This window comes from Benincasa hispida, chromosome 9 (genome assembly GCF_009727055.1).
Source record: "Benincasa hispida cultivar B227 chromosome 9, ASM972705v1, whole genome shotgun sequence".
NCBI classification, from domain to species: domain Eukaryota; kingdom Viridiplantae; phylum Streptophyta; class Magnoliopsida; order Cucurbitales; family Cucurbitaceae; genus Benincasa; species Benincasa hispida.
This window is the reverse complement of record NC_052357.1, coordinates 87915676-87987764: the sequence shown is the minus strand read 5'-3', so window position 1 is coordinate 87987764 and position 72089 is coordinate 87915676. Positions and strand designations below refer to the sequence as shown.

At 31.3% G+C, this 72089-nt stretch overlaps 4 protein-coding genes across 6 annotated transcripts; 3 read left to right on the top strand and 1 right to left on the bottom strand.

The window, feature by feature from the left end:
- Positions 1-24508: 24508 nt before the first annotated feature.
- Positions 24509-28299, top strand: LOC120085367 (glutamate receptor 2.8-like). Its single transcript, XM_039041314.1, has 5 exons — positions 24509-25019; positions 25183-26429; positions 26686-26998; positions 27099-27496; positions 27625-28299. Exons 1-5 carry the CDS (start codon positions 24689-24691, stop codon positions 28018-28020), a joined length of 2685 nt encoding a protein of 894 aa, XP_038897242.1. The 5' UTR covers positions 24509-24688; the 3' UTR covers positions 28021-28299.
- Positions 28300-31934: 3635 nt separating this feature from the next.
- Positions 31935-36980, top strand: LOC120086153 (glutamate receptor 2.8-like). The gene is made up of 5 exons (XM_039042629.1): positions 31935-33148; positions 33334-34571; positions 35525-35837; positions 35950-36347; positions 36459-36980. Exons 1-5 carry the CDS (start codon positions 32881-32883, stop codon positions 36864-36866), a joined length of 2625 nt encoding a protein of 874 aa, XP_038898557.1. The 5' UTR covers positions 31935-32880; the 3' UTR covers positions 36867-36980.
- An 8085-nt stretch (positions 36981-45065) lies between these two features.
- LOC120085163 (glutamate receptor 2.8-like) lies at positions 45066-50034 on the top strand. Of its 3 annotated transcripts, none has more exons than XM_039041047.1 (6): positions 45066-45228; positions 46008-46477; positions 46670-47913; positions 48186-48498; positions 48589-48986; positions 49107-50034. In XM_039041047.1, exons 2-6 carry the CDS (start codon positions 46210-46212, stop codon positions 49500-49502), a joined length of 2619 nt encoding a protein of 872 aa, XP_038896975.1. In that variant the 5' UTR covers positions 45066-45228; positions 46008-46209; the 3' UTR covers positions 49503-50034. The 3 variants fall into 3 exon arrangements, with proteins under 3 accessions (XP_038896975.1, XP_038896974.1, XP_038896972.1); XM_039041046.1 differs by having other exon boundaries at positions 45066-45343; XM_039041044.1 differs by having other exon boundaries at positions 45066-46477.
- A 600-nt stretch (positions 50035-50634) lies between these two features.
- On the bottom strand, positions 50635-53458 carry LOC120085302 (basic leucine zipper 34-like). The gene is made up of 4 exons (XM_039041218.1): positions 52686-53458; positions 52348-52438; positions 52082-52208; positions 50635-51234 (listed from the first exon to the last, which is right to left on the bottom strand). Exons 1-4 carry the CDS (start codon positions 53264-53266, stop codon positions 51059-51061), a joined length of 975 nt encoding a protein of 324 aa, XP_038897146.1. The 5' UTR covers positions 53267-53458; the 3' UTR covers positions 50635-51058.
- Between the last annotated feature and the right edge of the window lie 18631 nt (positions 53459-72089).

The window sequence follows — 72089 nt, the reverse complement described above, 5'->3', positions numbered from 1 at the left end:
TCCATATCGCAAACCATACATTCCATAAAACATTACATTTGAAATATCACATAATACACCCACCAAAATTTTGCAATTAAATTCTGGAATCTAAAAAAATGGGATTGAAACCTCCGCTCTAATACCAATTGAAGAATAACCAGTGACAGTTTTGCAGCGAAAACGAAGATCGATCCCATTTTTAGTTTTCACAGGATTTTAGAAATTACTGAATTAACAGAGAAGAGGAGATTATGCATTAAAACTCTAAATTCTACAACATTCTTTTTATGGGAAATTGGGAAAGAAATATACATACCCTTGAAGTCAATTTCTTCACGTATTACCTCGAACGAATCTCGAACCTCTTCGATATCCAAATGGTAGACACCACATCAAAATGGAACCTTCTCTATGCTCTAGAGTTAAGAATTGCCAGGAGATCTAGGCTTTGTTGGAGTTTTGGAAGGGGGAAGAAGAGGAAGTTCTTCTCTTTGATTTTCTTCAGAGAAAACTAGAGAGAGTTTTTTCCTGTTCCACCCCACACAATGCACGTCTCTTGAGAGAAATTTGGGGGGGGGGGGGGGCGGAGTTGTAACTCCTTCCCTTAAATTAAATTAAATTAAAATATAATTTAATTGAAATAATATATATACACACTATATGTTATATCAAATATAATATCTAACCTATAGTTTTATTATCGCCGACCCAATATGCCTACCATTTTAGGGACAAGATTGAGTGGAGCTGGGAACATAATAATACAAGATGAAATTCACTCCTTCCCACCTTAAGGGTAAGTAGATGAGTGTTCCCCTAAGTAGTGTCTCTAGAACTTGAACAAATGATCCTACCCTCTCATTGGCCTGAAAGGACTTTCTGTTTATTAGTTAGACCATAAACAGATTGTTCATTAAAGAAGCACTGGTACTTAAGGAGTCAAAGGTAACATAAGGATAAAATGGTAATTTAACCCAGTTGGATTTATGAACACTCGTGAAGGACTAACTTGCTAGTATTGGTTTATATCTATAGATACATAAATATATCTATAGTAAGAAGAGTGCAGTTGTGGGTCGTTAGTGGAGTGTACTCACAGTTAACGAATATTGATTAATTTGGTTAATGAGTTTAGTCAATTAATCTCATATCGTTGGAGTTTCTGTTCTACAGGTCCACTAGGTCCCCTTGTGACCTCACTGGAAGATACTTAAGAGGGATAATTTGAATTGTTCAAATTAATTTGAGAAAACTATATATTAATATGATTAATATTTAATTAATTATGGATATGATCTATAATGAAATTGGAAAGTAATATTTGAATAAGATTCAAATTAACTAATTCAAGTGACTTAGATTTACAAAGAATTGATTAATAGATAGGTTTTGAACATATACATGAGATGTATATTATAATTAAATATGTACACTAAATTGGGTTTAATGTATAAATAATTATTTAATTATAGAAACGGAAAATATTAAAAAAAAGACTTGACCTTTCTCTATATAAAGGCTTCCTTATGGCCCTTGGGGAATACACTAAAACACAAAAAATAATACACAACACCATAGTGTTATTGTGCATAATTTTCTCTAAGCCATAAAGAAAATCCTCTCTACTCTCCAAAATAATTTTCTTTTCTCCCTCTCCCAATAATTAGATACCACATATCTCTCAATTGGAATCCTAGAAAATAACGAGGTCACTCTTGTGGTAGTGTTCGAGATTGTTCAAGAAATTGTTCGTGATCAAGATATCATTGGAGATCTGTTCGTTGGAACTAGGAGAGGATTGTTTGTGATACTTGAAAATCTACAAAGATAAGAATCGTTCTAATATTTTCCCTAATGCTTGCTAATTTACATGTTGATTTTCTATTTTAATCTAATGATTATGTTTATGTAAGAATTTGATTGTAGGATGCAAGATGTTCTAACAAAACGCTTCCCCTGCGGGATTCGATTCTCTTTCAAGAGCATTATGTATGGCTTGTGAGGAAGGTTTTCGAAACATGTCATGCAATAAGTCCATGATCTGGCGTGCAGTGATCATGGTCTCATATTTTTTAGTTAGAACTTCAGATAAGCCTACCAAATTATAGACATTTTCCTTGTCACTGGCCTTAGTCCATCTCTCATAAATATCATGAACACTTCATGATGCGTTGGGCCCAAGGGCCGAAGGACATTCCTCCATGAGAACGAATTTGAGGTCATCCACTAACAAAACTATATTCATCGTATTTTTCCATGTTGTATAATTTTCTCCAGTTAATTTTTTGGTGCCAAGAAAATTAACGATTAAATTAGACATGAGATACAACATAAATTATTTATATCAGACACTTGTGCGAAAAATTCATTTTTCATTTTAATCCAATCAGTTTAGCAAAAATAACTAATAATGAACCCAACATTATTTATTTGCAATGATACATTCATTGATTTGGAATAAATGTCACCTCAACATTGGAATAAATGCCACATTCAGTAAGCAGCATTGCAACGCTACCCTGCACACTAGTATTCTGTCTTCAAGCGTCAAGCGAGCGTTAAACCTAGGCAAAGGATGAGCGTTGCGACGCTGAAGCAAAGGCATTTGGGTCATTTTTGCTCCTTTGAAGCCCAGATGCTCAAATCGACTCCAATTTGCTTCAAATTAACCCCGTTTAGCTCTAAATGCTTCTTTCTACCTCTTGATTGCTCGGTACCTACAAACTATGACAATAAACACATAAAATCCATCAATTAAACTAGAAATAATAGCTCTTTTTTAGAGCTATCAAATACCCCAAACTTAATTCTTGCTTGTCCTGAGCAGGGTAGAGGTACACAATCAAACATATATAAAAAAAATCAAAGATATGCTAGCTTTAGTTGCAAAGTTGTTACTCTAGTCTCAACAACCAATTAGAATAAAGTTTGTAATAAAGAATGAAATTCAATTACAATCAATCAATGAAACACAATTTTAAGAATGATTCTTAATCTATTCATGCATGAGTGAGCCTAGAGTCTTATTAGTTAAGCTTGTACAACCCGAAAAAATTTTATAAGGTCATCAATCCATTTTTCCCCTAATCTGGCTTGATTATTGATCTTGGACATACCTAACTTGCGAAGAGGCAACAATGAGAAAGGGGTGCCTAAACACATGTACACAAAACATAAAAGACATTTCTTTTACCTAGAGGGCTAGCTTTGACACTCAACCGCCGGGAACCTATTCACTCTATCCATACACTCACACCATTATTTATTTATTTTATTTTATTTTTTTTGCAGGCACGACGACTTATGCCTATTTTTTTATATATTTCTTTTTAGAAAGACAACTAATTTGCTGTTCTTTCTTTTTCTTATCTCTTTTTATTTTATTCACATATTAGATCCTATTTTATCCACTCTGTCTAGCTTTTCTTTAAAACAAATAAGGTTATGAAGGAGAAATAAAACATGCAACGGAAGATTTCAGAATCAATAAGCACTTAAACTATATTTAATTTGAGTTTTAAGCATGCTATTTATATGATATTCATTAGAGAGTTTGAAATACATATTACCTTTGAAGATTTCCTCCACAAATTCAGCTAAAATCCACCAAGATAGAACTTGAATCTTCAAGAGGACTACCACCGAGATCTTCTCCACTATGCTCAAGCTGGAACATGTGGTGGAAACACTTAAATCAAGTTGAATTGATGAAGAACAAGTGAGGGATGTGTAGGCTTTTCAGGTTTTCACTTCAGCAAGTAAAACTCAGAATCCTTAATGATCTTCATGCATGGAGCTTCTATATATAGGTAGAATTAATGCAAATATACAGGGTTGCATGAAAGGGAGCTCCTTCTAGGAGATTATCACAAAATCAAATTGGAATTTGGTGATAATCCATCAACATATAGTTAGTGGATTTTTCCCAATAAATCAACAAATCATTTTACTTAACTATTTAAATTAGTTTTATAAAATTAATTAAAAAATAATTAATTTAAATCAAACTAATTTTAATTAATTTTAATCAAACTTTTTGATTAAAATAATATTAATTTACTATCTAAATATTAAATTAAAAAAATGTCAATTTCACCAATAAATCAATTTTATATTTAAATCATAATTTAAATAATTGATTTTCCAATTTCATTTAATTTCGATTAAATGTTTTTAATTGTATCATATACAATCAATCGGAAACCCTAAAATTGAATTTGAACATTTCAAATTCATGACCCTAATTTCATACATCAATACTCAACTTGTTATTCCAATTTAAGAGTTAGTAGAGGGACCTAATGAGTCTACAGATCATGAGCTCCAACGACCTGTAATTAATTCATTAAAACTCTTTAATCGAATTAATTACTATTCGTTAACTATCAAGAAACACCACTATAGCTCGTAGTTGCACTCTCCTCACTGTATATATATTTCTGTCCATATAAACCATAATCAGTAAGTCGATCCTTCACAGGTCGTTCGTTCCAACTAGTTGGATCAAAATTACCGTTTTACCCCTATAAATACATCTTGTTCCTTAATTTCCCGCTAACCCTCTAATGAACAATTTGATTTAGAATACTACTTATGAATCATGTCCTTCTCAATCATAAGAAGGCGGGGCCCCGATTGTTCAAGACCTGGAATCAACACTTAAGAACAACCTATTTACTAACCCTAAAATAGGTAGGAGTGAATTCCATCTTGCAGGGCTATGTCCCCAGCTATCCATCCGGTCTTTATTGGGATTGGTGTCCTAATTCTCCCGGAGTCTCGTTGTTTTGTAAAGATACACATTGTTCAATGAATAAAATAAGTGTTATTTAATTTTGGCATTTACTCATATCCAATAAACAAAGCTCCTTGGTTATCTTATGTAAACTTAAGCATGTATATGTGATATATAAGTGGATTATGCCTTAAGTGATAACCTAAATTGGTCTGTAGTATAAGGATTAAGGTGGGATACCTGATCCGGGTGACACTACGGATACGACCTGCTTTGTAGAAGTTTGCAAGTATTGTAAACTACTACAGATGGTAGATCCTGACCATTCATGTGGAGACGTGGAGCGGGGATGTCCTATACAAAGAGTTTGTATAAGACCTGGACCACGAGATGACTAGGCTCTGTATATAAAACCGTTGATACTAGAGATTTACATCTCACCTAAAATACCATAGGTGACACGACCTCAATCCTGAGTATTTTGGGAACTTCTGACTTTGAGGGCAGTCCTTTGATTAGTATGGGTGAGAGTGGCCAGATTGCTAACTCAACATGTCTACCTTTTTGGAGACTTGTTTGATCTGGGAGCTGGAAACTTAATCCACAAGATGGAGTTCACTTCTTTCCCAAAGCAGGGATAAGTAGAGAGATTGCTCCCTTAAGAGCTGATTTTGGGGCTTGAACATAGTGGCCATAACTTATCTTTGGAAGAGAAGACTCAGTCATAGTAGGACTATAACTTATGTTCATTAGAGGGATCAGTGGTACTTAAGGAGACAGATGTAAGTATAGGGCATAACGGTTACTGGCCCAGTTGTACTTACGAGTGATCTGTGAAGGGTTGTCGCACTGCTGATTGGTTAAAATGGACATATAATATATCTATGGTAAGAAGAGTTCAGTTGTCGGTCTTTAGTGGAGTGCCTGACAGTTAACGTATGGTAGATCTCGTGACTAAAGAGTTTAGTCAGTTATATACGTACCGTTGAAGCTTCGAGCTACAGGTCTATGAGGTCCCCTTGGTAGCTCAATGGATTCAGTTGAGGATCAGTTCTTGGTGTTGATTTGAAATGTTGAAATTGACAAGAGGTATTTTGATTATATATGATATAATCGGTATGATGTAGGAGATACATCTAGTGGAGATTGATGTAAATGAGATTTACATTAAGTACCATGGAATAGAAAAAGAACTATGGTTTATATGTTTCATGAGATGAAATATTAAAACTATAGGTTATAAATATAGTATGATAAATTGGTTATCATTTATGTTTATAATAATATTAATTATTAGATAATTAATTCTTTTCTTTTAATAACTATAGTAATGGGTGGTTATTGAATCATGGTAACTGTGAGTTTAAAAGTAAAATGGTTTTCCTATTTGAAAAAGAAGTTTTATAAACGATTGAAAAGGTTTTTGAGTTTTCTCTCTCCACAAAGAAACTCACGAAGTCGTCAAGTAAATTCGGATTTACTAAATGACAATTGGGCGAGCTAAACGATCGTACATGTGTGAGCTAAACGATCGTGCAGTATTTACTAAACGATCACATAGTTTTGCTAGACGATCACTGGCCCAAAGTAAACAATCGTGTAGTGTCTGTAGGCGACAAATCGAGCTAAACGATGAGCTAAACGATCGCATAGCTTTTGCTAGACGATCACTTAGCTTTATCTAAACGATTGGGCATCGACCTACGATAGGTCTCCGCCATCTCCCACTGCCTAGTCGTGTGTGCGATCGGTGTTTCCTCTGTTCGTCTGCCTCAATCCAAGTTCGAACAAAGCCCACCCTTTGGATTCTCACACCGAGAATACCAAGTCACTTTATTGGTGGTTTAGACTCAACTCGACACCGTCGATGTTTACTGGAGGCCGTTTGTGGTGCTGTGGAAGAGTTTATTCGTGTTGTGGAGGAGTTCATGATCGAGGAGATCATTGAGGATGAGCGCAAAGTGTTTGTGTTATGTTCGTGCGGTGTTGTGGTCGTGTAGATCGGGTGTTTGAGTTTGCTGTTGTTCGAGCAATCGTGTGCATCGAAGCGTGGAGACACTTCTGTTATTGTGCGTAGAGTTTGATCTCTTTATGCATTTCTATTGTTCATGTTGTAATTTCTGCATTTGAATTGTATAACCGCTTGTTTGAAGTCGACTGTAAATATATGTTAATTCATGATTGTAATTTGGAATAGTCTTATTCCGCTGCTCATAGAAATCTCATATCCGATTTTCTTCAGTCTAATCCCCAAAATGGAAGGCTTATTGAGCAGTGCTGTTGGACTACTCTCACCCATGCAAATCAAAGGATAATCCTGAATAAACATGAGTTCATAGCTAGCTCAGGAGTAAGATCGAGTTATCCTTGGTTACTTAAGTAAGAAATAGTCAGTTTTAACAGTAAACGACCGTTATAAAAAAAAAAAGTGACAATTTCGTGGTCCAGTCTTTATGCAAACTCATTGCATAAGATGCCTCCACTCACATGCCTCTACTGAATGATCTATGGATCACATCATTTGTATTACCTATATAAAATGGGCCGCATCCAATAGTGTTATCAGGATGAGATACCCAATTTCATCTATATACTTATAGACCATTTAGTCTATATACTATTAACTTGATCATGTTTGTGTCATTCCATAAAGTTAAAGTATTCATACTATAGCCATGGATATGTTTATTGGATTTTCATAATAAAATGCAAAATCAACAACTTTATTGAATAAAATACTCAATAATATTTTATTTATAAATAGAATGTTTAACACAAAATTTATGAACTGCGAGTTCTAGGACATTCCCAGTAGGTTACTCCTAAGTCAAAGGTGGACCTTTCGTGGTGACAATATAAATACATACCAGATAACCTAATTTTAAGCATACAAGACTTTAATTTCACAAAACAATGACTTAAAGATGCATGAGAGACAAGAAAAATGTTTAAAAATGGGCTAAAAATCATGATCATGCTTTTCTAACGTCCTTCCATGCAAATTCTATCACAAAAAGAGTGCGTCATAAATCATCATAGTAACAACAGAGGAACAGAGCGAACAAGGCAATCAAAGCACACAACATAGTCCGAGCACATTGCTTAAGGACCCCAAGTTAAAATCAAAGCTACCTAACAGATACCCCAACCCCAACTTAAAATCATACATCCCAAGTAAAGCTTAAAAATAAAAAGGGTAACAAAGGACAGAAAATCACCCTTGAAAAACATTACCGTGCATAGGATGATTGAGATATCGCTCTCTTCACTTTGGTTTTCTTTTCTTTTTGTGTTTTGGGGAGGCCTACCAAAAAGAAGAAAAGCAAAAGAAAACTAAGAAAAAGGAAGAAAAGAAAGCAAATAAAATTAATCACCTGGCCGCCTCCAGGAAGTGCAAATTTTTAACATCAGTTGCTCGATGCGACATGTCCCCTATAAAGGCACAAAGAAATTCTTGTATTTCTCTTGTCCTTTCTTGGGTGAGTCAATATATCCCAATAAGGCATAAGGGTTCCCATCTTTTGAAAAGAACAAGATAGGTCGAATTTGGGATTTTTAATTTTTTTTTCAAAAAAAGGAAAAATAAAGAATCAAAATACTCAAAAGACTCAAGCGAGCCTAAAGAGTCAAAGTAAAGAAAATACTCGACTGACTCAACTGACTCATAAGGAAAAGATGAGCAATATTCAAATATATGTGAGATACTAGAGGGAAAAGAAGAACGAGGCTTGGTAGCCTCTAACTCTTTTACATGAGACTCCTCAAAATGAAGCTTAGACTCATACTTAACCTCTCTTACTTGTTCTAAACATGGCGGAGGATCAATAGCTTCATCATCACGGTCCAGGGAAATTTCTCAATAAGATCGACCTTGGTGTCACAAAGGATGAGGAGCTCTAAATGATTCTCCAATGTCAGCACGAAATGTGCAAGATGAGGAATACGATGGACCTCAACTAGCACGGGGGCTTGAGTCTCATGGTGAGACTCAATAGGCTCCTGCTCACACTGAAAAAAACCATTAGCAAGTTCATATATTACAGAATCCAACATCTTATCTTGAGCAAGAACTCAAGGAATAAGTTGCTCAACAGGATTATCGAGCGAGTCAATCCACTGCTCAGTTCGGTGCTCTCAGAAGATTGTTCCGCCCTAGACTCTTCAAGTCTCCCAACTGATTCAGTAATCTGAGCAACGAGGTCACACAAATTCTGAAACTCAGTTCTAGTTTTGTGTCCGGAATAAAAGCTATCCTCCTGGAAAATCGAAAGTTTTTGACAACTGTAGGGACATTCCTGCATAAACTCACCAAAGCCATTAGAAAATTTCCTAACCAAATCTTCCAAAGAAATACCTAAATTGGTAGAAAGAGATTGAATCGATAATGAAATTTGGCTATGTATCTCCCAAGGAGGATAATATTCGCGCTTAGGACTACACGAAACCTGAATCTGTTCAGTAGCCAAAACTTGAACAATAGAGGTTAGTTCATATATTTGATTTCTAGGCTCATTAAATTCGTTTACCTCTCGTTCTCTATGTTGGGCTGTATACTACGCACAAATTGTGTAATAGATATTCATATCGTTTGCCATAAGAAAACAAGTAGACACAAAAAAAGAAAAATGTTTTTGGGTTTTTAAAGTTAACTATCAATTTCAACGAAAGAGATTAATTGGCTTGCCATCCCTAACAGTGGCGCCATTTTATTCAAGCTCTTTTTGGTGTTGGGTTGGACCTAGGCAAGAGATGAGCGTTGCAACGCTGAAGTAGGGCCATTTTGGTCATTTTTGCTCCTTTGAAGGTCGGATGCTCAAATCGACTCCAATTTGCTTCAAATTAACCTCGTTCAGCTCCAAATGCCCTCTTGATTGCTCGATACCTACAAAATAGGATAATAAACACATAAAATCCAACAACGAGCCTAAATTAAGCTAGAAACAATAGCTCTTTTTTAGAGTTATCATGTGCCTAGGGTACCACGAGGCCAAGCATGAATCTCACCCTATGAATTTTAGGGAGAAAGTGTTGGGAATGTCTTAAAACTCGTAGTTCGTGTTAAACATTCTATTTTATCAATAATAATGACTTGTTAATTTTGTATCTTATTATGAAAATCCAATAAACGCATCCTTGGCTATAGTCTGAATGTTGTAACTTTATGTAATGACATAAATAGGATCAAGTTGACAGTATATAGCCTAAATGGTCTAATAAGTATATGAATCAAATTGGGTATCTCATCCTGGTAACACTATTGAATGTGGCTCACTTTGTAGTTGTTACAAGAAGTTGTAAGGTGCTACAAACGATATGATCCACAAATCGTTCATGTTGAGAAATGAGAGTGGGGGCATCGTATTCAATGAGTTTGCATATAGTGGACCACGAAAATAGTCACTTTTCTTTATAACGGCCGTTTACTGTTAAAACTGACTATTTCATTTATATGTAACCTAGGTTAACTCGATCTTAATCCTAAGCTAGCTATGAACTCCTCTTTGTTCAGGATTATCCTTTGATATGCAAATGGTGAGAGTAGTCCAACAGCACTGCTCAATAAGCTTACCATTTTAGGGATAAGACCGAATGAATAGCTGGGGACATAGTCTTGCAAGATGGAATTCACTCCTACCTTATTTAGGGTTAGCAAATAGGTTGTTCTCTTAAGTACTGACTCTAGATCTTGAACAATCGGGGCCCTGCCTTTTCATGATAGAGAAAGGATATGATTCATAAAGATTATGAATCAGAATTGTTCATTAGAGGATCAGTAGAAACTTAAGGAACAAGATGTATTCACAAGGGTAAAACGGTATTTTTGACCTAGCTGTGATTACGAACAACCTGTGAAAGATCGACTTACTGATTATGGTTATTAAGTGGATATAATATACCTACAGTGAGGGGAGTTCAACTATAGACTATAGTGGAGTGTCCCACTAGTTAACGAATAGGGGTTAGATCGGACTAATGAGTTTAGCCGATTAATCTCGAATCGTTGGAGCCCATGATCTGTAGGTCCGCGAGGTCCCCCTACTAGCTCATAAATGGATAAGCTTTAGGATAACTTGAGAAATTAATTGAAACATTCAAATTAAACGGAACAAGAGAATATATATTTAAATATGATTTAAATATATGAAGATGATTATTGTGCAAAAATTAATTTAATATTTGATGTTAAATTAATTTAAGAAAATTAATTTTCAATTAAAATGGTTTTAAAAATCATTTTATGTTTTAAAAGAAAAGTGAAAAATGTTTTGCATGGTGCACAAAATGGAGATTGAATTTTTTCCATTACCTTCATCTTCATGCTCACACAAAGGCCATTATCTTCTCTTCATTAATTCTCCAAGCATGAGTTGCAAGCCATGCACTTTACTTCTTTGCATGTTCATCTACAATATATATAGAAGATTGGAGTAATTTGAGAAGAATGAATGCAGAATTTTTTAGAGAAAAATGACTGTGAGAAGAAACTGTTCTTCCTGTCGACTGCTGTGAGTTCTTCATTGTTCTTCACCTTTTCAAGCTATTCTTGAGTCCCACAACTCTGCCTAAAACTCCAAGAGGATAGTAGAGAAGGCTTTGAGGTAGTTCACGGTGATATCAAGTGAAGATTGCTATTGTACACTCGGTTTCTTGGAAAGTTCATCAAAGGTATGATCTTGAAACTCTATTTTTAGAAAAGCATGCTTTAGTTTCTGCCAAAATTAGTGAATTTGAATGCTTATGGATCCTTGATACTTTCGCTGCATGTTGTTTAACTCTTTCAATTGGTATCAGAGCATCTTTTAAGTATTCAATTCGGTCTAATTTTGGTGTGGTGGGTGTTTTTCATGAGATATATAAAACTGATACACTGTTATGATTTTATGAGTTTTGGCATCTTAATTCTCTTTAATCTCTCAATTAAATTTGTAATTGGCTCTTGTTTAATGAGATTTTGTGTGTTAGCAAGAGCCTGTAATTTATTTGGATTCATTAGAGTTGAAATTAAGATATAATTAAAGAAACAAGCGAAGGAGGCCGAGCTACTGTTCCATATTTTCAGCTTCTGCTCAAATTTGTTGATGATGTCCACTTGCTAAGCGATCGTTTAGCTCCAGACGTTACACGATGAGAAGAAAAGCTAGACGATCGTTTAGCAATATACGCTGGTCATTGTGATGTTGAACGCTAAACGATCATGTATCTGTGTGAGCTAAGCTATGCGTTTATTTGCTATACGATAACATTACACAATCGTTTAGCTTTGTTGTGGGAATTAAACGATACGTTGAATTTGCTACACGATCAGCCTTAGCAGCACTTTGAGGTTGGACTGAGAGCAGCCGGTTCGACCAGTTTTCTCAAGGTTCAATCCGGTTCCTGTCTCTTATACACATCTAGATGTGTATAAGAGACAGGTCCGGTTCAGCCTCAAATGGTTTTAATTGGTCCGGTTCAGACTCATCCAGCTCGGTTCAAGTTTTTTTGGGTTTGGTTTGGAGCGGTTCAAGCAATTCAAAGACGGTTATGAAGTTGTTTGTAATAGTTAGCCAATTGTTTGCTTGTTTATGCCAAAACGAAAACTAACACAGTTAGTGTTTAATTGTTTATGCATGAGATGTATGTGATAATTAAATAATTCATATATAAGCATACAATATGCCATGTAGATTTAAAACCCCACCATAGGAAGCTTGTTACATGCATTGAAAGTATGTTTAATTGTTATAATATATAGTATGCATGTTAGGGTTGTGTTTAATATAATAGTTATATTAGATACCTTTGTTGAATGTTGTGAATGTTAAGCATGTCTAAATTTTGTAAGTTGTTATAAAATTGGTTAGATTTTTAAAATCCATAACAAAGAACAGTTGCATACTCACTTAGGTTAACAACTAATTTTAAACGTTAAAATAGATTGTTACCTTATAAAATACGGTTACAAACTCATATCGGTTCATCATCTATCTAAGGCTAGGGGTACTTAAATTGACAGTTTACGAAACACCTCCTACTTGGGGATTATGACCGAACTATTGAGAATTGTTAACTGCTTTTATGAGCTTGCGTGAGCGATGTGAGGTAATAAAATGGTTTATCACCTAGACATTGTAGGTTAAATCCAATTATAAGAGTTATATTTGGATGAATCACTTAAACTTAGGTTGTATGAAATTAACCGTCATGCCTAAATAAATTACCCAAACATTTAGAACACTTTAGTGGGAGATCAACAATATATTTGATATATAATTATTAGCTCTCACGTCCTCAAGAGTTCACACCATGAGATCCATGCTTGGCTTCTTGTCAATTTTACCTCGACTTCTCCATACGGAAAGTGTTTGCATGGGTCAATAACAAGGTGAATGGGGGAAGTGGTTCATAGTAAGTGGGTGAAGGAAATGTGTCAACATTATCCTACGGTCTCCTCCATTAGTTTGAACCGTGAGATTCCTATGTTGCATTTGTTGTCATTTTTATGCGGCACTAGCTAGTCATTAACCACGATGATCCCTACGAAGGGTTGTAACATAGGATTCAGAACAATCTAAGCTTCAGTAAAATGAATAGGGTCTTATAGTTCTTTCTTGGATATTGTCTTCTATCTCGGAGGCATATTCATACCGTCCTATAAGATCTGAAAATGGCAAGTCATACTTATAAGAATTACTAAGTGTTAGTAAAGATTTTGACCAAAAACGATAACCAAAAGAACTATTGGAATATGATTTATTCTAGATAATAGTATTTGATCAAGACCTGTCTTGCTTCTGTGAAGGAATTCTTGACTGCCCCACAGTAGCATTTGTTCTAAATCACTTAAGTATCATTGCAAATAAATAAAGATTTATTAGGTACTTTTTTAGTTTTGCTAAAATTGATTTAGATGCATATTTAATAGAGTTTGTTTAAAATGTTTCAACAATGTCGAACTCGATCATACAATTGCTTGCTTCTAACAAATTTAACAAAGAGGGTTACTTAAATTGGAAATCGAGGTTTATGTTAACGGAGGAGCGTCCTTCAGTTCCCAATTCAACGACTACCTGAAATGTTCGGGATGTTTATGATAGGTGGGTGAGGGCGAACGAAAAAGCCCTGGCCTATATCTGTCTCTTATACACATCTAGATGTGTATAAGAGACAGGTTTATGATAGGTGGGTGAGGGCGAACGAAAAAGCCCGGGCCTATATCTTGGCGAGTATATCTGATATACTCAACAAGAAACATGAGGTCATGCCCACAGCTCGTGAGATCATGACATCATTACAGGAGATGTTTGGGTAACCGTCATTGTCTGTTAGACATGAAGCCATAAAATATGTGTATGTGACACGTATGAAAGATGGGGCCAACGTAAGAGAACACGTTCTCGACATGATGGTCCATTTTAACATCGTGGAGGCTCACGAGGCTATGATGGACGAAACAAGTCAAGTGAGCATGATACTGGAATCACTTCCTGAGAGCTATCTGCCGTTCAGGACAAATGTTGTCATGAATAAAATCACTTATAACTTAACTACATTGTTGAATGAATTGCAAACTTATCAATCGATGATGAAACTCAAGGAAAAAGAAATAAATGTTATTTCCAAACCGAAAAAGTTTTACAAAGGGTCCACGTCTGGTATGAAACCCGTTGATGATAAGAAAGTCGGTCCTTCTTCTTCTAAGGATAAAACCGTTCAAATGAAGAAAAAAAGAAAAGGGAAAAAGAAAATCGCTGCGAATAAAAACAAAAACAAAACTCCCAAGGGAAAATGTTTCCATTGTGGAGAGGTTGGGCATTAGAAGCGTAATTGCCCAAAATATCTGGCTGAAATGAAAACAGAAAAGACTAGACAAGGTAAATATGATTTACTAATTTTTGAAACATATATAGTGGAAAATTCTCACCTTACCTGGATATTAGATTCAGGCGGCGCTAATCATGTTTGTACTTTTCTACAGGAAACTAGTTCTTGGAGAAGACTTTCTGAATATGAGATGACTTTTAAGGTGGGCACAGGTGAAGTCATTTCAGCTGAAGTAGTGGGAGATGTGAAGTTGTTTTTTGGAGATTATTTTATCTTGCTTAAGAATGTGTTCTTTGTACCTAAGATGAAAAGAAATCTGATCTCCATTTCTTGTCTTTTAGAGAATGTGTACAGTGTATCTTTTGAATATAATGAAGTGTTTGTTTATTCAAGAGGTGTTCATATTTGTTCTACTAGACTTGCAAATAACTTATACATATTACAACCAACTGAAGCAAAAGCTATTTTAAATATAGAGATATTTAAAACGGCTGAAACTCATAATAAAAAGCGAAAAATTTCTCCTAATGCCTATCTTTGGCACCTCCATCAATCTCGTAAGAATTGATTAATATAGAGATATTTAAGGCTTGGTCACATTAATCTCGTGAGAGATTGGTAAAAAACGGTCATCTAAATCAGTTAGAAGACAACTCCCCACCTCCATGTGAATCATGCCTTGAGGGAAAAATGACGAAAAGATCTTTTTCTAACAAAGGTTTTCGTGCCAAAGAACCTCTTGAACTTATACATTCATTGTGGTCCGATGAATGTTAAAGCTCAAGGAGGATATCAGTACTTCGTCAGTTTTATTGACGATTACTCTCGATATGGCTATATTTACTTAATCAGTCACAAGTCTGAAACTCTTGAAAAGTTTAAAGAATTTAAGGCTGAGACTGAAAATCAATTAAGTAAAAGAATTAAAACATTTCAATCTGATCGAGGTGGTGAATATATAGATTTGCAATTCCAAAACTATCTAGTAGATCATGGAATTCAATCCCAACTCACAGCACTTGGAACACCATAACAAAACGGTGTTGCAGAAAAGAGAAATCGAACCTTGTTAGACATGGTTCGGTCTATGATGAGTTATGCTCAATTACCTCAAACCTTTTTGGGATATGCAGTACAAACTACAGTTTATATTCTGAACGTTGTTCCATCCAAAAGTGTTTCAGAAACACCATATGAATTGTGGAAAGGACGAAAAGCGAGTTTACGTCATTTCCGCATTTGGGGTTGTCCAGCACACGTGTTGGTACAACATCCTAAAAAATTGGAAACACGTTCGAAATTATGTCTATTTGTAGGATATCCCATGGAAACAAAAGGAGGATACTTTTATGATCCCCAAGAAGATAGAGTGTTTATATCGACGAATGCAACATTCTTGGAAGAGAATCATATTAAAAATCATCTACCTCACAGTAAACTAATATTGCAAGAACTATCTAAAGATACTACAGAAAGATCAACAAGAGTTGTTGATCAATTTGAACTCGATTTGGTTTTGGGTTCTATGTTTTGTGTGTGGTTTCTTGTTCCAGGTTCCACATTGGAAATTCCACAGTTTTCTGATTTAGAACTGCTTTTATTTTCAAATTTTTGTAAATTTCGTATATTTTAAAAATGATATTAGGCTAAAAGTTATTCTTTGATGAATTCTATTAACATATCTCATTTTTGTAGATGCTTATGGAAGGTGGTTCATTTTTTTGCTGGAGGCCTTGTAAAGGTATGTACTCGAGGTTATGTAAGTATTACATAGGTTATCTGCTTAAGAGATTATTTGATCAACCTTTTCTCACTCTTTTTTATCTATGACTTGTTCTTTATCACATGTACTGATTGGCTTGCATACATGTTCTTCAGTTTATATTTGTTCAAATCGCTTCTTTAATTTGTACAATGATAATGTCTGCCAAGTTCGAAATAGCAGAAACCATCTAAGAGTACATTTTGCTGAAGATTAGTGCATTAGACTGAAATACGATATTGAATCAAAGGCTTTCTTCCTTTTCTTATCCTACGTATATATCTCTGAACGAAAGTCTATTCGTTCATTCGTCATTATCATAATATTGCCAGTTATATTAATTTGTCATTGAGGTCCTCGTGAAACTGAATTTTTTGTTCTTTCAAGAGCTTTGATTATGTTGCATCTGCATATACGGTTATTGCTTTATGCTTTATTATAGCTATTGGGCCATGGTCTTTTAAAGACATAAAAATACTCCCTTTCATGGTTTTTTTAAGCTTATTATAATTTCTTAAACTTCTTTTTTCTTTTCCATAGGGGAGTGAAGTCCCACGAACAGAAGTATTGGTTATTGGTGGAAAGGGAAACAAGTACTTCTGTCATGCCAACTGACATCTTATATTCAAATTCAAGAGAGGTTTGGCGAAGTATACACTAAATAGTTAGTAATTTTATATCCTCACAACTAGTCGCTTCACAAATATTTCTCTGTCTTTTGTAACTATTCTCATGTGTATTAAATTATATTGCAGCAAAGGCTTTGGAACTATTTTTACAAGATTTTATGACAAGACATGTGAGATTACTCTAAAAAGGAAGGCTGAGACACCGTGAACTTTGCACATGCAAGCAAACTGTCTAGTATACTTTACACATTTCGAGATTTTATCATCAAGATGTTCTTAATTATATGATTACTAGACTATCACGACTTCTTGATTAAGTATCATCTCTTTGTTTATGTAATATGCATGCGTTTGATAGAAAGTCATTTACGATTTTGCAATCCTTAATCTCTTGGAGGTTCTGTTTTACATAAATGGGATGGACGTGATTTTTATCCTATTGTTGTATTATGTACTGCTGTTTTAAAAAATTTCTTAAGATTTGTCTCCTCGTACTGCTATTACGTTCTACTATGCAATTTTTGATGGAGGGCTTTGTTTATTATACTGCCATTTTTGCCAATTTTTATAGCTTCAGAGTGAATTTTTTAAATTATGAAAAGGGACCCAGGTCCATAATTACATTAGTTTTTGTTACGTCTAAGAGCAAAAAATTAAGATGTACTAAACAATGGAGTTTCCACTGTCGTTGGATGATAGTTTTGATAGAAGTTTTGAAAATATAATTTTTGAAATTGTTCATATGAGGTTGACTGATGGAATTATGTTTCTTATATTCTTTTTGGAAATGTTCATATGAGGCTGTCCATATTTTTCTAACATAGAAAGTCCATGGAGTTGTAAGTTTTATATTGACAATGTTGAAGAAGGTGATCTTTTGTCAAAGGTATTGGAGGAAATTTTGGTTTATAAGATCGAAAATGTGTTTGGTTGTTTATTTGGTTTGATGGATATTTTTCATTTATTATATAATATATAACATGTTATTGTTGGATCAAAATATAGGAATAATTTATAGGTAAACATCCATATTAAAAAAATTTAAAAAAATCACAAATATAATTGACAAGTGGAAATTGTCAAGAAATTATGCACTTGACACTTTATTCTTGTCAAGAACACTTATATTCTTGACATTTTTTAAGGACCAAGTAAAGTATATTTTGACATTCTTCACATATCAAGTGAAACTTTTCTTAATGTTTTTTCTATTTTTCAAGAACGTCAATATTCTTGACATTTCAAAGATGTCAAGTGTACATTTTTTCCTAGTCGAGAACATCCACATTCTTGACATTGGATTCTTTGATGTTTTTTAAAACGTCAAGAAAGTGACACTTGACATTTAAAAAATGTCAAGAAACACTGTTTTTGTAGTAGTTGTGCTATAAAAAGAGACTAATTATTTCACGGTTCAGTTTATGTTAAACTCCTTTATACAAGATACTCTCACTCACACGTCTCTATATGAAAAATATGGTTCATATCGTTTGTAACACTTACATCTCATGTAAAATTATAAAGTGGGTCGTATCTGTAGTGTTACTAAGATAAGACACTCAACTTTCATGATGTGAATTCAACCATTGAACCATTGCATGTACCTAAAGAACCAATTACAAGAAACAAGGCAAAGAAGATTCAAGAGGCATTCACACTACATCTTCAAAAACTAGCAAATTCACAAGAACCGACAAATAATTTTGAGACCAAAGTTTTATATAATGTTAGTTCAATGAGTCAAGAAGAGAATGATATGAAGATGGTACAGGAAAATCCTATAGTTTGGAAGATGACACGGTGATACAAAAAAATGTGCAGATTTTTGTGAAGAAAATGTTGTCAAGTGTGCACTGCATGAGGAAATGTGATGTCAAACCTTGTCAAACACGCACATCTACTTTGCCGCCTTCTAGAGAAGATATTTAAGGCAATTTGAAGATTTTCTACCTTTCTAGTTTTGCATTTTGACTTATAATTTAGTATGCAATTAAGTTTCAAGTTTCTAGGTGTTATTTTCTACAATTTGCAATTAATTGTATTTGAATGACTTTTGACTTTCTTGGTCTATCCACAACTATTTGGCCTATAAAATGGTTTGTAATGCTCTTCAAAAGTTGTTTATCCAACCCTTTGGTGTTGTCTTTTTCTTTCAAATCTTGTTTTAGATTTGATGTTTAAATCAATTCATTGGATTAGTCTTGATCAAACTAAGTCTGGAGTGAGTTGTCTTAGGATCTAAGAGTGACCATCATAGATTCTAAGTTCGATCTAAGTTAGCTTTCTTTATGAGTGTTTGCAAAGATCCTAAAAGGATCTCTAGCTTTGCATCCAATAAGCATTGCGGGTGCTTATCACTTCATCCATTTACTGCATACCTTTTAGGTTATTACTTGAACATGACTCACCTGTATAGCAACTACATACTATTCAAGTAACATCATATAACCTTGGATCTTAGTTTATTGGATTGAATTAATGTTATCTAAATATCAAATAAAATACCTCCGATTTTATTAGATACATAATTGTGTTAACAAAGCTACAAACCACGAGATACATTAGATTTAGGACATCAATCCCAACAAGGCCATCGTTTGACATTAGAAGGCGCCACTTCTCCCAACCCCAAAAACCAAATTTCTGGCATCGGGAGAAGATATTTCTCCTCACGCCACCATATGAGTGTCAGGAGAAGTCACTTTTTCCTATGTTAGAAATTTGGTTTTTGGGGTCGGGAAAAGTGGTCTAGGCGTCAGGAGAAAGCCTCTCTAATTTTTTGTCACAAAATTTTCTATTCTCGACAAAGTAACTTTTTTTTGTCAGGATAAGGTTTTCCTGATGAGGCTATCCCGACGACCTTGTTGACGGTGAAAAAGGCATCAGAAAAACTTTTTCCGACGTTTTTTGACTTTTTCCAACGATTTTTGTTATTGAGAAAGGGCAGAATTTTAAAAGTTATAACAATTTCAGGTAGAGCCTTAGTCCAAAGTAAGAAACAAATCATCACAATAAATATTAAAGAAAAGAACATCCTTCTAATAGAGTTGACCTTTCATACCTAATTTGTCCCAAAACTCAACGTTTTAAAAACTCATCTCCAAAGTCTTTATCCCGTAGAAGATGTCATATTTTTGACATTTCTCCATTGAAGTGACACATATGTGGAAGACCAAACAAAGTTTAAGTCTTTATACTTTCATCTTTTATATACATACATATATATATATAATATCTTAACGAAAAGCTTTGATTTGGTTCCAAGAAGTACAAGGAAATTGCATACCAATTACCTAGAGTGTAATATATATATATATACATATATGTTAATAATAAACTCACGTAGATTTACCACATTTTTCTATTGCAAAATTCATGTTTGTCTATAAGAATATTATTATTATAACAATATGTTAAAGTTGGTAGTTACCTAACTTAATAGATAAAAAATTAATTACCATTTCAAAAATCAATGACCCAAGTCTTTACTGTGCAAATGTAAAAAAGGCTACATAAAGAAATTTTGGAAGGGTTAAATGTGATTTTACAAAAATCTTAATCGGCTTTTTTTTTTTTTTTTTTTTATGTGATTGGTATAACAGATCGTTTGTAAATTTATTATAACCATTTTTAAAATACACATTCATTTTACAAAATTTTTAAAATTAGGTTCTCCAAGCTTTTTTATTATGATAGTAACAGATGCCACTTTTTTGGTAACTTTTCCAATTTTAAGTTTTCAGTTTTGCCTGTTGATGCCAAATTTTAGAGAGGAAAACACACCTGACCTTCAAGTGACACATAAAAAATTTGTAATTTGAGAAAAAAAGGACCAACAAAAATAAAGAAAAATGACTTCAATTCCAAAGTCAGAGATCAAAATTGTAGAATAGAGAAGAGTTTAGTAAGTTTTAGTTATAAATCTCATATTAATTTCTAGTTTTAGTTAACTTAACCTTTTAAATAAATTAACTTGCTTATTATTTTTATTATATTTAACGTTATTAGTGACATTTGTTGCTTATTTTATGTCATTTATGGATTTTTTTACAATATAATGAAAATATTGATTTACTATTTACTTTGATGTCAAACTCATAAAAATATTGAAATATTGATGCAAATGTTGCCACATGGACGAAAAATAAATTCTATGAGTACACTAATAGTTAAGATTTGAATCTTTGATCTAAAAAAAGAAATAGTAGCAACCTCACCCTATACTATCATTAAGCATTATAGGTATTTTCACTCCATATTTGAATTATGATTTAAAAAAGAGCTATTTTCAAATAGAGAAAAATGAACCAACTTATTTACAAATATAACAAAATGTTATTGTCTATTGAAACAGTGATAAATATCTATCAATATCTATTTTACTATATTTGAAAATATTTCCAATAGTTTTATCATTTATAACAATTACTCTTAAAAAGATTTTGGTTATATCTTCATGAAAGCAACAATTTGATCCACAAGTTTTATTTGAAAAGACTTTGCATTTTCAATTTTGTATCAATTTAACCTTTAAATTTTAATAATTAATAATTTAGTTCTTATATTCGAACTTTATAACAATTTAATCCTTATCATGAAACATCTCATCAAAATTAAGTGTAAAGTTTTGTTACATAACGACTTAGTCATTATAACTTATAAATAAATTTGATTTTGGATCAATTTATTAATCTACATGTGCAAGAAATTACATTAAATTCTAATAATTTTTTACCATAGGACTAAATCCTTATAAATTATAAAGTAGCAAAATTAAATTATTATAAAATTTAAAATACATGAACTAAATCATTACCAATAAAAATTCATGGATTAAATTATTATTTCTATGAAGTTTTAAAAACATCTTTTAGCCTTGGATTAGGTTGTTATACTTTTTTTTATTTTCAGAGATGCCACTTAATCATAGTCAATTTTCTTTTTAAATTTAAAATTTGTGGAGGTAGAGATTCAAGGTTATTATAGTTTTTTCTTTTGACATGCCTCCTAGTCATGGTCAATTTTCTTTTTAAATTAAAATTTTGTGGAAGTAGATATTCAGATGACAAGTATATAATACTTAACTAGTTTAAATCTACTTAAATTGAAAAGTTATCTAGTATGTTAACTTTGACCCAAAGTAATAATGGCTTTGAATTAGCTTAAGGGTTTAAATGTCAATGTGAAGAGAAATATTTTCAATTTTATTGAAATGTCAATAAAGAGATCGATATTTAAAATAAATTAAAGTTCAAATATGTAATATTTTGTGGATATGTTACATTATATTTGTAAGTTTTTGTATGATACAATGTAAATGTTGCGTCAACAAGAGCACATCATAAATGATATAAAACTTGTATTATCAACTTTGAGATTAGAGATTTGATATTCCTATTTAATATTTGGTAAAAAAAAAATGTAAATATTGATAGAAATTTGGTAAAGAAGGTCTAAACAAAAAAGGACCAACTTTTTAGAAAACTAAGGGTATGTTGGGGCCTCACAATCACTAGCCAATATGCTTTTCAAATTATATCCGGTCTTGTTTCCACTTTTCCAGTCCATTTCTACGTGAACCGATTCTTGGTATGGGTTTTGCCTTCTCTTTTTTTTTTTTTGACAAATAGGGAAGTTCTGTCTATAATTCCATTGAATTCGGAATATGGTAAAGTGGCTCCTGCAAATATTGGAAAAACTACAACTATTGTTAACCAAGGAAAATAAGCCTCTCGGAATTTGATTGATTTATTTATTCCTTTTTTACGTCAGAGAAAAAAGAACGAATGGATCTTGTAGGATTCCCAAGAAATTCTTCGATTTCTTCCGGAGTTTGGCGCAAAGGAATATTTTAAGATTATAATAACCACTTTTTACTACGGTAAGTACTATTTTGTATTCTCCAATTAGCTACAATCAATACTATTTCAAAACCTCTGTTTGCTATAGTATTTACTATTTGCTACAATTTTTATTTTTACGATTTTACATTCATCATTTTTTTATGTTTTGCTATAGTGTTTACTATTTCCTTTTCAAACTAAAATAGTTTACACTTCAAACACATACTATTGTAACCCAAACTAAAATAATCTATATCCAAACATAAACTATTATACTCGAACTATAATAACCAACTCTTTGTCCCGAACATTCCCTAAATTTTTTGACCTTCTACTTGAGTCATCACATGATGAAATTACCGGAACAATCCTTAGAAGTAAGTGTGGTGGCTCTCATCGTTGGATTCTCGCTATACACTCTTGCTCATCTCAACCCATTCTTGCTATTGCTCTCGATTACTTATACTTTTTCTCACTCTCGCTCTCATTATTTGTTTTTTTTTTATTTTAGCTCCATTATAGAGAGAGTTAAAGATGAAAAAAAAAAAAGAAAAAAGAAATGAAATGTTATATGTTGTCCAAATTAAATGTATAGAGAATTAGAATTGAAAACAATTAACGAGAGTGAAAGCAGAAGCAAATGCAAATGTGAAGTTAGTGGGAATGAGTATCGAGATGAACGAAAGTGAGGAGCGAAAAGAAACATCAAAGGGTACCACAAGTGCTTTCTAGGGTTGTTACGTTCTTGTGATAATATGAGTAGAAGCTTAAAAAAAATAATTAAAAAAATATTTAAAAAATAAAAACTTATTTTTCTAAAATTGTCTTGTTTAAACTCGGATCCTCATCCGTATAAAGTCCAGTATTTATTGATTCATGTCAAAGTTTAAAGGGACGGAAATGTCAATGGAAATTTAATACCTTGACAATCAAGGAAGGAACTATTCAACTGGAGGGAAATTCCCTAGAGGTTTTACTCCCAACTTTCCGGGAATCCAAACAAGAATCTTGGAAAATTCCTAAGCATTTTCAAGAAATTTTGAAGACGGCCGGCTTCAGAGCTTTCACTACAGCCGTAAGTCATTTCTGGCCGTTTGTGCAGGTTTGAATAGTGACAATATTCAAAAACATCCCTCTCACTTTGCCCTAAATACTCCTCTTCTAATTAATTATTTAACTTTTTTTAAAAAAAATTTCTTTTACCTAATTTCAACTTTGAATGTTTTATTTTATTTAAATTCCTGTTCAAAACATTAATGACAAAGAACAAAATGGAAATGTTTAGAGATGAGAGGTTTTGAACCTATCTTCTTCCATATTGTTCTAATTTGTTCATTGGGTTGTTTAAGCATATTGGAATGGACATGGGTTGTTCAAATAGGAAATGGGTGTCTCTGATATATGTTTGTTTTTGTAAAGAATTTGGTAATTTCTCTTTATTAATTACAACAGAATGAGATGATCAATGTCTGTCCATGGTGGTTGGAATTTAGAGTTAGTGGTCAAGTTTTAACTCCATTAATTTAGGTTGAGTCAATACTCTAAGAAGCAAGTGGTTCATGTCAATTGTCACACAAGTGAAATTTCATTTGATAATCATTAGGCTTTTAAAATTAAGCCTATTTTCTTTCAATTTTGTACAATTATTTGCATCTTTCTTAAGTAAAAAAGTGTTGACTTCTTAGCCAAATTTTAAAAACAAAAATAAATTTTTAAAAATTTCTTCTTTTTTTTTCAAAACTTGGCTTTATTTTTTAAAATATTGGTAAAAAGTAGATAACGAAACAAGTAATTTAGACGTGGAAGAGGTATTTATATGCTTAATTTTCAAAAACTAAAATGGTTATCAAACAGGACCTTGGTGATTTGAATACAAAAGAAGAGGGAGAAAAGAAATGTCATATCTTAGTCAACAAGAAAAATATAAAGAAAAATGGTTTCTTGTGCAAATATAATCGGGAAAGCAAACCCCTTGGTTTTGCCTCTTTCTGAAAAAATGGGAAAGTCTCCCTTTCTGTTTTCTTTCTTTTTGTTTGCTCTGATAGTTTCTGGGAAGCATGAAACTAAAAGAACTATGAGCTCAAGAATGGTTAATGGTGGAAGAGGTAAAATAGGGGCCATTGTAGACAAAAGTTCTAGGATTGGCAAGGAAGAGAGTTTAGCTATGCTGATGGCTATAGAGGATTTTAACAAAATCAATGATCAAAATTTCAGTTTTGTGATCAGAGACTTCAAGAGTGATCCTAATCAGGCAGCTCTTGCAGGTAAGAGTATCTGTTTCTTTTAATTGTATTGAATGCATTCCTATTTATATCAGATGAAGAGTTTTGAAGTAGAATGCTAGTTTTAAAGTAAACCAGTTTCTTTTTATGCATTCAACATAGTATATGTTTTAAACACAACATAAGTAAACCATTGACTTTGCAGCTGAAGATCTGATCAGTATGCAACAAGTTCAGGTTCTTATAGGGCCACAAACCTGGGAAGCAGTTTCTGTAGTTGCCAAGGTCGGAAGTGAGTATCAGATTCCGGTTTTATCGTTGGCTAATGACATGCCAAAATGGGCAACTGAGAGATTGGATTTTTTGGTCCAAGCTTCTTCCTCCCAGTTTAATCAAATGAGGGCCATAGCTGCTATTATTGGTTCATGGGATTGGCGACTGGTTAATGTTATATATGAAGATGGAGATTTCTCGACAACCAACATATTTCCTTACCTTGAGCATGCTCTTAAAGATGTAGGAGCTGAAATAAGTGAATTTGTGAGTCTCCCTCACTTTGATTCTAATTTATTTTCCAATGAACTAAAGAGGCTAAGAAGAGGGCCAAGTAGAGTTTTTGTAGTTCATATGTCTTTCAAGTTTGGATTGCATCTATTTCAAACTGCAAAAGAGATGGGAATGATGGAAAAAGACTATGTTTGGATCACTACTGGTTCTTTCACAAGCCTTGCACATTCTTTCGATGTTTCTGTTCACTCTTTACTTCAAGGAGTTATTGGAGTTAAGAGTTACTTCCCGGAAAGCGATCCTCTGTTTCATAATTTTTATCATCGGTTCCGTAGCAGGTTTAGATTAGAGCATTCTGATGAGTACAACCACGAGCCTAGTATTTTCGCGGTACAGGCTTATGATGCTGTGAAAACAGCAGCTATGGCAATGAGTAGAACCCAAGGAAAAGGTCATGATCGCTTGTTGGAATTCATCAAGCTCGCTGATTTTCAAGGACTGGGTGGAAAGATTCAGTTTAAAGAAAGAAAATTACCCCCAGCCAGTACTTTTCAAATCATCAATGTGATGGGGAGGAGTTATAGGGACCTAGGCTTCTGGTCTGATGAATTAGGCTTCGCACGGGAGTTAGGAGAAAATGCGTCTACTAGCTTGTCAATGAAGGATCTTGGCCAAGTGTTTTGGCCAGGTGGATATAGGGAAACTCCAAGGGGATGGGCTATACCAACCGATGCGAGGCCGTTGAGAATTGGTGTGCCAACTAGTCCCATGTTCAAGCAGTATGTAAATGTGGAAGGAAATCAGATAGGAAACAATTTATCCTTCAATGGACTTGCAATTGATCTGTTTGAAGCAACCTTAAACAATTTGTGCATTCCTCTGCCGCACGAGTTCTATGCGTACAATGGAACGTATGATGATTTAGTGAAGCAAATCTATTTGAAGGTAAGGAAAAAATTTTCTCATATTATTCATAATATGACTATGACTACAGAAACACCCTTCCTTTTTATGCTTACATTTAAGAGCTTCCTTTCAAATCATTCATAACTTAATAGAATGTACTGTAATCTCATCTAATCAAAACTTTGTCTGAAGATACTTCTGTTTCAGTTGAGTAATCAAAGCTAACACTGAAATCTCATGGAAGGATGCTTCTCCTTCTAACTATCTTTTCATGTTCTGCCTGTTGTTGATGAAGGAATTTGATGCAGCAGTAGGTGACATAGCAATAGTATCAACGCGTTACGAACATGCCGAATTTACACATCCTTATTCTGAAGCAGGACTTGTGATGATTGTTCCTACCATAAATAATAGAAGTAATAGAGCATTGTTGTTCACAAAGCCCTTTACTTTGACCATGTGGATTGTAATTTCTGTGGTAAACATCTACAATGGATTTGTTGTTTGGTTTATAGAACGAAATCACAGTCCTGAACCTGAAGGTTCGATGTTTAGTCAAGCTGGAACCTTGGTTTGTTCATCCTTCACCACTCTCTTCTCCTTGAATGGTAACCAAAACTGTTGGTGAATTATTGTTTTGCTATTTTTCCATTTGAAAGAACACAACAGATAATTTAACGTCATATTGATTGATTTGCTTGGTTAAAGGTAATAGGCTGCACAGTAACTTGTCACGGATGACCATGGTGGCTTGGTTATTTGTGGCACTTGTGATAACTCAGACATACACAGCCAATCTTACCAGCATGCTCACTATTCAAAAGCTTGAACCGACTATATTGAACATCGAGACTCTCCGAAGAATGAATGCATTTGTGGGATGTGGCAAAGGATCCTTTGTCAAAGGATATTTGGAGACAGTTTTACACTTCCCTACAGAAACCATAAAATACTACTCCACACCTGATGGTTTAGCTGATGCTCTCAGAAACCAAGAGATATCAGCTACATTTCTTGAAGTTCCTTTTGCAAAATTGTTCCTTGCAAGATTTTGCAAAGAGTTCATGATTTCTGGGCCAACCTACAAAGTTGGAGGATTTGGATTTGTAAGATCTTCTTCTCGATACGTTTGCTTTGCATCACATTTAACTTTCTGCATTCTACGACCTTCCAATTGTCCTTGAGTTCTAACTTCTTGCATTCTAAAGATCTATTTGGAAAAATGTTTTTGCAGGCATTTCCAAGAGGCTCTCTGTTGTTACCACATGTGAACCAAGCATTGCTCAAAGTATCTGAAACAGGAAAGTACAGAGAGTTGGAGGACAGCATGATTGCTAGTGAGAAATGTGAGGACGGGGAAGGAAAAGATGGAAGTTCAAGCCTCAGCCCCAACAGCTTCTTTTTACTATTTGTATTGAGTGCAGGAGTATCAACAATAGCACTCACATTATATGTCTGTAATGCTACTCATAACTCTAATCTTCAACAAAACACTATTTGGAGATTAATGATAGCTGTAATGAGAAACTGGGGGAATCATAGAAGACGGTTATCTCCACGCGTAAGTGAAGAGCCTCATACCATCCCAAATAACTTCCCATATGCCTCAAACATGCGAAGTCTAGCTTAGAAAACTGTAGATAGGATCAGGTTGGAGTGACTTTTCAAGTGCATAAGAACACTTTTTTAACATTTGAAAAACTGTTTTCCAGCACTAGACAAGTCATTCCAAATAAATCTTAATTTTTCATGTCATTGGCATTTGAGAACGAAAAAGAAAGTGCTTTATAGTAATTCTATGTATTCATAGTTTTAGAGTAACTAGATCGAAAATTAGGAGAAAGATTGAATAACGAGGAAGCTCTAGTGGGAAGCGTATACAATAACATGGTTTTTTCAAAGGTGTTATAAACAAGTAGAAAATTAACTGTTTGATTCATGAAATGCACCTTTTAGATTCAAATGCTCACTCTTTATGCTTTACCCAAAGTTAATTAAGGTATAAAGTTGAAATAAATGTTACAAAATGGGTTAAAAAGTATTTGACTAGAAGAAGGAAGGGTTAGTCTGAGCATAATGAGCTTTGTTTTACCACATAAGGGCCCAAGTGGATGGTTGTTTGGGACAACCCCAACACATTATACATGGGGCTATGGGCCAACCACCCGTGAATGCCTTTGATTATTGCGAGGGAAAATCGTATTTTAAATTTTTTTAAAAAAAAAGTTTTATTCGGCTAGTTTGATAATATTCCTGTTTCTATTTCCATTTCTTTTTATTTTGTTGTTTTTTTATTTATTAAATTTATATTTATATATTATTTTAACTTTTAACTTTTAAATTTTTTTAGTACACTTTATAACATGTTAGAATTTTTCAATATATAAAGTTTATTTCTTGTAAATTAATTTAATTTCATTTTAATATTTTTACAACCATGACATTCTCAATGTCATAGCAATGTAATTAAGTTAGAATTTCAGTCGACATCACTTAAGGCAAATAAATCGATTGACAAATGACATTGTGAATCAAATTTGGACAACATTTGAAAGATAGAAACAACTTTTATTATTGTTGTTAATTTCTTATTGAAACTTATTTGTATTAGATAATGTAAACTCTTAATAATTGTATTTTATATATTTTAAAGCATATTATATATTTTTTTATACTAAATTATATTTAAACTATAAATTAAGGGAAAAAGTAAGCAAGAAAGAAAAAAAATCATACCAGAAATGAAAAACAATAAATAGTTATCAAACAAGTTTTTATTTATTTATTTATTTTTCAAGAAACAAGAAGAGTTATTATTAAAAACATTCTTGTTTTTAGTTATTAAAAAATTGGAAACAAAAAATTCAAAAACGAAAATATTATCGAACGAGATCTTATAAACTAAAATAATTTTATTTATTGGAGAAGGCACAACGAACTTGTCACCCAAAGACTGACTCAAGTTCGGTTTAGGTTTGATCCAAATTCGGTCTATTGTCTAAGTTTGACTAATCCAATCCATTCATTTATTAGATTGGATATTAATATCTTTTTGTAAAGAGAACTAGCCTATAGCTGGTTTGTTAGGAGTAACTTTTCGATTGGTTACTGGTTAGTTATATATATATATATATGTATATATAATTATTTATACATGTATAAATTTAGTGGTTGAATTAGTTGAATTTGAATATTGGATAAAAATTGCAACACTATCTATCTAAGTTTATGATCTAAGTTGATGAAATTGAAAGTTGAAAGCCTTGAGTTTATTTTCCAAAAAATTAAAATGATTTTAACTTAAAAAATTAAATAGTTTAGGTCCCGTTTGGTAATCATTTTGTTTTGTAAAATTAAACTTATAAACACTACTTTCACCTCTAAATTTCTTCCTTTGTTATCTACTTTTTACCAATGGTATAAAAAATCTAGCCAAATTTTGATAACTAAAAATGTAGCTTTCAAAAAGTTGTTTTTTTGTTTTTGGAATTTGGCTAAGAATTCAACTATTGTACATAATAAAGATGTAAGAAATATGGATGATATATGCTTAATTTTCAAAAACAAAAACCTAAAACTAAATGGTTAGCAAACATGACCTTAGTTTTTTATTTTTTATTTTTGATTAAAAACTTAATTCTCTTACTTAAGAAAGATGAACACCACGACAAGAAATTGAGAGAAAAAATTGAGAGAAAATATGCTTAATTTTCAAAAACTAAAAACAAAAAATCAAGCCTCATTTGGTAGCAATTTTGTTTTTTTTTGTTAGGTTTTTTAAAATTAAGTATAAAAAATACCTTCACCTCTAAATTTCTATATTGCGTAGTCTACTTTCTATCAATATTTATAAAACCAAATCAAGTTTCGAATACTAAACAAAAAGTAATGTTGAAAACTTATTTTTGGTTTTAGATTTTGACTAAGAATTTAAATGTTTTATTATTATTATTATTATTATTATTATTATTATTGTTGAGAAAGTAAAAATTATGGAAAAGAATTCGAGATAAAACAAGCCTATTTCAAAAACAAATTATTAAAAACAATGAATGTTTTTAAATATAGAAAAATAAACTAAAATATTTATAAAATATGACAAAATTTTAAAACTATCAAAATGGATAGACTTCAATCAATGTCTAACAGTAATATTGACAGACACGAACAGAATACAACCAAAACAAATATGCCAAATGATTACCATTTTCAAATGTATTTATTGTATGTTAGAAATGGTGTTGTCGTTGTGAATTTGCACCAATACGCCAACATGTGGAATTTCCCCCTTTACTATTCAAGTTTATTTATTTTTTTCTTATTTTTTTGTATTTGTCAAGATTATTTCTAGTCAACTAGAGTTTGTATGATTATTATACCATAAACTGTGTCACATGTCAAGTTTGTATATACTTTGGACTTAGTCACATGTCAAAATGTTATGACTTGACTAAATCTTGTGATTAAATTATACATTTGATTTTTAATTTTGTCTTTTTTTTTCTGATTTAAATAGTACAATTCCTTTCTTTATTTACTCTAGTAATATTTTGATTCTTATATTGTTTTAAAATATATTTTAAGAAGTAAAGATTTGATTTCTATAAGTTTAAAAGATAATGATTAATCTCTTAGTCTTAAGTTTGAAAGGTCTATTTTGATCTCTTTTTTTTTGAAAAAAATGTATTTTTAATCATCTAAGGTTAAAAACTAATTATTTTTTTCTCTAAACCTCTTTGGTGGACAATCTAAATTCTATTTTTGAAAACTGATTTTAGATTCTATGAAACCAACATTGTAAATTCTAAAAATAATATTTTTATATTTTTAATATATTTGGATTTTGAATTTTAAAATTCAAAATGCAAAATTATATTTAAAAAAAAATAGAAATGAGTTGTTTTCAAATGTAGGAAAATGAACTAACCTATAATAGAATCTAAAAAGAGTTTTGATAGACAGACATAGTAGTCTGTATCTATCACAGATATACTGTGATATTTTACTATTGTTTGTAAATATTTTTAGTAGTTTTTGTCATTTAAAATAATTTTTCTTTAAAAATATAGTATTACAGATTATAAACTCCATTTATTTTTTAAAATTAAAACATGTCTTATGTAATTTAATATAAATTATAGAATATTACAAAATAATAATCATACAAAAGAATTTAACTAAATAAGGTTGATAAATTAATTAATCCTCATTTATATTAAACATAAAATTAGTAGATAACTATAAGTCTACAACCAATTCTACGATTTATAAATATAATATTAAACACATCTAATACAATTGTTCAAGAGGATAACAAATTTTAATTTTTTATTTAGAAAAATAGAAAAACAATTTTTCTTTTATAAAAATGACAAAATAAAATTTTAAAAATAGATTCGAAATTACAATTTATTGCCAAACAGATATCTAATACAACTTTATTTTTATTAAATCTCTTATTTTAATTGATTCTCAAATTTAAATCCTGACCGTTGAAACGACATGAAATTGTCGGTTCTTGACGACCGATTCAAATGGCAAGAATGTGAGAAAATTCCTGTATGGTTGCCTTCATTTTCTCAGGGAGGGAAAATTCGAACAAAAACCCCAGCAGCAAAATGCTTCACGAAATTAGGGAAAATTCGAGATTCGGTCCCTTTTGCCGTCTTCCTTCCGCATATTTGAATTTACACAACCACCTTCACTCATGACTTACAAAGGGAAGTCTTCTTGTTTGAATTATATTCATCTTCCAACATTTTTCTCATGCATTTCGAAAACCCAACACATTTTTGTATTGATCTGAGGTTGGATTGCAAATTTGGTAATCTGGGTTTGATTCATGTTAACTGCAATGCTTTAATGGCGAACAAAAATAGAGTTAGTAAAGTATGTTTAAGGACAAGAACAGTAAAAGTTGTTTCAAGGAGAAATTGTTAGGGTTTATAAACCTATTTGCTACCATATTTTCTTCCATGTTCATTGAGTTGTGTAAGGATGTTGGAATGGCATGGATTTATTGTACAAATAGGAAATGGGTTGTCTCTGATTTGTGTTTGTGTTCTTGGAGAATTGGAAATTCTGAAATACTTTTGAGATTTGTCATGGCTCATGGATGAAAACTAAAAAGGGCACATATGTTTACAGTCTGAATATTTGTAATAATAGTCCCTAAACTGCTATGAGATAATCAATGTCTTCCTTGGTGGTTGGAATTGGAAATGGAACTTATAAAGTTGGTTGTCAAGATTTCTTGATCATTCTTGTAGACAGAGTCAAAGCTCTTGAGGCTAAAATTGAATAAGATTAGTGCCGCCTGCTTGAATTCTTGGAATTTTGTGGACAATTGGATTCTAAGAGTGAATAAAGAAATGACTTTTTCTAGTTGGAAAGAGAAGGATGAAGAGATGGTAGGGGTTTCTTGCCAAACTATATATATTGGAAGGGAGAGAGCAAAGCCTTTGGCTTTTGACTGTCATTCTCATAAGAAATGGGAAACCTTCCCTTTCTGTTTTCTTTCTTCTTGTTTGCTCTCATAGTTTCTAGAAAGCATGGAACTGAAAGGAATGCAAGTGCAACACTGGTTAATGGTGGAAAGTGCAGAATTGGGGCCATTGTAGATCTGAGTTCCAGGATTGGTAAGGAAGAGATTTTAGCTATGCACATGGCTATAGAGGAATTTAACTCCTTGAGCAATCAAAATTTCAGTCTTATCATTAGAGACTCCAGAAGTGATCCCAATCTGGCAGCTCTTGCAGGTGAAACTTCTCTTTATCTGGAAATTTTAACTAAATGCATTTGTGTTCATATCAGTTGAACTGTTTTGAAGTAGAAAGCAATCCTGGTTTTTTCATTTACTCCTACTTTAATTAAGCCAGCTACTTTCTATCATTAAATAGAGTTTATAACCCAAACACAATCTAACGAACTATTGAATTTGCAGCTAAAGATCTCATCAGTGTACAACAAGTTCATGCTTTAATAGGGCGACAAACCTGGGAAATGGCATCCGTAGTTGCTGAGGTTGGAAATGAGAATCAGATTCCGGTACTAGCATTAGCTAATGAAATACCAAAGTGGGCAACCGAGAAGTTCAAATTTTTGGTCCAGGCTTCTCCTTCACAGTTAAATCAAATGAGGGCTATAGTTGGTATTATCAGTTCATGGGATTGGCATCTAGTCAATGTTATATATGAAGATAGAGATTTCTCAACCACTGGAGTTTTTCCTTATCTTGTACATGCCCTCAAAGATGTAGGAGCTGAAGTTAGTGATTTTGTTGGTCTCTCACAGTTTGATTCTAATTTATTTTCTAAAGAACTGGAGAAGCTAAGAAGAGGGTCATGCAGAATTTTTGTAGTGCATATGTCTTTCAAGTTGGCAGTGCGTCTATTTGAGATAGCAAACAAGATGGGAATGATGGGAAAGGACTATGTATGGATCACTACTGATTCTTTCACAAGCCTTGCACATTCTTTCAATGTTTCTATCAACCATGTACTACAAGGAGTTGTTGGAGTCAAGAGCTACTTCCCAGAAAGTAATCCTCCATATCATGAATTTTATCTTCGGTTTTGTCAGAGGTTTAGATCAAAGCATCTTGAGGAGGACAACAACGAGCCTGGTATTTTTGCAATACAGGCATATGATGCTGTAACAACAGCGGCTATGGCAATGAGTGAAATCCAAGAAAAGGGTAATCACTTGTTAGATAAGATAAAGCTCACTGACTTTCAAGGACTCGGTGGAAAAATTCAGTTTAAGGACAGAAAATTATACCCAGCTGATACTTATCAGATCATCAATGTGGTGGGGAGGAGTTATAGGGAACTAGGCTTCTGGTCTGATAAATTAGGCTTCTCAAGAGAGTTGAGGGAAAATTCGTCTTCGAGCTCATCGATGAAGGATCTCGGCGAAGTGTTTTGGCCAGGTGGATCTTCGATAACTCCAAGGGGATGGGTTGTACCAACAGATGCCAATTCATTGAGAATTGGGGTGCCATCTAGTTCCATGTTCAAACAGTATGTACATGTGGTCGAAGATCCTATGGGAAACAATTTAACCTTCAAAGGACTTGCAATCGATCTGTTTAAAGAAATCTTAAACTACCTTCCACTGCCACATGACTTCTATCATTTCAACGGAACTTATGATGATTTAGTGCAAGCAATCTACTTGAAGGTAAGGAAAAAAATATTCGTATAATTCTTGAATAATTGGCTACAAGAACTACTCACCTTAATTATGAACTGTCTTCTCATCTAATCTTAGACGTCATTTGAAATCTATTTGAAGGAATTTGTTGGGATAATTAGTAGAATATTATAATGGTTATTAGTTAGGGTATATAGTAAATAATTAGTAAGTTGGTTAGGTAATTTACTATAAATAGAAGGGGAAGGGTTGGAGAAAGGTGTGAAGAATTTAGTGGGATTTCCTAATTTGGAAATTTGGGAGAGACTAGCCCTCTCGAAAGGTTAAGGGTTACCTTGTTACTTTCCTTATGAGATTATAGCATATTTCAATACATTTTCATATACTTCCATATTTAATTATTCTTGAACCAATACTTGTGTTCTTGAGTATTTCCTTGTTAGGTGGTATCCTAACAAATTTGTTAGGTATCCAAATCTGCAAACAGTAAAATACTCAACAAGACAATTTCCAAGAAACAGAGCAAGGCACTAGAATGAATTATTTATGTACTTCAGGGGAAATTACAGCGGAAATCAGCAATAAGAAGTGAACAAAGCAACACTTTCAAGAGGGCTGAAAATCTTCTCCCAAATTCCCAATTAGGAAATTCCACCAAAATTCTCCCCACCCTCTAGCCCTCCTCTATTTATAACCAAAGAACCTAACAAACTTAATGTCTAATTACTAGAATGCCCTTACTACTAATTATACTAATTATCCCTAAACCTTCTTTACTAGGAGTCTTACAGAACTGTCTTCTCATCTAATCAAGACGTCATTTGATGTTACTTCTGTTTGTTTAGTCATCAAAGCTGGCAATGAATTATCATGGAAAAATGCTTCTTCCCACACATTTTATAAGCCTTATACAAATTCTTGTTTAGTTTTTGTTCTTTTAATGATCTTTTTTTGTTCTTTTGTTTTATTTGCCTATAAAGAAATATGATGCAGCAATAGGCGACATAGCAATGACGACAAAACGTGTAGAACATGCAGAATTTACACATCCCTACTCGGAAGCAGGACTGGTGATGATAGTTCCTACCAAAAAAGACACAAGCAATAAAGCATTGTTGTTCACAAAACCCTTTACAGTGACCATGTGGATTCTAATTGCTGTGGTAACTGCCTACAATGGCTTTGTTGTGTGGTTCATAGAACGAAATCACTGTCCTGAACATGAAGGTTCAATGTTTGATCAAGCTGGAGCCATGCTTTGCTCATCCTTCACCACTCTCTTCACCTTGCACGGTAACCAACATAACCGATGCGTTTACTTGTCATTCTTTACTTAAGCATTTGGACAAAAAATAAAATAAAACAGATCAATAAACATAATTTTGGCTGATTTTATTGACAAAAGGTAATAGGCTGCACAGTAACTTATCGCGAATGGCTATGGTGGCTTGGCTATTTATGGCACTTGTGATAACTCAGACATACACAGCTAATCTTGCTAGCATGCTCATTATTCAAAAGTTTGAAGCGACGATATCGAATATTGAGACTCTCCAGAAAATAAATGCATCCGTGGGAGTAGGCAGAGGAACTTTTGTCAAGGGTTATTTGGAAGAAGTTCTCGACTTTCCTGCTGAAAGTGTAAAAAACTACACTACCCCGAACGATCTAGTTGACGCTCTCAGAAACCAGGAGATAGCAGCTGCATTTCTTGAAGTCCCTTTTGCGAAATTATTCCTTGCAAGATTTTGCAAGGAATTCATGATTTCTGGACCAACCTACGTTGTTGGAGGATTTGGATTTGTAAGATGTTGTTGCTGGCTATGTTTGCTTTGCATCTCATTTCAATCCTCTACATTTTATAAATCCCTTGAAAAAGATTAACTTTTTTTCTTGCTTCGCGATGTCTTGCAGGCATTTCCGAGGGGCTCTCCTCTATTACGAGATGTTAACAAAGCTCTGCTTAAGGTATTTGAAACTGGGGAGTATAGAAAGTTAGAGGACAGCATGCTTGCTAAAGAGAAATGTGAGGATAGAGATGCAAAAGATGAAAGTTCAAGCCTGAGCACCAACAGCTTCTTTTTACTATTTGTATTGAGTGGAGGAGTATCAACAATAGCATTGACATTCTACACTATCAATGCTCATAAATCTTGTGTTCAACATAACGCTATTTGGAGATTAATGTTAGCTGTAACTAAGCGATGGAGAAATCACAGCAGGGGATTTTCTCGACGAGTAAGCGACGTGCCAGAAACCGACCCGAAGAACTTCCCAGATGCTACAAACTTGCAAATTCAGGTCTTGAAAACTGTACGTTAATTTCCATTGTTCAGACATGGTAGCTTTAGTTGGAAGCATGAAATGTAGGATCGGTATGACAATCGTAAATAGGGTTTAAGTAAATTCATTAAAATTAATAATTTGTTTTTCTAATGTGAGTCCAATTAAATAAATTAACAAACTTTTCATTAATAAATTCATGCAAATAAATACAATGCTATTTAATATTTTTAAACACCCAATTTGATTTTAATAAAAATATTGGTATGAGATGTATAAAGATCAATTCAACCAATCTAAATTAACATTAAGCCATTAATTTAAGGAATAAATATTGTAATTAATTTCATGCAATAAAATATAACAATAAATTAATTGCATAATTAAAGTATGAGAGATAGAGAAATTAACACTAGAAATTTTATAGTGGTTTGACAAAATCGGTCCATGTCCACTTCTCAAGCTTCTTTTGAGTACTTCACTAGAAGAGTCGAACCAATGTTCACAACTTTTTTTTCTGGGAACAAGAGCAACTCTTACAAAATGTTTGTAAAAATAAAGAGCACACTTGACAAATTCTCTACAAGAGTGGATTTACAAATTGTAGCACTCAACAAATGAATCTTTACAATATAAAATATCTCTCTCAAGAAGAAGATGAAAAGCAGAAAATTGAAACTCAAAGAGAGTAACAATGGAGGCTTTGAGTTTGGAGGATTGAAAAATAATATAAACTAATTGTTATAATTTTGGAGAAGATGAAGAATTTAAATAGAAGAAAAATTGTTGAAAACCACATTTAATTTAGACTATTGGATGTTGGTAAAAGAAAGTCGAATGACGGAGATTTAAATTCAACTAACCACATTAGATATAAAACAAAAAATAATATAATAATATATATCTTTTTAAATAAGTTTTTAAAAACCCAATCAAAAGCAATTCCCACCATGTGTCCAAAATTAGATGTTAGACACAAATATAAAATAATATAAAATTTATTTTTTTAAATTATTTTTTATTTAACAAAATCTTTTTTTTTTTTTTTACAAAATCAATTTCTTTTAATTCTCTTTCCTTTCAATAAAAACTAAAATCCACCGTTAAAGTCTCATGTGTCACTCACCCTAGAGCTTCATGTCGTCATCCATTCGAGATTTTTTCATTAAGTTTGTTTCGGTTATATCTTCTTCGTTTGAACTTCAATTTGAGTGATTCAAATTTCATTGGAATCATTGTTTCGAGCACTACGCAATAGATACTTCAAAACACTCAAATTGTTAATGAATAAAAGAAGAATTATTAATTAATTTGAGAATAAATGCCAAAAAGCCAACAATCTCCCATTTTTTATGATGACAAACAAGTCAAGAAAAATAAAATCCAAAGAAGTGTGTGATATACAATATGAATTTGAAGTCAACACACATACATAATTTTAATTTACTTGAACACAAAGAATATATTCAATAATAATATGTTTTCATTTTCCTTATTACCTCTCTCCCTTTTGGAATCAATCAAAAAAGACAATTAAGAAAACATAACATAAAAACATAAAAGTTTCTCCTAAAATCATGAACACATACTTTGTAAATCTTTTCCTATTGACATGCTTCTTAAAAATAAGTAACAACATTGTAAATTCAAGAGACATCATAAAGAATCAACCAAGCTCAAACTAATTCTATTTTGACCAATTTCACAAATTTCTCCCCCTTTTGAAAATCAAGTAACCACTTCCCCTTGATAAGGGAATAAGGGACAGAAAGATATTTAACACATAATTGAACTTGAGGGTAAAAATATTAAATAAATTTTCAAAACATAATTTTACAATAATATGCATAAGAGGGGCACACATCAATAAAATATATGGGAATCAATTTCATTCATATATAAAATATATAATTCCTCTTCAAATCAAGCAATCTCCTTCTAATGAGAAAAATCAATAAACACCAATGAGATAAAATCATTCAAATAAATCAAACAATTGAGATACCAAATATTATAACATAAACACCAATTGTTGTGAAACAAATGATACCAAATAATAGCAAAGTCATATTAGCAAATCAATATAAGCCATGGAAGCAATACAAATGAATTTGTAGTAATTTTGAACAATATGCTATCGGGATTCAAGAATTTAGCAATTTTGTGAATAGTCCTCCTATGGAAAAGAATTTGACATTTCTTTTTAACATAGGACAAACATCAACTCAAAATGATTTTCATTCAACGATATAAATCATAGAATATGCATAACTTCATGCTCAAAAGACATTAAATAAAAACTCTAATCACTTTCATCCAGAGGATAATCAACATATATTAAGCATCAAAATAAAGATATTTTTTTGCAAAACTCAACATCCTTTTCCTCAATATTTTTCAAGAAAAACATAAGGATAGAGCAAATATCTATTTGACCAAAAAGCCAAATAATAAACAATATAGATAAATGGCAAATAGATAGATATTCAATTATTTCTCATGGACATTGAATTCTATATACAATATAATTCAAGCAAATAAATTTAAACTTTCTAAAACCATTCAAGAGATAAATTCCATAAAGATACCAATAGCATAATTATCTCAAGAGTTACAAAAAAAAAAATGTTATCAAATATGCAATTTTCTTTGTTAGATTCAAGAAAGCTTTTTAGTTGCTTTAATTTGAATTAATTCCCCAATTTGAAGTCTAAAGAACCATTTACTTTTTAAACCACACCTACAAAGAAAGCTCAACCAAAAAGTTTAGGTACCCATTTCTTAGGTCCTTCATTGCTAGTGAGCAAATACTTTGGAATCCATTTTAAATTAGTTCCAACATTATTATTATTCATTTTTGGCAAATAACAAGTATTAAATTTGTGTCTAACTTTACCACATGAATAACAAGTAACATTAGGTAAGAATTTCTTTTTAACTAATTGATTTTTCACAATCTTTTTCTCAAAGAAATTCTTGCTTGGAGCATTTTTCAATTTAAAATAAGGTTTTGATATGACCTTTATCTCCACAAAAATGATATATAGGCACAAATTTTGATTTTACATGTATGTCTCTTGTATTACTGTGATTATGCACACATTTAGCATTATGCATACATTTTGATTTTTCATGAACATGTTTATGCATAAATTTTGATTTTTTCATGCTTATTCACAAGGTTCACATTATGAGTACATTTTGGTCTAGCATGAAATTGTTTATGCACAAACTTTGAATTTTCATGAATATGTTTAATTTTTCCATGCTTTGTGCACAAAATTAAATACATATAAGGGGCGCCTTTAACAAAAGTAATGATTTTAGAAGTAGATGAACAATTTTTATACATATAACCTAATCCGAAGATTTACCTTTATCTAATTTTTGTGCATCAATAGTTAATTCCTTAAGATATTCTTTTGCAAGTTCAAGCTCTTCAGTAGCAAGCAATTCTTTTTTTAAGCACATTCAAAAGATCATTTTTCTCATGATTGTCACATTCAAGAAACTTAATTTTATGAATAAGAGAAAAATTATTTTTTTCAAAAGATATATTGCTATTTTCCAAAATAAGAATTTTATCTTTCAAGCTAGCAATTTCATCTTTCAACTCTAAAAAATAATATCTAATTTTTCTCATTTTCATCTCTCAAATCATTCAATTCAATTTTCATTTCACATGATAAAGATTTGAGTTCATCATTCTCATTTTCAAGCAACTTAATTCTATCATTCAAAACATTTTTCTCATCACAACAATCATCAATTTTATTATTCAACATCACATTGTTAGCTTTATTTTTCAAGCATGCATTTTCATCTACCAAAGATTTATTTCTTGGATAATTTTAATATTTAGATCAATGCTTTTCAAGATCACATTGCATGCTTTCAAATGCATCACATAGTTCATCATAAGTAGAGGATTTTTGAATTGCCTCATTTGTGTCACTTTCATCTCCTGAATAATTATCCAAATGAGACATTATGCACAAAGAGGATCCATCACATTTTTCTTTTTCCCTTTCATAGACTTTCCTTTCATTTTGAGAATTGTAATTCTCCTTCACATCAAATAAATCATTAATACTACAAGGAGAATTTTCTATGCTATACATATTGTGAAGAAAATTTCACATAGAAAATTCCACATATCATATGTATAATCAAATTGTGAAACTTTATCATATATTCTATTATCCAAACCAATACATATGATATTTATGGCTTGGGCATTAAAAGAGAGCAATTTATCATTCAAATTTAATTTAGACAAATTATGTTCACCAACATACAAGATATTAAAATCAATATCAAGCAAAAATGTTTTCATTCTTTTTTCCAAATATCAAAACTTTTACTATTAAAGAAATGAGGTTTATCAACACATTGACCTTCTAAAGTTGCCATAAAACTCTAGCAATTAAGCTTTCCAATAATTTTTCAAAATAAGTTATTTAAGTATCAAAAACAAGATTTTAACAATGGTTTATGTGGAAGAGTTCCTTGCTCTAATACCAATAGTAGGAATGTGAGAAACTCAAACGATGAGTATCAATCTAAAATGATTTATGAAATTTTTTATCACAAACAAGAGAGCAACCGACTCTAATACCAATTGTAGGATGATAGGACAACCCTAAGGGGTGAATAGAGTTTTAAAAAATTAATTAAAGCTAATGAAAATTTTTTTCCCCTCATGTGGGCCCAATTAAATAAATTAACAAAATTTTCGCTAACATATAATTTGAACAATAAATTCATGTAAATAAATACAACTCAAAATGGAAAAGTAATTAAAACTAATACTTTTAAAGTACCCGATTTGATTTTAATAAAAAGATTGGTATGGGATATGTAAAGATTAATTCAACCAACCTAAATCAACATTAAGCAACACTACAAGAAAAAGGTCTTTCAACGCGTAAATCAGTCGTCGGGAGATAAGTTCTGTCCCAACGACGTGAGGAACACGTCGGGAGTTAAAAAGAACTCCCAACGACGTATACCAATTGTCGGGAGATTGGAACTATCTCCTGACGGTAAGACATTACCCGTTGGGAGTTATTGTAACTCCCGATGGATCTTCCGACAGCTATTGAGGGCCGTCAAGAGATTTGGTATAAAAATCAGATCGAGTAGAAGGCCTTCTTCTTCCCTAGATTTTGAAACCCTAAAGAGAAAGAGCACAAGAGACCATCTGGCTTCTTCCCCCAAACGGCGTCGTCCGAGAGTGAAGTTGGGAGAGAGGTGTCGTCGTTCGCTGGTTTGTCCGAGAGAGAGGTGTCGCCGGTCGCTGGTCGTCCGAGAGCGTTGGCGCTGGTTGGTCGCCGTTCACCATTCACAATCAATAATCGTTGGTCACTAGTTCGTTCACCGTCGTTCATTCGTCGCCGTCACTGTGTCTATTCCTACATTTTCGTGAGTTCGCTTCTCTCCAATTTCTATGATTTCTTATAATTTTGATCGTCGTTATACTGTTCTTATGCCATTATACTGTTCTTACTATTGGATTTGTTTGGATTTGGAATCAATTTTGGACTTTATAACAAAAGTTGCAATCTAATTATCATTGACAATTATGTGGGATCCATTTGTGTTTTTGGGAAACCTTTGAGCATTTTCGAGATTTTGTCCTTACGAGACACCCGTACCATTCAACTACTATCTATATGGTTTTTGTCGTACTTAAAATTAATATCAGTAATTTTAAATAATTCGATATATATTTGTATTGGTATAATGTTGATTACCAATGATATCGATATTCATCTAAATAGGAGGGATATTGATACATTTTTTGGTGTTCTAGTGTCATATTTCTGCACGAGGTTACAAAGAAACACTCTAAAACCTTCTTAATCAAACTATCTGTGTTAGCCTGCAAATAATATAATACACCAACTTCAGTTTACCTATTGAATAGCTATTACCAATGCAAGACTTTGTTTATAAAACCCCCTTAAATTAATTAACTTAATCGTCCATATTGATCTTTCTTATTTTCCCTTCTTAATTAGTTAATTAATTTTTCATCAACAGTCTCTGTTTGGTTATGGAAATAAAATAATGCAAATTGGGAGTTCGTTTATTTAAGTAGTGAATCTCAAGGCAAGGTTATGTTTCCATGAGAGGGAATAAATATATTGTATTCTTTTTAAGAGTATTAGGTTATATGAAATATATATTCTTTTTCTTTCACTAGGATTCTTTCCCCAATAGGTTTTTTCTTAGTTTGGTTTTAACAAGACATATTTCATATGTATAATGGCATCTAAGGGTCAGTATTATAAATATTATGATAATAGATGCCTATTAGATGCTCATGTTTAGTGTCCATTGGCCATGTGTCATGTCCTCATTTCCCAAAGTGTTGTCCATGTGTCTCAACATTACATGTCCATGTAATCCACTTCCTATTTGCCAAATTGCCTATAAATAATGGCATTTGGTGAATTTTGGAAGACATATATATTCTGCAAAATCCATGAAAATTGGAGAAATTTGATATTTTAGAGAAATTTCTTATTTCTTATTTTGTTAATTTAATTTATTTTGTTAATTTTAATATCTATTTATTTTGTTATATATTATCATTATATTATATTTTCTCTATATCTATATTCTCATCGTGCATCGTTGTACTCCTCAAGTTCATAACAATCATGATATATTTTTGTCTCTTTTCATTTGGTAGAATTTTAAAAGAACAATATTTTTATAATGATTTTAGTTTATTTAAAATAGAATGAAGTGAAAATAGTTAAAAATTAGTAACAATACTTTAAATTGATGTACTAATGAAAGCTTATGGTTTAAATTAGTAATTTTTTAATAGATTGGATGAGTATTAAAAAATTGATCAATATTAACATGATGTGATATACCAATAAGAAGAAATATAAAAATTTAAGATAAATCAGAGAGGACATTGGCTCCCTTCTTTGGTTTACTTTGGGATTATAAATATTAGATGAGGATTTAGAACCTTTAACTTTAATCGGATAAGTTACCGCCTTAATTATTAAATTATATTAATGTAGACCATACTAGTCCAAATTAAGTAAGCATATTAAAGTGTAGACAGAGATTGAAATAATCATCGAATCTTAACTAACCCAATATGAAAATAAGATCAAGTTAAGGAATTTAGGATAAAGTAGAAACATGTAACAAGGTACAAAAAATGGTATAAAATGGTCTTGTCATTTGTGTGTGCAGGAGGAACAAAGAGGAGAAGGGACAGACAAAGGTAAGGATTTCACATCTTAATTCTTAATATTTCCAAAATTTTTAAAGACTTTGATTAGGTCAAACACACTTGTTTTCCAACTACTCACAATGTCGTTTTTGAGTTATATTCTATGGATTTGTAAAATCGCCAACGTGGATTTTCCCCTTTTACTATGTCAAATTTATTAATTTGCATGTCTAGAGAAAATTATTATTGTTATTATACCATTACATATTACATCAATGCTAATATAAATGGTCAAAATATTGACTATACAATAACTAACATATATATACACATATTTTGGAACCTTGAACTCTATCCAATTGATATATTTAATGTATTGAGCCTTCTAAGGTTTATGATTTAACCCCAAGTTTTTAAAAACTTTTTCAAAATGGTCATTGTTAATGTTATTTGCTAAAATATACTTTTAATCTATATATTGCTACATTGCGATAATGACTAGACTGAGAACCACATGAGGGAGGATGTCACGGGAGAGAATTAGTGGTCTGACAGAGGGGTGTAGGTCTCGATTAGGTGATAGAGTCTCTTTGTATGTGTTGTTCAAAACGAAGAGGACTTAATAATTCTTCATCTTGAATTTTTTTTTTGTTAAATTAAGATATTAATTAAAATTTCATGATTATGAGTTTGAATCTTGTTTTTCTAATACTAAAAAAAAAGAATCGTCTTTAACTCGTTAACGGTTTAGACTTTAAAGTTTTCATAATTCTTTTTTTTTTTTTTTTTTTTGATAGAAACCAATGTATAATTTAGTAAATGAAACCAATGTATATCAAGATAATGATTAAATTCAATAAAATTGGCTCAAAACCTAAGAGGTTAGATATTCAAATCACCATTTCACATGTTTTATTTTTTAAAAAAATATTAAAAAAAAAAACTAACTTGATTACTTGACGATAATATTTATTATAACAATAGAAAACAAAACTAATAATATATTTTATATTTTTTCCCCGGAAATGGCATTTAAGTCTAGTGTCTTCATGGGCGTGGACAAAAAATTCAACTTACAAGAATGGAATAACATGCCTAAAATATTGGCCAACTCTTTCAAAAGTCCCAGAAGAAATCTACGAAAATGCTTTGAGAAATTTTTAATATGTAGAGGCAGCTTGAAAGATTCAATTCCAGGTTTCATTTCTCTTTCTCTATTTGAATATACAAAACAACCTTCAGAGATTTCCGCCTTCTTGATGATGACTCTGACCAACATAGTCAATCCTTTATCCATTCTTTATTCACTCTTGTATGTATTTCTCCTTTGAATATTCATTTTCTAATGTTTCTTTCCTTTTCCCTCTCTCCCCCCACTTGGATTTCACAAACCAAGAATACCCTTTTTGCTTTGGGACATTGCTTTTGCTCTGTATTGTATCTGTGATCAGAATACCCAAATGGTAAAACCTAAGAGGGCATTTGAAGTGTTGAGTTAGTTATTACAGTCGGTGGTTATTATAGTAGTTGGGTTACAATAGTATAGGTAGGAAATAGTAAATATTGTAATAAAGAGAGAAAGAGAGGATGAGTAGGAAATAGAAAAAGCATATAGTAGAGAGGAATTTGAAATAGTAATACTATAGTTAATTGAAGGTATAATAGTTAGAAATTCCAATTATTATAATCCGATTGCTGATGACATCCCTGAGTTTCTAAGAAGTTTTGATTTAAATCCATTTTCTGCTTCCATGTTCTTTCTCAGTTCTTCATGTTCATTGAGTTGTTTGAATGATATGGATTGTACAAATAAGAAATGGCTGTGTTTGATGTACATTTTGGAAATTTAGGGAAGACTTTTGAGTTTCATCATGTATAAGAGGGTCAATATCATTTTATAGTCTGAACTCATATATTGACCAAAGTGGTATTAAGTAATCAATGCCTTTCCGAGCTCTCACAACTCATTATTCTAGGCAGAGTCAAAACACTTTGAAGCTAGTGGTCTATGACACACTTGAATCTTATGATTTCCTGGTCATTTGGATTATATGAGCCAAAAAGGTAATGTTTTTCTTAGTTGGCAAGAAAAATATAAAGAAAAAGGATTGGGGGCTTCTTACTGCATATATATAGGAGAGGAGAAAGTAGACCCATTGGCCTATGCCTTTATGAAAAATGGGAAAGTTTCCTTTTCTTTTTTCTTTCTTCTTGTTTGCTTTGATGGTTTCTGGGGAGCATGAAACTGAAGGAAACATGAAGTCGACGACGGAGGATAGCAGAAACGGCAGAATAGGTGTCATTGTAGACAAAAGTTCCAGGATTGGTAAGGAAGAGATTTTAGCTATGCGGATGGCTGTTGAGGATTTTAACTCCTTCAGCAATCGAAGTTTCAGTCTTGTCATCCGAGACTACAAAAGTGATCCAAATCTTGCAGCTCTTGCAGGTAGAGAGTTTATATTTCTTCTTAATTTAATTGAATGGAATGCTTTCCTTCCTTTACCATATTTATTGAACTGTTCTGAAGTATGAAGAGTCCTGGTTTGTTCAACAAATTGTAGTTTAAACAAGTTTCCTCCTATGAATCAAACAGAGCTTATAGCCTAATCACAATCTAAACGTTCTATTGAATTTGCAGCTAATGATCTCATCAGTATGCAACGAGTTCAGATTCTTATAGGACCACAAACTTGGGAAGCTGCATCCGTAGTTGCTGAGGTTGGAAATGAGAAACAGATTCCAGTTCTAGCCTTAGTTAATGAAATACCAAATTGGGCAACTGAGCGGTTCGAGTTTTTGGTCCAAGCTTCTCCCTCCCAGTTAAATCAAATGAGGGCTATAGCTGGTATCGTCAGTTCGTGGGATTGGCACCTAGTCAATGTTATATATGAAGATAGAGATTTCTCAACCACTGGAATATTTCCTCATCTTGTACATGCCCTCAGAGACATAGGAGCTGAAGTAAGTGAATTTGTTGGTCTCTCTCAATTTGATTCTGATTTATTTTCCAAAGAATTGGAGAGGCTAAGAAGAGGGTCAAGCAGAATTTTTGTAGTTCATATGTCTTTCAAGTTGGCATTACGTCTATTTGAGATAGCCAAAGATATGGGAATGATGGGAAAGGACTATGTTTGGATCACTACTGATTCTTTCACAAACCTTGCACATTCTTTCAATGCTTCTATCAACTCTTTACTACAAGGAGTTGTTGGAGTCAAGAGCTTCTTCCCTGAAGACAATCCTCCATTTCATGAATTTTATCGTCGGTTTTGTAAACGGTTTAGATTAGAGCATTCTGACGAGGACAATCACGAGCCTGGAATTTTCGCGATTCAGGCTTATGATGCTGCAAGGACAGCAGCTATGGCAATGAGTGAAATCCAAGAAAAGGGTAATCACTTGTTGGAAAAAATAAAGCTCACTGATTTTCAAGGACTCAGTGGAAAGATTCAGTTTAAGGACAGAAAATTAGCCTTATCTGATACTTTTCAGATCATCAATGTGATGGGGAGGAGTTATAGAGAACTAGGCTTCTGGTCTGATAAATTAGGCTTCTCAAGAGAGTTGAGGAAAAATTCGTCTTCGAGCTTGTCGATGAAGGATCTCGGTGAAGTGTTTTGGCCAGGTGGATCTTCGATAACTCCAAGGGGATGGGTTGTATCAACAGATGCCAATTCATTGAGAATTGGGGTGCCAACTAGTTCCATGTTCAAACAGTATGTACATGTGGAAGAAGATCCTATGGGAAACAATTTATCCTTCAATGGACTTGCAATTGATCTGTTTAAAGCAACAATAGACAACCTTAACTTCCCTCTGCCGTACCAATTTTTTCGTTTCGATGGACCATATGATGATTTGGTGGAGCAAGTCTACCTGAAGGTAAAGAAAAATATTCATATTTTCTTCAATATATTGCTGCTACAAGAACAACTTGCCAATCTTTGCACGAATATTAAAGTTCTTATTTAATTCGGCCATAACTTAATACCATTAACTGCCATCTCATTTTAACAAAATTTTGCAAGAAGATTTTTAACACTGAAAAGTCATGGAAGAAAATGCTTCTTCCCACGCAATGTATCAGACATACAAAAATTACTGTTACTTTTCTCCTTCCTAACAATCTTTTCCTATTCTGCTTGTCTATGAAGAACTTCGACGCAGTCGTAGGTGATATAGCGATATTATCACGACGCTATAAAAATGCAGAGTTTACACATCCTTACTCAGAAGCAGGGCTGGTGATGGTAGTTCCTACCATAAAAGATACAAGTAATCGAGCATTGATGTTCACAAAGCCCTTTACAGTGACCATGTGGTTTGCAATTGCTGTGATAAATGTCTACAATGGCTTTGTAGTCTGGTTCATAGAAAGAAATCATTATCTGAGTCATGAAGGTTCGATGTTTAATCAAGCTGGAACCATGCTTTGCTCATCCTTCACCACCCTCTTCTCCTTACATGGTAACCAACACACAGCTGATGAATTTTTGTTTTGCATTTGGGGGGTAAATAGATAATCTAACATCATATTGGCTGATTTCTTGACCATAGGTAATGTGCTGCACAGTAACTTGTCCAGGATGACCATGGTGGTTTGGCTATTTATGGCACTTGTGATAACTCAAATATATACTGCTAACCTTACAAGCATGCTCACTATTCAAAAGCTCGAACCGACTATAACGAATATCGAAACTCTCCAAAGGACAAATGCGTTGGTCGGATTTGGTAGAGGATCATTTGTCAAAAGATATTTGGAAGATGTCTTACATTTTCGTGCCAAAAACATAAGAAACTACTCTACACCTGATGATTATGCTGAAGCTCTCAGAAACCAGGAGATAGCAGCTGCTTTTCTTGAAGTCCCTTTTGTAAAAATATTCCTTGCAAGATTTTGTAGGGAATTCATGGTTTCTGGGCCAACCTACAAAGTTGGAGGATTTGGATTTGTAAGTCCTTGTTGCTTTGCTGCTATTCTTTTTAATAGCATATCACATGTAAATACTCTGCATTTCAAAGACTCACTTGGAAAACGATTAATACTTTTTGTCTTTGTTTCCCACCTACAGGCATTTCCAAGAGGCTCTCCACTGTTAACGGATATTAATGAAGCATTGCTTAAGGTATCTGAAACTGGGAAGTTCAGAGATTTGGAAGATAGCATGATTGCTAATGAGAAATGTGAGGATGAGGATGCAAAGGATGAAAATTCAAGCCTCAGCCCCAACAGCTTCTTCATATTATTTGTATTGAGTGGAGGAGTATCAACAATAGCTCTCACATTATACATATTTAATGCTCATAACTTCAGTTTTCAACAGAATACCATTTGGAGATTAATGATAGCTGTAATGAGAAACTGGGGAAAGCACAGAAGGCGATTTTCTCGACAAGTAAGCGATGAGCCGCAAATGACCGTCTCAAATAACTTCTCGAACACCATGGATATACAAGCTCAGGTCTAGATAATTGTACTCGATTTCCATGTCATTGGCATACCATATAGTTCAGGGTGTTCTCTGTAGAATTGAAATCAGATGATGACTAAACAGATGAGGGAGCTCTAGTTGGAAGCTTGAGAAATCAGATGATTCCATTTACATTTTCAAAAACAAAAGAGATTTCCAAAGTTTTAGATTAGAAGGTAAACCTGAGCATTTTTCAACTAGCATAAACTTACACTACTAAACTCTATGATTCGGTTTCTCAACGTAGTGTCCAAAAAATAAGATTAGAATGTAAAAGTTAAATGTTTTAACCATAGAACATAACAGACATGTCTTTTATCTCAGATTCGAACGATACATTCTAGCATTTTGATTTTTAAGATTAGTGATCGTTGGGTGTTGTTATTATTTTTTTTCTTCTTTCTTTCTTTGAGATGTTTTATGTAATGCCTCAGGCTTAAGACACATCTGATATGTACTATAATTTGCACTTGTGTAACATTTTTATCCTTTAATATACGAGTAGCTGCCAACTCATATTTTGCTATTATTTCATTTTTGGTTTTTCTCTTATTCCCTCTGTTAGTCCTGAAAGGTACATTTGATATACAATTTAATACTTCATCTTTGATCACATGAGTAGGAACCATCTGTTTGAGACAAGTAGAATGATGTGGTCAAATTACAAGAAATGCAGGAGAATGTTGGATTTGTATACTGTATCCAATTTTTTTTAATTCTGAACCTACACCAATACAGTTTTTCTTTTAGAATACTTTTCTCTCTTCTTTTTCTTTTTCCCTTTCCGTTTCAGTCTTTGATATTAATTATACATCTAAATAGTAATGACAAGCTAACCCAATATCATGAATTAACATGACATTTGAATGTGTCATGTGGACTTGTATATGCACCAAAGTTATATGATTGCCTAATTTGCTCATTAACTAAATTTTTAATAATGATAATAATCTTATATTGAGAGAGAGAGAGTAATAGGGAAAAGTTAAAATGAGCCCAACATTGGAAAGAGTTAATTTAATGTATTAAATATTTCAAAATTTTCAAAAATAGAATAAATAATAAGAAGAAGAAGAAAGAACATGTTCACATGATTTGGAGGCTGGAGCAGCTAGAGAAGAAAAGCATATAAGAAAATATTCAAACAATTAGACCATCAATTCCTGACAACATCTGCTTCAATACATTAATTAATCCAATTAATAAATCCACCCTTAAAAAAACCCCAATTTTTAATAAAAAATTTATCTTGAAAAAAAAAAGACAGAAAAAGAAACCCAGATTCGTTACCCCAACAGATCCAGACTGATAGTTATCTTCTTTTCCATTACTGTTAAAAAAATTGAAAAGAAAAAAGAAAGAAAAACAATTTGTTGTTTTTCTTTTTCATAATCACCCTCCTAAATCAATCCATCCACGTGTCAAGATGCTGACCATTGATTGTCGAGCTGTCAAGTGTGGTCCCACCACATAAACATCCAAGTGGGAATTGGAAGCAAATCACGTGAAGAAAGTTCATTTTGTTAGCAATTCATTCATTCATTTTTTCACGGTCAACTTACAGCCTGCTCCTTCTCCGTCTCAGCCACTTGCAGCGGAGTACCTTCTCCGGACGACGGTGGTTGCGGTTGCGCCGCCCCATTTTGATTACTGCTCATTTTCTTCAAACTTTGTTGGTGGTAAACTTGCCTCAATCTCTCTATTTCCTTCTTTAATGCCTCTTGATGAGCTACATTAATAATTAAAAAAAAAAAAACCCCATTTATTATCATTTTTCTTTTTTTTAAAATATTACTTAGCTGCATTATGGAAAAAAACCTAGTACTATCGTAATATAGAAAACCTCTTGGCTTGTCATAAAAGAATATTTTAAAAATAGAAAAATAAGATAAACTATTTACACAAAATAGTAAAAATTTAATCTTTTTTATAGAGACTAATAGAAATCTATTAATGTCTATCACTGATAGAAACTGCTAGAAGGTCTATCACTGATAGACACTACTAACAGAAGTCGATCATTGCCTATTAGTATTTTTTTATTATTTCTATAAATAGTTTGACATTTTTTTATCTATAAAAATTTGTCTATTTAAACATTATTGTTGGACCCATGAATTAAAATATCAGTAATAATTATAAATTTGGTTCTTATAATTAGATAAAGTCTCATTAATAGTCTCTATACTTTGATAATATTCTCATAAATAGTTCCTATGGAGACTATATTCTAATTATATACTATAAGAACTAAATTATAATTTTCTTTAAACTATAGAGACCAAATTTGTAATTTATCTAAAATAATATATCGTCTAATGACGTGTTAAAATATGAGTGAAATTAAAGAATATATACTACGTTAGTATTAGAAATTTTTCTCGTGTATCGTAGTAGTCTGCACCTATCTTTTTGCAGTCTATCTAGTTATCCAATTATAATCTATCAATATGGCTAACCTTTTTTAAAACAAAAATTTGAGCTTTTGCATATAGAAGTGGATTAAAAAATATAGATGGCAACATAAATTTAAAAAGAGAGTGAGAAATGGGTTTGAAAAATTAGGAATAATTTACCATCTTTGAAAATCTTATCTTGGGCCAATGCTGCAATTCTCTGCTTGAGAGCACTATTATCAACATTTAGAATCAATCTTTGGTGGTCTAAAAATGCCACTCTTGGGGACAATGCTGATACTTCAGTCTACCACCACCCAAAAAAAAAATATAAATATATAATTATATTTGTGATTATATATAATTTATTTAATTGATAGCAATTAAAAAAATAATATTTAATTAAAGAGGAAATTAAACTTTATTAAATTAAATTAAATCCGTACCTGTAATGTGGTTACACTTCTCTCGAGCTCAGAAATGTATTGCAATTTTCTCACTCTCGACCTTTGTGCTGATTGTCGATTTGCCAAAATTCTAATACCAAAAAAAAAAAAAAAAATCCACCCACCAATGATTATTATGCTTTAATTCTAATTTAATTAATATTATATTTGTTGGTTACATTAATTATAATGTAGTGGTCACCCATGCACAAATGTTACGTTAATTATAATTTGTTTAGTGTGTTTTTAGTGGTTTAAGAGTTTTATTAGTAGTTGAATGAATTGAAATTTCAAGAATTTATTAGATTTTTGGAATTGATTGATTGAAAAATTCATACCTCTTAACTCGCTTGGGATCAATGGAGTTATCACCGGCGGAGGAAGGTGGCGGAGGTTGAGATTGGTGCAGGAGTTGGCAGCCGGAGCTAATTTCGACGTCGGCGGGTTCATTCTTCAACTGATGCGGCGGAAGAGTCGGTGGGGGCGGCGAAAGCATGGGGTCATCGGTGGGGTTTTTGTCATCGTTGTTACTATTTTGATCGGAAGGGGTGGAAGGATTGGAAGGGGAAGCAGGGAGAGGGATGGAAATGTCATCGGAAAACATGGACATGAGCTGGTCATCGTCAAGGCGGTCAAAGGGAGGAGGAGGATGAAGAAGGGCGGGGGATGAGTTGCGACATTGATCGGAAAAAGGGGTTTCGAGGAAGGCAATGGAGTCGCTAATGGATCTCCGGTGAAGGCCGCGACGGGCGGTGGAGAAGTCGAGGAAATCATCGAGCCAAGAAGAGTTGGGTTGGTGGGTGGTGGGGGAGGAGGAGGGCGGCGGAGGAGGAGGAGTTAAATTGGGCATTGAGTTAGGAGGAGGAAAATGAGGCCAATTTTGAGGGAAAGAGGGTATTTTTGGGGGCAATTGAGCCATAATTGGTAATAATTAAAGAGGAGAAAGAAAACAAGTGTTTCAAATATAGAGGAAAATGGATTTATTAGGAACTAAACTTAACTAACTGATAAGAAGCATAAAAAATAATAAATAAATAAATAAATAAATAATGTTTAAAGGGCAAGAAGAAGAAGAAGAAGAAGAAGAAGAAATGTTATTGGAGTTGGGGGATGATTATAATTGAAATTGATAGGGGGAAGGGGGGGAAAGTGGGTCACATGGGGAGATGGGATTAGGGACAGCTAGCAACAGCTGTGGGGGATGCATACTAAGGCCATTCTTCTTCTTCTTCTTTAATTTTAACATCTCAAATTCCACATTAAATATATATATGTGTGTGTATATATTTATACAAAAGATATCAGACACCACGTGCCGATGTGACCCATTGTCATTGACATCCCCTCCCCTTATTTTTACTATATATATATATATTAAATACGAACTATCTGAAAATAAGAAATTTAAAGAAAACAAACTTGTATTTTATGTTTTTTTTTTTTTTTTAATTTTTAGATATATGTTGATAGCATATTAAGAAATTAATTTCTAATTGAACAAACATTTTTTTAAAAAATATATTTATAAACTATAAAATTAATTTTAGTTACTTACTAAATACTAGATTGATTATAAACTATTACTAATTAATTTATGAACTTGTTTTATGAAAAAAAAAAATTGTATACTTATATTATTTTATATTATCATATAATATATAAATATTATGTATTGCATATTTTAATTTAACAAAAGTAATTGAATTGATAACATGAAATACTATATTTGTTATTGTTTTTATCATATTTAATATAATTCTGCCTTTTAAAATTTTGAATTCAAAATCTGGATATACTGAAAAGATTTTAAAAAAAGTTGTTTTTTAGAATTTTACTATTTAAATCACATAATCCAAAAATAAAATTCGGATAGTCAACCAAATGCATATTTGTAAAACACAATCTGAGTTACCTATCAAACTGACCATATAGATATAGTGTTTAGTGTATTACTATTATTATCCATGAAAATGTTTAGATCTCACTTCCATAGAAATGTTAGTGAAAAGATTGAAATATTGATGTTGAGTGAGATATTTTGTTAGAAAATTATAAAAATGGGAAAAAAAAATTAATGTTTAAGTTGTAAAGTAAACCTTTTATCTTGTACCTTTTATTATATTTAGTTATACCCATTTATGACTTTTTTTTTTTTTTTTTATTCTCTATATGTTTACGATATAATGAAATTATGGATTTATCTGTATATGACATTGATTTTATGTTTTTCTCTTTTCTATTTTAACTTGTTAGCTTTAAATAAAAGAGAGATTTAAACCAATTGAAGTTGTTGTCGATTCAAGTTTCGCGATGTTAAATTCAATAGAAAAAGATCTAACCAATAAAAATTGAATCTTAATAATAAATAACATATGTGTGGAATGACTTTAATCAATTTAACTCAAAATATTCATAAACTATACTAGATGTGTAATTGATTCAGTTTAGCTCGATTTGAGTTGTTGAATCTCTTCGAACTAATAAACCAACTAATTAACTTTTTCAGTTCGTTATAGTCATTCATTATTTATTAATGGATAGCAATGTCGATTGAGCGATCCACTTGATAACTCCCACAACTCAATACAATGTGAAGTTAACGTGGCATATACTCATTTGTGCCTACCTCTAACTTGACCGAAACCACCTTCACACTTGGGATTAAGTGAATCATGAATCAACGTACATAAATGATAAAATTAAATCATCGATTAATTGGTGTGACATTATCCAATAATCAAATTGAGCTAAACTCAACCGATTATACCCTAGTAATTTTATAAAGATTTTGACTAAAAAAAAATTAAGCAAGTATTTTTAATCTACAGTAAATTTTTTAATGAGTCAATTTAAATCTAATTTACTACAATCTTGAAAATTAGTGTCGTTAAAACATCACCTTTACAATTACAATTGACCTTAGAGACATTTCTAGAATTCAAATTAAAACTAATAATTTCTTTTTTATACACATGGGTTGAGTGAATGGAAATGCGAGATATTTTAGTTAGTAAATTATTTTCATAATAAAGTTAGGTATTTGGTTTTTAAATAGATTAGAGTTTTTTTTTTTTTTTTTTTTTTTTTTTGAAAAAAGAAAAAGTAATAGTAAAGAGTAAGGACTAAAATATTTTTTAATACAAAATTTAGAAAATAAATATAGGACTTCTAAATAGTTTCAATATCCAAACAAATGTAAATATGAACCTTCATAAACTAAATTATGTTTAAAATAAAAAATTTACATAATTTGCATTTCTTCATATAATGTTGGGTTTTTATGGGAATAGAAAATCTTATTGTAGGCTGCATATGTATTATTAAATAAAATGTTCAAATCTATGAATTCCTGGCTAGTATTAAATGGATATGAGTGTCATAATTAAGATATACATGAGATATAAATAGTAAAATAATAAGAATTATTAATGAAAGGATGATTATATATAATTAATGTTTTGAGTAGGTAACTCAAAATTCTTGTGGTAGGAACATCTCCCATTAACCATGTTGTTGGTTTATCAATCAATCCATATGCCAAATATCACTCTCAAGTACTCCCTAAAACAATTAAAAATCATACTGTTGCCTAGCTGCTAGCATCATAATATTGGTACATTCCTCATGAATTAAAGGATCCTTTAATATATGGGGTGAGGGATTGTTCGAATTACGTACCTTTTGATTGTTAAAATAAACTACGTTAATTGAGAAATGTTCATTTTGAAAATTGTTATTAATCTAAGCATATAATTTAACCGGCCTAAGAGATCTAAACTATCAGAGATAGTTTAGATCTCTCCACTTTGTATATAGGTTGTTGAACTCAAAATGAAAACTTTAAAAAGCATCTATTAGATATATTTAAACTTTCAATTTTGTATCTAATTGGTCCTTGAACTTTAAAAATATTTATACCCTTAAATTTTGGGATTGTGACAATTTAAACTTTAACTTAATTATTGCATCAATTGTATCAATTTAAATCTTGAATTTTAGGAGTTGTATCAATTTAAACTTCAAACAAATAATTATATCAATCTAAACTTAGAATTTTCATAAGTGTATCAATTTATATATCCAAATAAAACATAATGGAGGGTTTAAATTGTTACAATTATGAAAGTTCATGGTTTAAATTGATACACTTATAAAAGCTTGGGGTTTAAATTGATATAATTATACTATTTTAGAGTTTAAATTGATATGACCCTCAAAGTTCAGTGTTTAAATGGATATAATAATTAGTTCAAGATTTAAATTGATATAACTCTTAAAGTTCAGGGATATAAATTGCTATTTTCACGTAAAAATATTATAGGTCAATCCAAAATTGAAAGTGTTAATTTAAACTTTCATTTTTTATAAAAAAAAAAAATACAAATATATAACAAATAGGTCAAATATCCTATTAGATACAAAATTTAAAAAAAATCTTGAAAATAAAATTTAAAAAATTTAAAAATTTGTGTTAAACTATTTTTAAATTTTATAACCTATTAGATAGAAAATTGAAAGTTTAGGAACTCATTAGACACTTTTGAAAATTCAAGAACCAAACGTAGACTTTAAAATAGAGAGACTAAAATCGTAATTTAACCTAAATATATGCATGCAAGATCAATTACATTTTTTAAATTCCTTTTCAAGTATTTGAACACACGGGATTTGAATATCTAACATTTTGGTTAAAAGTATTTATGTTAATCTAATTGAATTATGCTTAGATTAGATGGCGAATTTATTCAACTGGAAGTGAGGTGTAGATAAGTAAAACCTTTAACTAAGATAAAAGTGATAATTTTTGTTGAACATTTGTGGTATCTAATAGTAAAAAATGTGTGTTAAATGATGTAGATGTAATTGTTGAATAAAAAAATCCAAGTCATCAACTCCATGAAACATATTAATAGAGTCTATATGTTATTGAATAGTATTTTCCATGGAGAAGAAAAGGGGGATGTGAGCTGTGAAAAAGAAAGAGAGGGGGGCTTGTAAGAATAATGCCCTGCTCTCTTTTCCCTCCCATGTGAACTGTTTCAAATAGCCCACCTTCCCCTCCTTTGCTTTGTCCCCAAATCACACTCACATGGGAGCCTCTCTTTCTCTTTCTATGGTTTCTTTGTACCTTGTACAAATCATCATCTCAAGAGTGAAGGAAAAGGCAAAATTAATGCTCTTTTTTATTATTATTATTATTCTCATTCTTATGCCAAATTTATTTTTCTTTTAAGAAAATTAGGGGACACTAATTATGATTATTCAAAACTTCTTGCTTAACTAATTTTTTTATTACTACAATCAATAAACTTCAATTGGCATAATATTTATACTATCCACACCTTTAAGATTTAATACCAAATGCCTAATCCCCACATCACATATTATCGGGAGAAAAAAAGTAAAGAAAAGGATTTTTTTTTTTTTTAAGTAGATTTTTAATTGTTAAGGAAAATATCAATTTACATCCCTAAACTTTAGAATTGTATCAATTAAAATAATGAATTAATAGTTGTATCAATTTAAACATTAAACTTTTGTAAATGTATTAATTTAAACGATTATCATCTTGATTTTATTTTATCAATATCGTGAGTTAGTTAAACTCTTCTTTTCATTTCAATTACTTTTGAAAATCACCCACGTACGTATTGATTCTCAAGCATATGTAGACTTTTGAAAATTCTTACTAAAAGTCTAAATTGATTTATCTATGAAAATTTAGGGATTTAATTAATATAATTCTAAGTTTCACACGAAATTTTCTCAAATAAAAAATAATTGTAAATTGATATTGTTACACAAGTTTTTATATAATTTCAGGGTCTAAATTTATACCATTCCTAAAATTTAGGAAGGTAAATTGATATTTTCTCTAATTTTTAATATATTAAAACAAACCCGCACCCCAACTTTATTGTCATATCCCTATTTGTTAATTCAAACTTACTATTTCTACTGTTTTTTTTTTTAAATAAAGATTTATTCTCTTTCTGATGAAAAAAAAAAAACTATTAAAAATAAAAGAAATAAATGGGGGGGTGAATATCATCATCATATGCATAATGCATGCCATGTTCCACGTTTGGATCAATTCCCATAAATTTAGGATTGTCCATAATATTACTTTTTTCTTTTTCTATATTATTTTATTTTGGATCCACGCGGTTTTTGTCACGGTAAATTAGTTCCAAAAAAAATAATAATTTAAATCCTAATATTTAACGTGGTAATATTGATTCATGAATTTCACAATGTTTTAGTTCATAACTTTGTGACAAAAGGCCTTGAAGGAGAGCGTTTCTATTACTTTGCTTTCCCTTTTAATGAACATTTTTTTTAAAATAATAATAATAATAAAGTATTTAGTTCATCAATTATGCTCGTATTAACAATTATAATGTTCTCTTTAAACTCTACTTATTTACTAAAAATCAAAACAAAAATCCATCTAAATGTCAAGATTATCTTTTTTGTTATTACTTATCTAGACGAGTTGTGAGATTCAAATCAAAAGTCTACTAATGTTACTTATGTGCTATGGTTAATCAACATAGAAATTAAATATATTATAATTAAGATAATAATATTTTCATATGTTAATTACATTACGATGTGCTAGTATAATTTTTAAATTCAAATAATAATAAATGGAAATCTATTCTATAATGATTTTATTTGATAGCACTGTGTGATCCATTCTAACAAATTATATAATATTAAAAACAATAACTAATTAAAATAAAATTCCATCAACTCAGACAAGATTTTTTTTTTTTGGTTAAAAGAAAGCTAATTAACGTACATTTATATATATATATATATATATATATATATGTTATCTAATACAAATATTCTATTTTAACAGAATAATTAATGATTAACTATTTAACAAATTAAATAGAAACTATAAATTTTACAAAAGGATTAGAGATAATAAAAGAATAGATAAGCCGACATTTTTAGTAGAAGAAAACTAATAGTAAAATTATTAATAACAATATACGAAAGAGAAACAATAATATTGTAAAGTAATTAACAAAAAGATGTGAAACTCTACCGAATAAAGGATGAGAATGTGATTCACGAAAGTATCGAAGAGAAATGAGATTACTCTTTTTAATAAACATCTTGATTCTCCTTCCTTTGAAGTAGGGGCCCAAGAGATAGTGATATTTTTTAATCTATTAATTAAGGTTTATTTTTATTTTCGATGAACAATTTTCAAATTTCCTGTTCCCAATTGCTTCTTTAAACTATGTTCAAAAAGCTTGTAAATCAAACATTGTAGGATTATTCTTTAGATAAAAATGTTGTAATAGTTATCTCACCAAAATGAACATAGTTCAATTGACAATAATATATGTTAGTGACCAAAAGATCTGATAGTTTAAATTTTCAACTATTATATTATAAATATGGAATAAAAATTTAAACATTTAAACCATATAAGAATTATTAATATCTTATTTATTCAATGCTTCTTCAATAACTTGACCAATTTAGAGATAAAGTAACTAATAAAAGGAATAAGTTGAAATGTTATTATTAAGATAAATTTAAGTAATGTATCAAACAAGGATGGAATCAATGCATATGATTTAGAACAAAACATACATATATAATATCCATTCAATTTAAAATCTTGATGCAAGTTTAAGAAATATATCCATACTCATAATTAAAAAAATGTGGTTGTTTAAAATAAAAGAGTGTGTTAAAATAATATTTATCTATAAACTAAATAAGAACTTCATTAAGTTATTATATGTAAAATGTTTGTCATCTTCCGAACATATTTTGTTTTCTTCTCTTTTTTATTACTGTTTGTTTCAAATTCATTTCTTATATTTGAAGCAAAGAAAATGACTGTCAAAATCTGAAAGTTGATGCAACAACAATAAACAAAAATTAAGGCTTTGTTTCACAATATTTTCAACTTTTTGGATAACTATTTGATTTTTAGGATTTTATTTTTAAAATTTGGATTTGTTTTCATATTATTTATCTATAGTAGTTTTCATTTTCCTAAATAAACATGTGAATTCTTAGGCAAATTTCAAAAATAAAAACAAGTTTGTAACGATTAATTTTATTAGTTTTCAAAACTTTGTTTGGTTTTTTAAAATACTAATAAAAAGTAGATTACATAACAAATAAATTAAGAGTATAAATAGTGTTTATAAACTTAATTTTCAAAATTAAAAAAAAACAATTGATTATCAAACAAGATCATTCATTTTTAGTTTTATATTTCTAAAATTTATGTTTGTTTATCTCCGATCTCCAATTATATTTTTTATATTTAAAATACATGAATTATCGGTCAAACTTCATAAATTAAAATAATTTTTTTAAAACTGATTTTAGTTACTTACTTGATTTTAGAAGGAAAATTCTTATAAATAAAAAAAATTCTAAAAATATTTACACCAAAAGTGCTTTGTACTTTTGGAATTTGTGTGAATATTTTTAAATATTTTTTTTATATTTAAAAATACCCTTTTCTTGGAAAAATAACAAAGGAAATAAATTTTATGTAGAAATATTCTTTATAAATTTAAATTTAAAAAACTAAAGATTTGACCTACATACAACCTATAAATAAAAGCCTTTTTTTAATTTTTTAAACGTTTGAATGAAAAAATGTACCATATTGTAATTTCCTTTATAATATATTACTTAAGCAATACAAAAAGTTTTACAAAAGATTCATAAATAAAACCTATTTTGAATAAGTTTTCTATTTTACAAATGTGTATATTCATTGCTTTTAAATGAAAATTAAAAAATATGCGTTTAGACAACGGTTTTCTAATGACTAAAGTTACCTTTTCTTTTTTCCTTTCTTTTTTTCTGTGGTAAAACGTTAATTTTCCTCATTTTTTCAAAAAAAGAAAAAAAAAAGAGAGAGAATAGAAAAGAAAAGAAAAATGAAAAAATAAAGAAGTTAATTCCCTTCATTTTATATTATGAACAAACACCATATTAAAATGTTAATTTTTTTTGTTTGCTTTTAGTATATAATCACAAATAACATAATATTTGTTGGAAAAAAGATTTATTTATTTTAAAATTACATATTTGTAAAAATTGGAAATAAAAAGGTTTTGAAAATAGTTCTTCAAACAACCCAAAAAATTAGCAAGTGTTTTAAGGATGTTTTTAAAGTAGATTCTATACACAAGTATTACAGATAGAACAAAAGAACAACAATAAAACAGAATACCATTATTATCCATGTTAAATATCTCATTACATTATAGTGTTTTTATATTTTTAATTGTTAAAATTTGTCCAACACTTCCAATATATCTTAAAATCAATCCTTATTCTTGGTTTGAAATTAATTTTTTTTATCGAAATTGGTTAAATAATAACAATAAATTTTATGTAAAAAAATTACAAATGTAACTATTGCGCCAAAAAAAATTTATATACATAAGAGGAAGACTAATAGAGACTAACTTCTAACCGTATGAACAAATTTTAAGTTAATAAAAATATATGGTCTATTGTTTTGTTACAAAGGCCACTTGATCAATATAATTAGCAACTAAAGCTATATGCATAATTCCAAGTCTAATTGATATATATATATATATATATATATATTTGAAATATATTTTGATCCATGTAATTTGATGTTTGTTTAATTTTAATTTTAATTTATATTTTTAATAAATTTTAAATTTAGTCATTCATAGTTAATTTTAGGGGTAAAATATCAATTTATAACCTAAAACTTTGGGGATTGTACCAATTTAAGACCTAAATTAAGAACTGTATCTATTCAAACCTTAAATTTTGGAGGTTGTATCAATTTAAACCATGAACTTTGATATTCGTATCAATTTAAACCCAAAACTAATGATTATATCAATTTAAACCCTAAATTTTCATAAGTGTATCAATTTAAACCTCAAACTTTCATAAATTAATCAATTTAAACTTTGAACATTCATAAGTGTATCTAAATAAAACATAATGGGAGGTTTAAATTGATACGATTATGAAAGTTAAGGGTCTAAATTAATACAATTATTAGTTTGAGATTTAAATTAATACATTCCCCAAAATTCAGAGTTTAAATTAATATAATTATTAGTTTAATACGTTTAAATTGATACAACATCTAAAGTTTAGGGTATAAATTGATATTTGTCCTAATTTTTATCAAAAATTGACTAAATAACCGTAGTAACTTTCATGTAAGAAAATATAATATGTGAAAATATTTTTAAAATTAAGAGCGAAAGTGCTAATAAATTATAAAAATAAAATTTGAAAAATCAATAATAATCCAACTGTAGATGTTAAGATAATTTTTTTTTTTTTAATAAACGGGAACTAAAATTCAATATTTTAAAATATATAGATTAAAATTAAAGTAACTTAAAAATTATAGATCAAAATAGTGCTTTATTTTTATTTTTTTAAAGAATCATTAACCAAATTGATATTATTTGAAGAGAATGAGGAATAATTAGATTTTGATAATCCCAAGCCAGCAGCAATTTTGGGAATAGCTATTATCCAAAAAATCAAAAAAGAAAAAGAAAACAACTCTAATTTAGCTGTGCAGCATGTGCAGAGCATTTGAAGATTAGAAAGCAGAAGAATATTTATAAATATATATTATATATTTGTATAATCTATAAATATAATTAAGATTAGCCATTAGGCATATATATATAGGCACTACTGTAGCCTTTAGGCACTAAGAAATAAATGTCAATTAATTAATATCTTAGTTTAATTTAATTTTAATTTTAATTTGGGAATCCCAATAATACAAAAGTACGGTACGGGAAAGCAGCGATGTGAACGACACCGCCATTATTAGCACGTGGGAACACCAACCAAGCAACTCCCAAAACCTACCTTTTTTTTTGTTTACTTATTAAATTTTTATATTTTATATACTTGTTCTTTTTCTTTTTCTATTTTTAAGATTAAAAAAAAGTTTGTATCGTAGACACAATCATGTGGAACAAAATTTGTAAAAGTATTACGAATTTGAGGAATACAACAATACACAATAAAAACATGAATATAAAGAAAATATAATATGATAATAAAATAAATATAATATAATATATAAATAAAAAAATAAAAGAACATTTTCAAATATAGACAATTGACTAAATTATTTACACATTATAGCAAAACTTACCAAATTNATAATATAATATATAAATAAAAAAATAAAAGAACATTTTCAAATATAGACAATTGACTAAATTATTTACACATTATAGCAAAACTTACCAAATTTACGAAATTGTTTTTTGCTATATATGTAAATAGTTTCATATTTTTTCCATGTATAAGAATTCCCCAAAATAAAATAAATTAACAAAATATAAAATAAGAAATTTATCTAAATTCTCCACTTTCTCAAATTTTCATGGACTTTGTCCAATGTGTGTCTTTCAAAACTCACCAAATGCCACTATTTATAGACAATTTGGTAAGTAGAAGGTGGATTACATGAACACTAATAGTGTGTAATCTTGAGACACATGGACAACACATGGGATACTGGATAAGTGACATATGACCAATGGACACTAACAGTGGTCATCTACATTACACCTAATTTAACATATTTATAATATTCCCTGCCCATTATATATGAAATATGTCTGGTAGAACCTTACTAGGAAAAAACCCACTGGAAAAAAAATCCTAATGAAAGAAAAAAAGTACATATTTCATATAATCTAATACTCTTAAAACAAGGATTTACTCCCTTTCATGGAAACATTACTTGAGATCTCTGAGTCGCCGTATTCCAATGTTGTGCACCAGTTTTTCAAAGATTGCGGTAGGTAGTGGGTAAATAAGTCTGGTAGGTTATTTTTCGGACAATTTTTTTGTATAGTGATATCATGAGTGTAGAAAAACTTCGGTCATGAGTGTAGAAAAACTTCGATGACTTATGTAACAGTGGTCATTTTCTTCAAGATCATGAGTGCAGAAAAACTTCGGTGAATTATGTTTTGTTCTGTCTCCTTTAATATATCCTCCTTTAATTTAGGACATTCATGTTGCGTTGTCTGTTCGGATTGGTGTCCTAAATCTCTCTTGTATTCTCGTAGTTTGTAAACTCTATATAAAAAAAATTGTTATTAATAAAATAATTGTTATTTTATGAGCATACACTCAATCCAATAAACTAAGATACTAGGTTGTTTTATGTAATTTAAACATGTATGTAGAGACATACGGGTGGATCATGTTCAAATGATAACCTAAACGGTCTGTAGTAAATGGATAAAGCTAGGTACCTTATCCTGGTGACACTATGGATACGACCTGCTTTGTAGATGTTACAAGTGTTATAAAGTGTTACAAATGATCTGATCTTGATCATCACATGGAGATATGTGGTGGGGGTATACTATACAAAGAGTTTGTACAAGACCAAACCATGAAATGACTAATCTCATTATATAACATCGTTAATAATAGAGACTTACATTTCATTAGGGTGACCATAGATGACATGACTTGAATCCTGAGTGAATTGTGAACTCCTGCCTATGAAGGTGGTTCTTTGATTTGGGTGAGAGTGGCTAGATTGCCGACTCAATATGTCTACCATTTTGAGGATTCGTCTAATTGGGAAGTTGGGAACATAACTACAGAAGAAAAAATTCACTCGTTCCCTGATGTTAGGGTAAGTAGATAAATTGCTCCCTTAAGGGCCGATTCTAGGGCTTGAACAATGCGCCACACCATCTCTTGGCCCGAGAGGGATTTGGTCATAGTTGAACTATGACTTATTGTTCATTAGAGGGATCAGTGGTACTTAAGGAATTAGATGTAACTATAGGGGCAAAACGGTAATTTTGGCCTAGCTGTACTTACGAGCAATTTGTGAAGGGTCATCACATTGTTGCCTGGTTATATCCAATGGACGCAAAAATATATCTGTAATGCGAAGAGTGCATTTGTTGGTCTTTAGTGGAGTAATCGACAATTAATAGATGTTGAGTTTAATTAAAGAGTTTAATTAATTACCACGTACCATTGGAGTTTCAATCTACAGGTCCATAAGGTTTCCTCTGTAGCTCAACAAGGATTATTGAGAATTAATTTTCGATTAATTTGAATTGTTCAAATTATTTGAGAGAATTAATTATATGTGATATAATTAATATAATGTATTGATACATTATAGTATAAAGTTTATTTTGAGAGGAATTCAATATTTAAATATGATTCAAATACTAATTATATGGATGAGATTCATATAATTATTTTTTAATTTGAATTGAACTCATATTAAATACCATGTATTATTGAGAAAAATAAAACTATAGGTTATATTGCATTTGATATAATATAATAACTATATGTTATAAAAATTAAATTAAATTAAATTAAATTTAATCAAAATAATAATTACATATACAATAACTAACTTATTATATATATATATATATATATATATATATATGTTATGTCAAATATAACACAATCTATAGTTATTATATTGTATCAAATGCAATTTAAAAATTAAAGGGCCTTCCCCTTAATTCTCTCTCACTAAAAATGTGTAAGTTGGGATTTTTTTTTTTGGGTTATCAATCTTCATCTTCTTCACAAAAATTTCATCTCATCCTCTCCTCCCTCTTCCCAAAAGTTTTAGCAAAGTCCACCACTCCTGCTTATTCTCAAACCCTAATAGAGAATACAAAAGGTACTCTAGTGGTGGTGGCCATTTGGGTTACTGTATTTTTGTTCGAATTTCGAAGAGTTCATAACTGGAGAAGGAATTAAGTGAAGACCTTTTGGCTCCAAGGATAATTGTTATTTTCCCTAATTTCTTCCTTTTAAGCATGTTGTATTTTCTTGTTTAAATGTATAATTCTGTTCTATAGATTTTTATTCCGTAAAAAAATAAAATTGGGAACGATCCCGCTTTCGTTGTGGAACTTCACCATTCATTCAATTGGTATCGGAGCCAGGTTTTTTGGTTTCCCAATTTTATTTTATTTCTAGAATTTTCTTTTACATATTAATGGGGGTATGCATTCTGTATTATTCATGTGATGAATAGTTGAATGTTTTGTTTGCAATTCTTGGATAATTTCGAGATTGGTCTGTAGTCTTTATTTCTTTAATTTTTTACAAATTGGTTTGTAAGGGTCCGTTGTTTTGGGCATTAATTATTGCAATAGAGTATGTAAATTATTGTTTGAGTCATTCGTGATATTTCCGGCGATGTATTGGTGAAAACAAGGCCCAAATCGGAGAAGAAACGACACAAATTGTAATTGTATAGTGGCTACTGTACAGGGTTTCCATGCTCCGAGATGGAAAAAATCAACCGGTTCGCACGTGGTTCGATTTTTGGTTTAGCTGGTTTGCATCCAATTCGCTTGGTTCGAGTGGTTCGTGGGCAGTTTGGGTGTTGGGCGGTCCAATTCATGTAGTTCAAGTCCCGGTTCACTTCTAGCTTGGAATTTATCGTCGCCTATAAATCCTTACTAGTCAAATAATATTTATAAATCACTGAACGAACAACTTATACTAATTGGTAGTACAAGCGACAAGTCTGGAGTCGAACATCAGGGAAGCACGGAAGATTCGTTCCTTGAAGTGCATTTTAATTAAAGTAGTAAAATGGTGGGTTTTGGTGTGGATTGAAATAGGAAATGAATAAAAGAAATAAAATGAAATGAAAGTAAAAGATAAAAATGTAATTAACTACGACATTATAACTTAGGGAAATAGAATGGACCAATCCAATTCTTGTTCGTAAAGTTATTTAAATACAATTTTAGGTTCTTGACTGTCCCTAGCCCGTTTAATTAAACATTCAACGTGGTTTCTCTCTAGTTGATGGGAGAAATACTATTCATTTTAAACAATGAATTGCAAGCCTAACTAATCTATTGCTTCCTTTGAGATTAGCCTCTAATTATATATCACATATCATAACTAAACTATCTCTAAGCATTCAAATTACACAACAAATTATTGGTTGTCAATCAATAATGAAATTATGCAATTCATAAACACAAAATTCATATTGAAACCCATAGACAATAATATAAAAATTATATTCAAACAAAGCTTCCAAAATTACATTATTCCAAATCCCTAAAATAGAGAGCTAGGTCTTACCTTCCCATGAAGATAAAAAAGAGAAGAACCCAAAAATGTCTTCACTAATTACATGAGATGACGAGAAAAATTGAGAAAAATACATGTGGAGAGGTGAGAAGAGGAGAAAATCGGCATATGAATCGATTGAGAGTCAATTATTTCATGAACATTTTGCCCTAAAATGAAGAAGAAAACTTACAAACTACAACTCAGCATTATAACATCCTGTGCGCCTCCGCAAAAAATCAGGAATGTTGCAACGCTACATGTAGCATTGCAACGCAACCCTGTTTTCCAGTGTCAAATCGCTACTGCCTTGTAGCATTGCAACGATCCGTCCAGAAGCATTTTCGTCATTTCACATCTTTTTGAAGTCTGGTTGCTCAAATTAGCTCATAATTGCTCAAAATTAACCACGAACAGCTTGTAACGACTGATTCTACCTCCAAGATACTTGATACCTATAAAATCATTAAATAAACACATTAAGCATAGTAATAACCTAGAATTAAGAAGAGGAAAATAACAGATTTTCAGTGCTATCATTCACTTATTTTGAACCGATTTGGCTATTATTTATGTAATAGTTAATCTTTTGATTAATTAAATCAATATAATTTTTATATTAATTTAATTAATGGTTTAGGAGTCCAATCCCGATCCATAAATTTCTTTTTAAATTATGCACTTGATGTATGATTTAATTTAATTATATATGTCATAATGTATTCCATATAGTAAAATCTCATCATAGGTTATGCATTATCCATGTATCATCTATATTATAAATGTTATAATATATAGTTGCATGATTTATTTTATAGCATGCTCATGCATCATATAATATAAATAGTATAATATATGCTTACATGCATTAATAACATAGTCGTGCATCATTTATATTATAAGAATTATAATATATAGTTTGGATGTGTGGATTTATGTACACTAGAAGAAATTCGGGCTTTAATGTCGGTTGAAAAAAGTGAAATCGGATTTATAATGTTAGTTTTAAAAAAAAGGGAAACCGACAATAAAGGTGTAATGTTTTTTTCTTCTTATTTTATTAAATAATATATCCCTAAATCGCGCGTTCCTTCTCTTCTTTACACCCAAACCATTCTCTGTCGCGCCGTCACTAATCCTTACCTCGCCCAATCCCTAAACCTTTTCCTCGCCGTCCGTCGATCGTTATCAGCTTTCATCCCTCGCCATCCATCGATCGTTCTTCACGCCGTCGATCGTTCACGCCGTCGATCTCCTTCACTCACCGTCGATCTCCTTCACGCCATCGCTCGCCGTCGAATTTGTTGTATTCTTCGACAATGAAGTGACTATAAAAAAATCTGTACTGTTGTCAAATTTACTGCTGTTTTATTACATAGTTGCTGTTTCTTTTAGTTTATAGCTTGATTAACCCACTTTTAGCTTGAACTCCCAAATGCACTTCCATCTTGATATTTTAGGTAGTTTCTTTTGACTTAGTATGGGTTGTGAAGAAGTTAAGTTGGTTGAAACAAGGCGTTTGAAATAGAAAAATGGTGTTAATATTATTGGTTGAACAATTTCAGGAAAAACGGAGATTGGGGAAGCTTACAACCTAAACAGTTCTCGCCCTTAACTGTGAGTGACTACTTTCCTTGAAAATAAACCTTTGCAGTTTTACCTGATTTTATGAGCATGACTTGTTTTTAGAGTAATTAAATTGTAGTTTTGATGATAATTTCCTATCACTGATTCATAGGCATTTATGGTACTTTTAATATTATGATTCGTTGGAAATTTATATCAAAAATATGTTTTAGCTTGGATTTATTGATGAAAATGTTTTGAAAATCCCGTTTTAGCTTGATTTTCATGGAATGGTTTGGCGTGAAATGTTGTTCATAAAGGTTTATGGAAAGTGATGGTTTATGTTGGTTTGTGAAAGATTGTTTTCGAACTACTAGATCTTATACTCATGGTGAACCACTAGATCTTATACTCATGGTGACTTTACCCTTATGCTATGAGAATGTGTTTAGCGCCACCTAAGTGAGTAGGAGATTACTAGGGATGAAAAAGGCCAGAGTAACCGGGAAATCCAGAGATACCTGGCCATGTAGTGAGGAGATATGATTTAGGTCTTTAGGACCCACCGTAGCACACATAAGAAAATAGAGGGCTATGGAGCTCCTATGGAGTAATTGTTTTGATATGCAGTATGTAATATTTTTCCTATTGTTAATGAAGTTGGATCCTTTGTAATTACTAACTTTGGGTCAAGAACTATGGAGTAACTACTAACTTAGTCGCATATTCCTTTTTGTAAATTATCCACCATATGTTATAATCTTTGCTAAGTTATGTTAGTTTCGAGATTCTAGTTTAATGGTTTGAGATTATAGCCTAATTATGTGATAGCTCTAAAAAAGAGCTATTATTCCTTGATATTGACTCATACAAAATCTAAGGACACGGTTTATTGTGATATTTGTTTGGATTGATATTTGTTTTGATTCAATACTTGATTTTAAGTAAAGTTTTTCATTTGTTAGGTTCAAGTTTGATGTGTAAAGGCTAAATTTTGATTCTTGGGGATTTGGAAGGAAGATAGGAAGATTGCATTGGATGTGTTTTAAGAAGGTTGACAAGTGGAGAAGGAGCACCCGACACAAAAAGGACTTCATAACAACATTAATAACAAAGACAGGGTAATATTTATAAGATGCTTATTTTAAAAGTCTAGTTGTTTTAAATTTGTTGATGTTGCATATTTTACGATCATAATTTTATGCTTTTAAATTTTTTCTTGTTATTTTTTTTTTTTTTTGTAGATTAAGTTGCATATTTTACAATCATGGATAAGTCGTGGAGGAAAATGAATAGGATGTCAGCTGAGTATGGTTTAGGGGTCGAGGTGTTTATTAAAAATGGTCTACAACATTCAAATATACCAAATGTCATGAGTTGTCCATATTTGAAGTGTGTCAATGCAAAGACTCTAGATGTGAACAAAATAAGAGAACACTTATTTTTTAATGGTATAGATCAAAGTTATCAGACATAAATTTTTCATGGTGAATCATCACCGATTAAGAGAAACAATGAAAATGTGTCTACTAGTGAAAGAGACGAAGTTGATAAGGATGATGTTGATGTTGATGACATAATTGGAATATATAAGGCTGCATACAATAACTATTTCAGTTGAAAATTCGATAATTTTGAAGAATTATTAGATGATGTGAAGAAACCATTGTACCCAAATTGTAAAACTTTTTCCAAAATATCTACATTGGTAAAGTTATATAATTTAAAAGCTAAATTTGGATGGAGCAATAAGAGTTTCACAGAGTTGTTGGAATTAATTTATGACATATTACCTAGTCCTAATGAAATTCCAACTTCTAATTATGAAGCAAAAAAGATGTTGAGTACCTTGGAATGAAGTACGAGAAGATTCATGCAGTAGAAATGATTGGTGCTTGTTAGAAAAGAACTTTCTAATGCAAATGTATGCCCTATTGTGTATGTCAAGATGGAAGCTTCAAAAAATTTAAACGAAAGGACTAAGAATATCCCAGCAAAAGTCCTGTGGTATTTTCCCCCAGTTCCAAGATGTTGAAAGAAGTTTCGAAGTAAAGAAACAGCAAGTTTACTGACGTGGCATGCTAAAAGAAAGAAATAGATGGTTTATTAAAACATCCCAAAGATGCCCTATCGTAGAAAAAAATAGACAATTTGTGGCCAGAGTTTGGGTCAGAACCTAGAAATCTTCGTCTTGCTCTTTCAACAGATAGGGTAAATCCACATGGAGATCTTAGTAGTAGATATAGTTGTTGGTCAGTGATGTTAGTGACGTACAATCTACCTCCATAGTTGTGCATGAAGTGAAATTTTTTGATGTTGACTGCACTAATATCTGGTCCTAAACAACCGGGAAATGACATTGATGTTTATTTAGCTCCATTAGTAGATGACTTGAAAAAACTTTGGAAAGATGGGGTAGAATATTATGATGCATATGAAGAACAACGTTTCATGCTTAAAGCCATTTTATTATGGACCAATAATGATTTTCCAACGTATGGTAACTTGTGTGGTTGTACGGTTAAAGGATATCATGCATGTCCAATTTGAGGAGAGAATACTTCATCCACTTATTTACCAAAGGGGAAGAGGATGGCATATCTCAGGCATCGCAAGTTTCTACCCCACCATCATCCATATAGAAAACAAAAGAAAGCTTTTAATGGAGCATAAGAATTAGAATTTGGTCCAGAACCATTGAGTGGGGAAGAAATTCTTGCAGAAACAAGTAAGTATCAATATTCATTTGGTAAGAAAAGTATCAAAGAAAAGAACAGTGGAGATAGTTATTAGAAGAAAAAATCTATTCTTTTCAAGTTAGAATACTGGAAGTATCTTGATGTGCGACATTGTTTAGACGTGATGCACATTGAAAAGAATGTATGTGCAAATTTTATTGGCACATTGCTTGATATTCCTGGTAAAACAAAAGATGGAATAAAGACTTGATTAGATTTGATGAAACTGAACATTAGATCATAGTTAGCCCCTCAAGTAGGAGAGAAAAAAGGTCTTTTTACCTCCCGCATGTTATACATTAACACAAG

Excerpts from the sequence above, each read along its gene's own strand:
- LOC120086153 (XM_039042629.1), top strand. The coding sequence starts at position 32,881 with ATGGGAAACCTTCCCTTTCTGTTTTCTTTCTTCTTGTTTGCTCTCATA. Across the intron at positions 33,149-33,333 it reads CAATCTGGCAGCTCTTGCAG|CTAAAGATCTCATCAGTGTA; the intron begins GTGAAACTTCTC and ends TTGAATTTGCAG. Across the intron at positions 35,838-35,949 it reads CACTCTCTTCACCTTGCACG|GTAATAGGCTGCACAGTAAC; the intron begins GTAACCAACATA and ends TATTGACAAAAG.
- LOC120085302 (XM_039041218.1), bottom strand. The coding sequence starts at position 53,266 with ATGGCTCAATTGCCCCCAAAAATACCCTCTTTCCCTCAAAATTGGCCT. Across the intron at positions 52,439-52,685 it reads GATCCCAAGCGAGTTAAGAG|AATTTTGGCAAATCGACAAT; the intron begins GTATGAATTTTT and ends TTTTGGTATTAG. Across the intron at positions 51,235-52,081 it reads AGATAAGATTTTCAAAGATG|CTCATCAAGAGGCATTAAAG; the intron begins GTAAATTATTCC and ends TTATTAATGTAG.
- LOC120085163 (XM_039041047.1), top strand. The coding sequence starts at position 46,210 with ATGGGAAAGTTTCCTTTTCTTTTTTCTTTCTTCTTGTTTGCTTTGATG. Across the intron at positions 46,478-46,669 it reads AAATCTTGCAGCTCTTGCAG|CTAATGATCTCATCAGTATG; the intron begins GTAGAGAGTTTA and ends TTGAATTTGCAG. Across the intron at positions 48,987-49,106 it reads AAGTTGGAGGATTTGGATTT|GCATTTCCAAGAGGCTCTCC; the intron begins GTAAGTCCTTGT and ends TCCCACCTACAG.
- LOC120085367 (XM_039041314.1), top strand. The coding sequence starts at position 24,689 with ATGGTTTCTTGTGCAAATATAATCGGGAAAGCAAACCCCTTGGTTTTG. Across the intron at positions 25,020-25,182 it reads TAATCAGGCAGCTCTTGCAG|CTGAAGATCTGATCAGTATG; the intron begins GTAAGAGTATCT and ends TTGACTTTGCAG. Across the intron at positions 26,430-26,685 it reads TGAAGCAAATCTATTTGAAG|GAATTTGATGCAGCAGTAGG; the intron begins GTAAGGAAAAAA and ends TTGTTGATGAAG.